General features: G+C 42.9%; 1 protein-coding gene and 1 non-coding gene across 5 annotated transcripts; both read left to right on the top strand.

Moving 5' to 3' along the window:
- The first annotated feature begins 4,800 nt into the window (after positions 1 to 4,800).
- LOC140429253 (KH homology domain-containing protein 4-like) lies at positions 4,801 to 60,443 on the top strand. 4 transcript variants are annotated; one of them, XM_072516022.1, is made up of 15 exons: positions 5,256 to 5,299; positions 6,416 to 6,469; positions 10,100 to 10,358; positions 11,736 to 11,861; positions 14,319 to 14,398; positions 18,658 to 18,710; positions 22,209 to 22,363; positions 25,283 to 25,494; positions 26,399 to 26,459; positions 27,989 to 28,049; positions 34,406 to 34,743; positions 48,550 to 48,717; positions 54,353 to 54,463; positions 55,909 to 55,993; positions 59,723 to 60,443. In XM_072516022.1, exons 1-15 carry the CDS (start codon positions 5,271 to 5,273, stop codon positions 60,007 to 60,009), a joined length of 2,079 nt encoding a protein of 692 aa, XP_072372123.1. In that variant the 5' UTR covers positions 5,256 to 5,270; the 3' UTR covers positions 60,010 to 60,443. The 4 variants fall into 4 exon arrangements, with proteins under 4 accessions (XP_072372124.1, XP_072372126.1, XP_072372123.1 ...); XM_072516023.1 differs by lacking the exons at positions 5,256 to 5,299; positions 6,416 to 6,469 and adding an exon at positions 4,801 to 4,932; XM_072516025.1 differs by lacking the exons at positions 5,256 to 5,299; positions 6,416 to 6,469 and adding an exon at positions 5,157 to 5,172.
- On the top strand, positions 52,496 to 52,637 carry LOC140430186 (small nucleolar RNA SNORA47). Its single transcript, XR_011949362.1, has one exon. It is a non-coding gene; the product is annotated as a small nucleolar RNA SNORA47 (small nucleolar RNA).
- Positions 60,444 to 60,948: the final 505 nt, after the last annotated feature.

The raw sequence follows: 60,948 nt of genomic DNA on the forward strand, positions 1-60,948 counted from the left end.
CCTTGAACTTGTGTCCCCTCGTAACCGACCCTTCAACTAAGGGGAGCAGCTGTTCCCTATCCACCCTGTGCCCCTCATAATCTTGATGTGGAGATGCTAGCGTTGGACTGGGGTGGGCACAGTAAAAAGTCTTACAACACCAGGTTAAATTCCAACAGGTTTATTTGGAATCACGAGGAGCGTAACTCCTTCATCAGGAGAATGAAGAGGTAGGTTACAAAAACACAGCATATATAGACAAAGCCAATGATGCAAGATGATACCTTGAATGCGAGTCTTTGCAGGTAATTAAGTCTTTACAGGTCCAGGTGGTGCGACTTGAGAGAGGGATAATCACAGGGTAAAGAGGTGTGAATTGTCTCAAGCCAGGACAATTGTTAGGATTTCGCAAGCCCAGGCCAGATGGTGGGGGTTAAATGTAGTGAGACATGAATCCAAGGTCCCGGTTGAGGCTGTACTCATGCATGCGGAACTTGGCAGTTTCTGCTCGGCGATTCTGCATTGTCATGCGTCCTGAAGGCAGCCTTGGAGAAAGCTTACCCGAAGATCAGTGGCTGAATGCCCTTAGCTGCTAAAGTGTTCCCTGGTTGGAAGGGAACATTCCTGCCTGGTAATTGTCGCGCAATCCCATCTGGCAAGCCCATCTAGCCTGGGCTGCCGAAATCCTACTTATTCCCTTGTCAATGGTGTCCTCATCAACTCCTCCTGGTGCTTGGATGTGGCGACTCTGGCGACCTACTGCTCCCCAGACCTGGAATACCCGACCGTGAAGTGCCGCCCATATTATCTTCCACGTGAGTTCACTTCAGCCAATATCACAGCGGTCTACATCCCACCCCAGGCAGTAGTGAGGAAGGCGCTGGACGAACTATACACAGTAATAAACAATTATGAAACAGAACACCCGGAGGCCTTGTTTATCGTGGCCGGAGACTTCAACAAGGCCAACCTCAAGAGTGTACTGCCAAAATTCCACAAGCACATCTCCTGCCCCACCAGGGGCGACAACACTCTTGACCACTGCTACTCAAAAATCAAGGGCGCCTACCGTTCCATCCCCCGACCGCACTTTGGGAAATCAGACCATAAGACGGTGCTCCTTCTCCCGGCATACAAGCAGAAACTCAAGCGGGAGAATCCAGCTAAGAAGGTTGTGCAGTACTGGTCCGAGGAGACAGAAGAGCTCTTATGTGACTGCTTAGAGACAGTGGACTGGTCCATATTTAAGAACTCAGCGACCAAGTTAAATGAGTATGCCACCACCGTCACAGACTTCATCAGCAAATGTGTGGACGACTGCGTGCCAAAGAAAGCAGTACGTGCGTTCCCCAACCGGAAACCATGGCTCAATCGCGAGATTGACCCTACTGAAGGACAGATCTAAGGCGTTCAAGGCAGACGACCCTGACCTATACAAGAAATCCAGGTACGACCTCCGCAAAGCCATCCAGAATGCCAAGAGAGAATATCAAACCAAGCTAGAGTCACAGACAGACTCTCGGCGGTTGTGGCAAGGACTAAACAACATAACGGGCTACAAAGCGAAGCCGAAGAGTATCTCTGGCAGCAGTGCACCCCTCCCCGATGAACTCAATGCATTCTATGCTCAGTTCGAGCAGGCAACCAACAATCCGCTGGCGAGTGCCCCAGCAGCCCATAATTCACCCATACCCACCATCACAGCTTCCGAAGTCAGATTGGCCTTCCTGAAAGTGAACCCTCGGAAGGCGACGGGCCCAGACGGGATCCCTGGTCGTACACTCAGAGCCTGCGTGGACCAGCTGGCAGAGGTATTCACGGACATCTTGAACCTGTCCCTACTCCATTCCGAGGTCCCCACCTGCTTCAAGAAGACTACCATCATACCGGTACCAAAGAAGAACCAGGCAACGTGCCTCAATGACTACCGACCAGTGGCCCTGACTTCAGTCGTAATGAAGTGCTTCGAGAGGTTGATCATGAAGCGCATTACCTCCATACTCCCAGAACGCCTTGATCCACTGCAATTCACATACCGCTGCAACCGGTTCACATCAGACCCCATTTCCCTGGCCCTACACTCATCTCTAGAGCATCTCGATAACAAGGACTCCTACATTAGACTCCTATTCATTGACTACAGCTCCGCCTTCAACACCATAATCCCAGCCAAGCTCATATCAAAGCTCCAAAACCTAGGAGTTGGCTCCCCACTCTGCAACTGGATCCTCGATTTTCTGACCAACAGACCACAATCAGTAAGAATGAACAACAACACCTCCTCCACAATAGTCCTCAACACCAGCGCCCCGCAAGGCTGTGTACTTAGCCCCCTACTCTACTCCCTGTACACACACGACTGCGTGGCAAAATTTGGTTCCAACTCCATCTACAAATTTGCTGACGATACGACCATAGTGGGCCGGATCGCGAATAACGATGAGTCCGAATACAGGAGGGAGATAGAGAACCTAGAGGAGTGGTGTAGCGACAACAATCTCTCCCTCAATGCCAGCAAAACTAAAGAGCTGGTAATTGACTTCAGGAAGCAAAGTACTGTACACACCCCTGTCAGCATCAACGGGGCCGAGGTGGAGATGGTTAGCAGTTTCAAATTCCTAAGGGTGCACATCTCCAAAAATCTGTCCTGGTCCACCCACATCGACGCTACCACCAAGAAAGCACAACAGCGCCTATACTTCCTCAGGAAACTAAGGAAATTCGGCATGTCCACATTGACTCTTACCAACTTTTACAGATACACCATAGAAAGTATCCTATCGGGCTGCATCACAGCCTGGTATGGCAACTGCTCGGCCCAGGACCGCAAGAAACTCCAGAGAGTCATGAACACCGCCCAGTCCATCACACAAACCTGCCTCCCATCCATTGACTCCATCTACGCTCCCGCTGCCTGGGGAAAGCGGGCAGTATATCAAAGATCCCTCCCACCCGGCTTACTCACTCTTCCAACTTCTTCCATCAGGCAGGAGATATAGAAGTCTGAGAACACGCACGAACAGACTCAAAAACAGCTTCTTCCCCACTGTCACCAGACTCCTAAATGACCCTCTTATGGACTGACTTCATTAACACTACACCCTGTATGCTTCATCCGATGCCAGTGCTTATGTAGTTACATTGTATATGTTGTGTTGCCCTATTATGTATTTTTTATTCCCTTTTCTTCTCATGTACTTAATGATCTGTTGAGCTGCTCACAGAAAAATACTTTTCACTGTACCTCGGTACACGTGACAATAAACAAATCCAGTCCAATCCAATCCAATACCTCTCCCCTCATCCATGGCGCCTTCCCATGCAATTGCACAAGGTGTAACACCTGGCCCTTTACCTCATCCATGCTTAACATTCCAGGCCCAAAACATTCATTCCAGGTTCAGCAGCGTTTCACTTGCACCTCTTTCAATTTGGTCTATTGCATTTGTTGCTCCCAATGTGGTCTCCTCTATATCGGAGAGACCAATGCAGACTGGGTGATCGCTTTGCTGAGCACCTTCGGTCTGTGCGCATTCAGCACCTTCCCGTTGCTTGCCATTTTAACACAAGACCCTGATCCCATGCCCACATGTCTGTCGTTGGCCTGCTGCAATGTTTCAGTGAAGCTGAACGCAAACTGGAGGAACATTTCATCTTTCGGTTAGGCACGCTACAGCCTTCCAGTCTCAACAACTTCCGATGATTAGCTCTACCCCACCCAGACCCCTTTGTGTTGATCCCATTTCATTTTAACTGTCTTTCACCATTTCTTTATTTCTTGTCTTTCTTTATATATATTCCACCCCCACCGCCCCCCCCCCCCCATCTTATCCCAGATGGACAATAAATGCTGGCCTAACCATCTTGTAAATTTTTTTTTTTTTTTTTGCCCAAGTCAGAAGGTTTAGGATACAAACTAGTCCAAATTCACAGACTTGAGCACAAATACCAAGTCTAATAATGCAGATGCAGTACTCAGGTAGCACGGAAGTGGTTTTTGGATGAACGTCAAAACATGGCTCCATTTGCCTACAGAGGTGGGTGTAAAAGACTGCAGGGCACGATTTCAGAGAGTTGGGAAGTTATTCCTGGTGCCTTGGCCAATAATCATCCCTCAATCTGACACATTGATCTATCTTGTGGGAGTTTGCTGTGTGCACAAACTGGGTGTCGCAGTAAAAAAAAAAGTACTTCATTTTGAAGCGATACGAGACGTCCTATAATCGTGGCGGATGGTAGAAAACTCAAGCCTTTTTCCAACCCGAACTCTGCTCGTACCTTGTTGAGGCCTGGTTGCTCATCACTGGCGATAGAGACATTCAGTGGTGTGGAGAACCACCACCTCTAGAGTTACCAGTGCCTAGCTCAGGCATCACCCAGTTCAAGGGAGGCCTTCGGGCAACTGCAGCGCCATTCAGAGGCGGGGAGGACTCCAAATAGCTTCGGCACAACTCAGTGACCGGAGGACTCCCGGCGGCTCAGCTCCACCCAGCGGCGGGGAGGACTCCCGGCGGCTCAGCTCCACCCAGCGGCGGGGAGGACTCCGGGCGGCTCAACCCCACCCAGCGGCGGGGAGGACTCCCGGCGGCTCAGCTCCACCCAGCGGCGGGCAGGACTCCGGGCAGCTCAGCTCCACCCAGCGGCGGGGAGGACTCCCGGCAGCTCCGCTCCACCCAGCGGCGGGGAGGACTCCGGGCAGCTCAGCTCCACCCAGCGGCGGGGAGGACTCCCGGCAGCTCAGCTCCACCCAGCGGCGGGGAGGACTCCCGGCAGCTCAGCTCCACCCAGCGGCGGGGAGGACTCCGGGCAGCTCAGCTCCACCCAGCGGCGGGGAGGACTCCGGGCTGATCCGCGACACGTGTGACGTGTTGCCCCCATCACGAGCGGGACGTTTTGCGTAGTCTCCGCTCGGCTGGGTTTCACCATGTCGGCCGGATCGCCACAATCGACGGGGTGAGAGAGCGCGGCGGTGCGCGGGAGGCCGAGTTGATCCCCGTCGCCTATTGAGAAAGAGGCGGTGGCGGCCGGGGAATGGAAGGAAGGAAAGAGAAAGAGAGAGAGAGATATGATAGCGAGCCGTCAGATTAATGGCGGCCGGTGAAGCCGAGAGAGGAGGCGGGCGGGGAGAGGCCCGAGGCCGGTGAAGCCGAGAGGGGGCAGGCCGCTGTCGCCGCCATGCGGCCGCTGACGCGAGTTAGTGCGTTTGTTTTTGAAAAAGAAGCTGGTGCGTCGATGGCGCTTTCGCGGCCCAAGCCGGACTGGGCCGGGGCGAACCGCTCGGAGCCGGGACAATGTGTAACGTGTGGGGCGGCGAGAGACGGTTAGTCCGTTCATCGCCCGTGTGCGGAGAGCGGTCCGAGCGGCGCCTTTACACCGATTCACTCTCCTCCCTACATGTTTGAAGAGGCCCCGGGGCTGGTTGTGGACGTCCGCAACCGGGAAGCGGCGGGGCTGAGCTTCTTCCCTAACTTCGCACTTCATGGCCTCACCCCCCCGGGGGGGGGGGGGGGGGGAGATGAGATGTATTTTAAAAACTTAACGATAATAAAACTCGTGTCAGGTTTCATTCAGCGTCTCCTCGTATTCAGATGTCTGATATTTTAGACTCTAAAATATGAGCAGCGTCCTGCCTGCCCTTCCTGGTCAAAATGGTGAATCGCTCGCAGTGGGTTGGCTATTTTGGTCAAACTTGTGGGATCTTTCCAAGTTACATTGGTATTTCCTGGTCATTATGGTCACACCTGTCCTTTGGAAATGAGAAGTCCTTCAGCACAATTATCTCCCGAAGGATGTTGAAATAAAGATGATACTGTGTTTAAGGTGGCAATTCAACATTATTGGGTTTCTTGCGATCGATCAATGGCCGCTCGAATTTTTTTTTTGAATTCTCTGCTTGACTGACAGCGGGATAAGTTGCCCATGCTAAGAAAATGAATCCCCTTTGGCAAAGCTTGCATGGTCAATAATGCAAAGTTGTACTGGAATTTGATGGTGCTCCTACTCTATCCAACCCGTAAACTTTTGTTTTTGAAACACTCGTGGCAAAATGTTTCATTTGTTTGGTGATTTCAAGTTCGCACGCCCTCCCAGTGTGTGGGGGATTTCCTCCTGGTTTCCTCCCAAAAATGTGCAGGTTAGGTAGGGTTAGAGGGATAGGATATGGCAGAGTGCCCAGATATGGTGCTCTTTCAGATTTGATGCAGATTCGATGGGTCAATGACTGTTCCCCACTGTAGGGTTCCATGGATTTGATGGCGGCACTGTTGCCTCCTATTGCCAGTTTCAATTCCGGCCTTGGGTCACTGCGTGGAGTTTGTATGCCCTCCCTGTGTCTGCGTGGGTTTCCTCCGGGTGCTCCGGTTTCCTCCCACAAGTCCCGAAAGACGTGTTGTTAGGTCATTGGGACATTCTGAATTCTCCCTCTGTATCCGAACAGGTGCCGGAATGTGGCGACTGGGGCCTTTCACAGTGACTTCATTGCAGTGTTAATGTAAGCCTACTTGTGGCAATGAAGATTATTATTATTCCTCAACTCCATCTTATTGCACTGCTCGTCAATCCTCATTGACTATCCCCGACACTGATTTTTTGATTGTGTGCGGTGAAATGGTTTGAGATTTTTGAAAGTTATTTTGCAAAGTAATAGAGTAGGAGGCATTAGCAATGTGTTGAATACATGCTTTCTTTACTGAAAGATGCACAAGTGTGATCTAATTGGAACAGGTCATTGGATTTGTTTTATTGTCACGTGTATCGAGGTACAGTGAAAAGTATTGATCAGACAGATCATTCCATACATGAAAAAACATAGTGCATACATAAATACACAATGTAAATACATAGAGACAGGCATCGGGTGAAGTATACAGGAGTGTAGTACTACTCAGAGAAGATGTTTGAAGAGATCAGATCAGTCCATAAAAGGATCATTCAGGAATCTGGTAACAGTGGGGAAGAAGGTGTTTTTGAATCTGTTAGTGCGAGTTCACAGACTTTTGTTTCTCTGCCCAATGGAAGAAGTTGAAAGAGTGAATACCCTGAGTGGGAGGGGTCTTTGATTATGTTGCTTGCTTTTGCAAGGCAGCGGGAGGTGTAGACCGAGTCAATGGATGGGAGGCGGGTTCGTGTGATGGCCTGGGCTGTGTTCACTACTCTCTAGTTTCTTTTGGTCTTGGGCCGAGCACTTGCCATGCCAAGCTGTGATGCAGCCAGATGGGATGCTTTCTATGGTGATAGGATGCTTTCTATGAATGATGATATCCTTCTGGTCTTAAATATTTAAATGGTTGCACTTTATAGGCTGTAATAATGTTAGGGTTGTGATTAGTCTAAACGTCATTCAAGTTTTGCTCTTTCAGAGCTCATTGTGGTGGAGCTTTGCATCACATGTTTCTTTTGAAACTCGTGTCCAAAATTAGGAATTCTCAGAAAAATGGCCTATTTAAACAGTTTTTGCAATTATAAATTACTTGTTAATAGTTTGAGGAAATAGAATAAACTGTTTAGCTGGCCTAAAAGCTATCTTAAGACTTTGATAAAAATAGTTTATACCCACCAGCCTGATAGAAACTGATCCTGATGTTAGGAATGGTGCCTTGACTGTTAGGAATGGTGCCTTGACTGTTAGGAATGGTGCCTTGAATGTTGTCCTGCAACTATGACCAGCAAGATTAGCTGTAATGACTCTATACTTAATTTCCAAAATGCTTTTCTTAATTTTGAGCATTATAATGGACTAATTTAAAATTTATATGTGCATACATGTATGCTATAGCACGCTCAGCATATCTGTTGGCTTTACTGTTTCAGTTTGTCCGTAAGCTGTATTTTAAATGAATAGGTATGTTAGCATCTCCGGTTACTAGCTACAAGTAATTTGGCCCCCAAACCTGTATAATGGAAGTGTACGTGCAGATATCTGAAGCTAGGATTGAGTTCAGCTGTAAGCCCTCCCTCTTCCCCTATTCCTGCTCCCCAGTAGTTGAACTGATTTAACACCTTACAAACAATGGAAACTTGTATGAGGTACTGGAGGGTTTAAACACCCTAGGAGTAGTGAAGAAAATTGAGAGATTAGAATAAGAAGGCCGAATTATTAGGGTCCTGTGTGACCCTACACTGAGGGAGAATTCAGAATGTCCAAATTAACCAACAGTAGGTCTTTTGGGACTTGTGGGAGGAACTGAGCACCCGGAGGAAACCCGTGCAGACTCCTCACACAGTGACCCAAGCCAGGAATCAACCCCGGGACCCTGGTGCTGTGAAGCAACAGTGCTGACCACTTTTCACAGTAACTTCATTTGAAGCCTACTTGTGACAATAAGCGATTTTTATTTCATTTCATTTCATTTAGGACAGTACTGTCCAAAACTTAGCACTAGATTGTCTGTTTGCTGCGAGCAAGCTGAAGCCAAGCGTCGACAGCAAAAGGAACATGTGGCAACCTGGGCACCCCGCCCACCTCCTCCAACCACTGTCTACCCATCCTATGAAAGAGACTAGGTCATGCATTGGACTGCTTAGTCACCTGAGAACTCATTTTTGGTGTGGGAGCAAGTTATCCTCGACTCCAAGGGACTGCCTAAGAAGAAAAGATGATTGTTAAGATATAATTGTGAGTGTAGATTGGTTTTTGCAATTGACAAACTTGTCATTGGTAAAGATTTGATTTATTGTCACATGTACCGAAGTGCAGTGAAACATATTTTTTTGTGGCCGAGGGAACGTACACAGTACGTACATTGTAGTACATTAACAAATGGTACATCGACAAACAGTGATTGGTTACAGTGAGGAACAAGGGGCCAAACAAAGCAAATACATGAGCAAGAGCAGCATAGGGCATCGTGAATAGTGTTCTTACAGGGAATAGATCAGTCCAAGGGCAAGTCGTTGAGGAGTCTTGTGGCTGTGGGAAAGAAGCTGTTCCTATGTCTGGATGTGCGGGTCTTCAGACTTCTGTACCTTCTGCCTAATGGAAGGGTCTGGACGAAGGCAATGCCTGGGTGGGAGGGGGTCTCTGATAATGGTGTCTGCCTTCCTGAGGCAGTGGGAGGTGTATACAGATTCAGTGTGCGGGTGGCAAGCTAGTGTGATGTGTTGGGTTGAGTTTACCACACTGCAGTTTCTTGCGATCTTGGACTGGGCAGTTGCCATACCAAGCTGTGATGCAGCCGTGTAGGATGCTCTCTATGGCACATCTGTAGAAGTTTGTGAGAGTCGATGCAGACATGCCGAATTTCTTTAGCTTCCGTAGGAAGTAGAGACATTCTAGGGCTTTCTTGATTGTTGCATCAAATTGAGTGGACCAGGACAGACTGTTGGTGATGGTGACCCCCAGGAACTTAAAGCTCTTGACCATCTCCACTTCGGAGACATTGATGCAAATGGAGTGAGTGTCATGCTACGCTTCTTGAAGTCGATGATCAGTTCCTTGATTTTTCCAACCAATGCCAGTGTAAACTAGCATGTTCAGTCAACAGTTTTTATACATAGTGCTTAGAAATATGTTTATGATGTGTTACATATTTGATTTTCTTTATTTGGTATTAGTGTTTTTATTCTCTTAATCTTGCCAAAAACCTTTGCATCTCTTGTGTTGAAGGCAGTGACTCCTTGTGTGTTACAACTCAGCACAATAGGAGCTGATGGAGCCCAGTACTCCTTGTCCACATTATCTTTATTCTTGTGATCATTGGTGGATATTGGCAGACTATTTGATTGCACAGGATAGTACATCAGAGACTGATCTTGTTCTTGCTGCCCTCCATGTGTGCATTTGAGCAGCAATTATGGAGGGAAGTATTTTGCAGGAATTGTATGTTTTGCCTTTTCCCTATCCTGAGATGTTGAGGTAATTTGCAGCACCCATCACCTTGGCTGAAATTAGTTAAATCCGTGCAGGCAGGTAATCTTCCTTATTCAGTGATTGTCAAATGAAAACATGTGTAGTTGATGCAGATCACTCCGTGAATTTGGTTGGAATACTTTGCCAAGGGAGGGAAAAATATGAAATGTGTTGGAGCTACAACTTATGGACGGGATCATCTCTTTTAGCATTAAATTAAGATAATGTTTTTCGCAAACAATTTTAACAAGCATCGTGTTTTTGTTACTCTAGGCGCCGTAGTAAATGGGATTGTCCAGAATCAATTCCTGTATCGATGGCAGTGTCAATAGAGTCTCAAATGAATAGTTTTCCTATCACAATGCCGCAAGTTGCAGCTCATGGTGGAGGTATTCCTGGTCCTCCATCAGTCGGGCAATCTCCTCAGTCTTCATCAGAGGCATTAGATGCGGCCGCTGCTGCCGCAGCTAGGATTAATGCCATGTTGATGGCAAAAGGGAAACTGAAGTTACCACAGACTACAAGTAACAGAGTAAGTGATGCATTATTTTTACATTTTATTGAGCACGAATACAGGTACTGCACTTTAGTCGATTTAACACTGGATAGTATAATACAGTTTCACAATACTGCAGATGTTTTAAGTACTCTACATAATTAATTGGCAAAATATACACTTAATTTCTGTTCCATATTTACATGGTTGCACAGATTTTTCTGTTTAAATTCAGTCAATGGTTATATCTTTGTTTCAGTGTATCAATAAATCGTTAGTTAAGTTTTCTTGACAAGTGGGTGAAGGGAATTTGTGTGTATGGCAAAACTCTGTACAGAAATTAAGGTCTGTAAGTGATAATTAGTGTCCTTTTGCCCATTCTCTACCTCTCGGATGGCAAAGGATGAAAAACCTTGGATGAGTCAGAAGATTATGGGTTCAAGTCTAAATGCATTTTATCTCGGCTGACACTAAGCGTTATCCAAGTTGTCGTCTTTCAGACGAGACATTAAACATTTGTTCTCACTTGAATGTATAATTGTATGACACTGTAGAAAAGGGAATTCTCCTAGTCTTGTCCCAAATAAAACTTAGAAACTCTCCTTTTGAGCAATCTGAGAACTTGTTTGAGAATTTTCAAAAGAATCTTGGCAGCAGATAACCTTTCTTAATCTACTCTGATCTCTTGAAATAACCCCAGATGGGTTTTTTTTTGCATTTCTACTGAAATGCAGACTAACAGGCCCTTTCGCACATTAATGCAACATTTCACCATAATCTCTAATTGTGGATTGAAGAACTGGAATTGATGATTAATTTGGAAAGTACAATTTTTAAAATATTTCCAGCTGAATAAATCAGATTTTTGTGTTGTCATTTAACCTGACTCTCAGGTTAACCTTGGGACTGTCATGAAATTGAATATGGGAACATAGCCAATCTGTACCTCAATTGCATTTATCCAGCGTGGCTCTGTATCCCTTCATACAATCTCACTGTTGGGTAAGGGTATCATCCTGGTCAATTATGTCCCGAGAAGGGTAAGAAAGCTGTTGAAACTGTGGTCATGGAAAGCAAGAACAACTATTTGATTTTTAAATACAGTCAGCTTGACTTAAGTCATGAATATTGAACATTGATTTCCAAAAACAAAATATGGCAGAAATGAATAAAGGACATTCAGTGACTCTACCTCAAGACTTGGACACTTTGCCTGTTTTTTTACTGCATATCTATATTTTCTGGTGAATTAGGACAAACGTTTCCTGATGTGTCATTTGCTGCACTAGCTGGAAGTCTGTAATTTGACTTAAGCATGAATACATTAATTCCTTTAGTTTATTAAAGAGGGTAATGTTTATCAAAAAACGCTTTTACATAATCCGTTCCATTACTTGATAACTTTCCTTCCAGTCAAAGTCTTCAAAATCGATGTCCCACCTAAAGAACAAAGATGATATGGTGGTTGCTGAAATTGAAATTAACGATGTTCCTATTGTCTGTAGAAATCTGCTTACAAGAGGACACACTCAAGATGAAGTAAGTAATTAACAAGCATCTTAACAAATTAACCATTTGGATATTTTATATCCAGTTTGTGAAAGAGTGGAGGTTAATAAAGAATTTGAAAGTAACTACAAATAAACCTAATGCAAGTGTTTATAGATTATGTAAATACAAGTTGTAAATACAAGTGTTTATAGATTGTGTAAATACAACAAGAAGTTGTATTTATATAACACCTTTAATGTAGTAAAATGTTCCAAGGCGCTTCATAGCAGCATTGTGAAACAAAACACCAAGCTAGGTAAGAGATATTAGGATAATTGACTGGAAGCTTGGTCAAAATGGTAGCTGTTGAGGAACACCTTAGAGGAGAAAAGAGGGGTGAAGAGATTTAAGGAAGGAATTCCAGAGCTTAGGGGCTTGGCATCTGAAGGCATAGCTGCCATTTGTGAAGCGTTTGAAATCTGATATGCTTGGGACAACTTCCGTTTGAGAATAACACTGCCTGGATGTGAACATAAGGAGTCTTTTGTAACTAACTGCTTTTTTAGAAGCTAATTTTCCAATCGGCTTCCTATATAGTCCAGTCTCTGCATACCAAAGACATACCGAGTAGGTAGGCAGCTAAAATTGCCCAGGTTACTGGCCCGTCAGAAAGCCCCCAAGACTCTATTATGCTGAGCATATGCATGTCTGTAATTTTACATACTGATGACTGCGCAGGGATGTGCTTTTGCAATGGAATACCGCACACGAGGACCCCATAACAAAATAAGATTGTAGGGCTGCAGGAGACAGGGAGGGACATGAGAATTTTCACATCTACGCATTACTTAACCTGGAACTTGATGCAAGTTAGGAAACATGCAATAGAGCTTGCAGAGGATAGAAAGTAGGAGGCTGGCCAGGAGTGTGTTGAAAAAAATCAAATCTAGAGGTAATAAAAGGCATGGGTGAGAGTTGCAGCAGCAGATGAGCTGAGGCAATCTCATGCTTGATGATTCAATTAATTGTAAACCTTGTGTATATTTTTGAATAGTTGTATATTTTTGAATAGTTGTATGTTATCAGTTCCTGAGGAACTATTGGAACCATGCAACAAAGAAGGAGGACTTCAATCCATTTTGCCTACCCTGCCTCTTTGAAAGAGCTATCCAATTGGTCCCGTTCTTTCCATATATATAATATATATATATGAAAGTCCATCTTTTTTCTGTAGAGTGAGGCTAATTTGTTTGTGCATGGACCCCTTCTTCCTCGTCACTTTGAAAACACCTCTCCACGTAATTGAAGTAAATCTCTGAACCTTCCTCCCCAAGATCTTGACTCCCTTGGTAATATTTCAAATACTTTTATCAGTAACCTTCAGTTTACCTATGCTCAATATGGTACCTGTTGTTATTTCATTGGTCAGTTGTATTGAATAGCAATATAGGAGAGAGAGAGGCCATTCAGCCCAACCAGTCCATGCTGGTGTTTATGCTTCATTCAAGCCACCTCCCATCTTTCCGCATCTAAATCTATAATTGAAACCCTCTATTCCCTTCTCCCACATGTTTATCTAGTTTTCCTTTAAATATATCTGCACTATTTGTTTCAACCACTCCCTGTGGTAGTGAGTTCCACATTTGGGTAAATAAGTTTCTCGGTAACTATCTTGTATTGGTAACTTCCTTACTAGAGGAAACATTCTCTTTTCATTCTATCCAAACCTTTCATAATTTTAAATACCTTTTATAAGATCACCCCTCAGCCACTTTTCAAGAAAGAGGAGCCCCAACCTGTTAAATCCTTTCCTGATATGTACTGTGCATTTTTGGTATCCTCCTTATGGATCGTCTCTGCACCGTTCCACTGCCTCGATATCCTTTTTATAATATGGTGACCAGAACGGCACACAGTACTGTAAGTGTAGTCTAACCAAGGTTCAATACATGTTTAGTATAACTTCCCTGCTTTCCAATTCTATCCCTCTTGAAATCACCTTGCTAGCCTGCAACACAATTGTTAGTGATTGGTGTATTCCAAGCTTCCTTTGTTCCTCTACCTCACCGAGACACTCACTTTCCAAGTAATGTGTAACTTCACTATTCCCATCAATATACCACCTCGCATATATTGTATTAACTTCATACTACCTCACATATAAACTTAATTTGCTAATTATTTGTTCATTGCAAGTTTATTAATGTATTTCTGTAATTTGTTGCAGTCCTCCCCCAATTGGAATCAAAAACACATTTTCTAAATTTGCAACTAGGTGTTCATTATCCTCCCCAATTGGAATCAAAAACATAATTTCTAAATTTGCAGATGACATCCAAGGTCCAAATTGTTAATCTAAATTGTGAACAGCAGAAGTTCCAGCATTGATCCTTGTGGAATATCACTTTCCACCTTATGCCACTCTGAATAAGTACTTGTGTTCTCGTGTACTGATAATGTTTGTTGCTGTCTGATATATACAAAGCACTTCATTTTCTTTTTCAGATAAACAAAATCAGCGGTGCTGCTGTTTCCACCAGAGGGCGTTACATGAATGCAGATATGAAACAAATGGCAGCACAAGGGTAAGGATTGTTTGCATTTTACAATTTATTCCTGGTACTGCAGGACAAAACATATTTTCCATGTTAGGCTGAGTAGCGTGCTTTAATTAAAAGTGGTTATGCATATCAGTTAATCCATGTGTATGCTAAAGCAAAAAGAATGCTCTTGTTTGTTGGGTTATAAAATTTGTTTTGTTGCAGGAAGTTGGAAGCACTCCTTTTATTTAATTTGTCTCCCATTTCTGTCTCCCATTTAATGTGAAGGTTAGTGGTTAAATATTACAGGAACGTCCACAGGTGAAAAGGCCTGCTAAATTATTCACATTATTTAAAAAATTACTCTTGTGTTAAGATTCTGAAATGGCTGGAGACTGGAGTCATTTTTCAGGAAGGTGCCCTTCATTATTACACCGTTTAAAATAATCCGAGCTGGAAATGTTTTAATAGGCCATTCAGCACCTGAAAGTAAAAGAACACTATTTGAGATGTTACCGTCCTCTCTCAGATGCTGATCAATTTTCCGTCTAGTTCCTGATTTTGTTTTTTCTTTCATGGGATGCAAATGTTGCTGGCAAGATTAGCTTTTGTCATGCATCCCCTTAGAGGATGTGATGCTGAGCTGCTTTCTTGAACCACTGCAGCCCTTGTGATGTAGGTATTCTCAGAGAGCTGATAAGGGATTCCCAGTGATGATGATGGGCTTCGATATAGTTCCAAGTCAAAGTGGTGTGTGGCTTGGAGGGAAACTTGCAGGTGGTGGTGTTCTCATGCACCTACTGCTCTTATCCTTTGAGGTGGTAGACGTAGCGGGTTTGGAAGGTGCTTTGAAAGAAGCTTGGCAAATTACTGTGCATCTTGTATATGGTGCACACCTATTTTGCGAAGCTGAAAAAATGGAATTAAATCGGTTCTCTTGTTTTTCTTTCAATTTTGTCTAAATTTGAGTATTTACTAATGTACATCTGGGGCATGTGAAAAATGCCCATCATTTTTATATTCCCCATCTACCTCAGAAGATTTAGTTAGAAGACTTCAATTATTCAAATCATGCTGTAGTAGCCTTTACCATTATCAACTTTTGTATTTTACTACCTTGGATAAAATTCATTCCCCCCCACTCCCTTGAAGGCCCCAAAATGGAAGCCGAAATACCTCTGATTTTTTTTTTAGAGGAATGTAGGCAGAGCAACTTAATATTTTCTTGATGGAAAAATCATCTCAAATCTTGGATAAAGAAGATTTTTAAAGACTGCTCATTTTCTCCACTCATTGCACGTGCGCCTTTTTTTGAAAACTCATGCCAAAGTTTAGCGTTTGTCCTGAGTGCAAGACAAAATTATTTGGCACCATAATCTCTCTCTTAACAATATTTAGGTTCTGAACCACTAAGTGACAAATAATTCTGTAATTTCTTAATGAGAGACTTGGTATTTTCATAAATTCAGATGAAAAATTCCTCCATTCAAACTCACTTGACCTCTTCCTTCTGAAAAACTACAATCTTCACACTGCTGCTTCTGGGTTCTTGAATGAGTCTAGTATTCACCCTATTTCTGATTCATTTGGGTTGTAATCACCGTCTGTGTACAGACAGGAGAGACCGTGGAAGTTCTAAATTTACTCTGAATAATCTAAATGATACGTTTGCAAATGTTAATCCCAGTTGGCGTTATCTGTTGTGTATCTACTACATTATTCTTTTGAGTAGAGCATCATATCTGGTAGATACTTAACTATCCACTGACTGAGGAGAACTCTTATTCCTTTGTGCAATTTAAGTGAACAATATAGAATGTGCATAAATAGGCACGGCAGCACAGTGTAGCACTGTTGCTTCACAGCTCCAGGGTCCCAGGTTCGATTCCCAGCTTGGGTCACTGTCTGTGGAGTCTGCGTGTTCTCCCTGGGTCTGCATGGGTTTCCTGCAGGTGCTCCGGTTTCCTCCCACAAGTCCCGAAAGACGTGCTGTTAGGTGAATTTGACATTCTGAATTTTCCCTCTGTGTACCCGAACAGGTGTCAGAATGTGACGACCAGGGGCTTTTCACAGTAACCTCATTGCAGTGTTAATGTAAGCCTACTTGTGACAATACAGATTATTGATTGAAGTAATCACTGTAAAAGAGGGGTGTTTCATTATGATTATCAGTGATACATTTAATAAAATACATAATAGACATATTAAACCAAAAGGCCTTGTTTAAACTAGAAGGCTATGTTTAGAACGCCTTAAAAAGAAGAATGCTGCAACTGAATATGTTCTTTTCTGAGATGCCATCCGTGTATACAATAAAAAGCCTTCAATACAGCTGACCATGCTCAGAGTTGCTTTTAAAATATCAGCTGTGGATCAGTGGCAGTACAGTTGTACTCGTTTGAGTCCCCACCCAGGGACTTGAGCCCAAATCTCATTTGATAGTTGGTGTCTTTCATTAAACCTTGAACTGAAAACCCATCTGCCACCCCAGATACTATTGCTTTAATTCAGGAAAGCAATGAAGTTCTCCCTGATGTTCTGGCCAATATTTATCCCTCAATCAACACCATTAAAGCATTCATTATCTTGTTGTTTATGGGATCTTGCTGTTTGCAAATTGGTTGTCATGCTTCCTACAAAACAATGGTGACTATTCAAAAGTTCTTCATTGGCTGTAAAGCACTTTTTGATGTCTCGAGGTTGTGAACAGAACTATATAAATCGAGTCCTTTTTCTAAACTAGTTTTATTTAGATGCATATTAGGTGGAATTTAATCATTGGGGCCTAGGACCCCAACTGTTAACATTATATATTAATGATTTGGACGAGGAAAGGTGGCAGGGTGGTGCAGTGATAATACTGCTCCCTCGCGACGCCAAGGACCCGGGTTCAATCCTGGCCCCAGATCACTGCCCATGTGGAGTATGCACATATTCCCCTGTCTGTGCGGATCTCTCCCCCATAACCCAAAGATGTGCAGCGTAGGTTGTTTGGCCATGCTAACTTGCCCCTTAATGGGGGGGGGGGAAATGATTTGGACGAGGGAACTAAATGAATTATCTCCAAATTTGCAGATGATACAAAGTTAATTGGGAGAGTAGGCTGTGAGGAGGATACAAAGATGCTTCAGCGGGATTTGGACAGGCTGCGTGAGTGGGCATATGCACGGCACATGCAGTATAACGTGGAAAAATGTGAGATGATCCACTTCGGTAGCAAAAATAGGAAGGCAAATTATTATTGATGTAAATTAAGAGAGGTGGATACTCAGCGAGATCTTGGTGACCTTGTGCATCATTTGCTGAAAGTAAGTGTGCAGTAAAGAAAGCAAATGGTATGTTGGCCTTGTTTTACTGCAATTGAGGCCACATCTGGAGTATTGTGTGCAGTTTTGGTGTCCTTATCTGAGGAAGGATGTTGTTGCTATGGAGGGAGTGCAGCGAAGGTTTACCAGGCTGATTCCTGGGATATGAGGAGAGACAATTGGTTAGGATTATATTCATTGGGGTTTAGAAAAGTGAGATGGGATTTAATAGGACTAGACCTGGTAGATTCAGAAAGAATGTTCTCGATGGTGGGGAAGTCGGGAACTAAGGGTCATAGTTTGAGGATAAGGCATAAACCTTATAGGGGCAAACCTTTTAGGACTGAGGTGAGAAATTTCCACCCAGAGAGTGGTGAATCTGTGGAATTCACTTCCACAAAAAGTAGTTGAGGCCAAAACGTGTAATTTCATGAAATAATTAGATATAGCTCTGGGGCTGAAGGGATCAAGGGATATGGGGGAAGGCGGGATCGGGTATTGAACTCGATGATCAACCATGATCAGAATGAAAGACTGAGCAGGCTCAAAGGGCCGAATGACCTCCTCCTGCTTATATTTTCTCTTGTGTTTCTATGTATTGTTCGTTCAGCAGGATATTTTTCTCTCTAATATCCTTTAATCAGCATCACAAACAGATTATCTGTTGTTATGCTGTTTGTGAAACTTTGCTGTGTGCAAATTGGCTCCATTACAACAATAACTACACTTGAAAAATACTTAATTGGCTGTAAAGCAATTTGTGACCGCCTGGTGTTGCAAACAGCACCATATAAATCCAATCTTTTATTTACAAAACAGTTTTCATTGCCTAACTCATTGGTTACTAGTCGGTAATTGATTGATTAATACAGGTGCCTAGAAGTACAGTTTGTGCATTTTGTTTTAAAGCTTAAAGTCTGTTTTATTTTTGGTGCCAATGTAATGCATTAGTAACATTGAAGTTAAAGCGCTTTAAGTCAATAATTATTCTTTCTTTAGGGATCGACCCCTCTACCTTTGCATACAGGCACAGACGCAGAAGAGTGTGGACAGTAAGACTCATGAAATTGCTATGTGTCTAATTTTTACTGATTAAACTTCAGTCATTTTTGTGTTACCTAGGTGTTAGTTACAGTCTATAAACTGTAGTAATAATTAGAGCTACAGAACTTGGTTGCTTTGTGACAAATAATAGACTATCTTTTGTTTATGATAAACAGGTTTGTCTCTGCTGACCTCGATAAATGAAGTTCTTTTGTATCTGCTTATTTTTCCCACAATTATCTCTCGGCTTGTGAAGGTGTCAATTGGGGTATGGTTCCATGGGGTCAGTCAGTCCATGTATCTTGCCAAAATGGTCATTGTTTATATATGATCCTGAGCGGAAGTGTCAATGGGCTATTTGTATGAGGTTGTCAAGGTTAGGCCTCCTGCATGCTCTGGAGCAGCATCCACCACCCCATATTCTTCATAGAAGTCTGCTGTAGGACTGTAAAACCTCACCTTAGTTCTATTTCATTTGAATTAAGGTTTGGACTAATATGGTATTTAAATAAGCACTTTCATACACAAAATTAATGAGACATTAAAGTTTGGGGAAAAACGGTAGATATTTGCGTATTTTATGTTGTGAATTTGTCCATTTGGGTGTTTTCCAGATGTTAGATGATGTCACATAGTGTAGCTATTCATTTTGGTCAGGAAACTGCTGGTTTTGAAAAGAATGTGTAAATTGTTTATATTGTAATTAATGCAAAAATATCAATGTTATAAATTTGTTGCAGGAGTTGCACCTTCGTGCAGGTTTTAGAAACATAGAAAATAGGTGCAGGCCATTCGGCCCCACCACCATTCAATATGATCATGGCTGATCGCGCAAGTTCAGTGTCCCACTCCCGCTTTCTCTCCATACCCCTTGATCCCTTTAGCTATGTTCAGCTCCCTCTTTAATATATCCAAAACAAACTGGCCTCAATAGCTTTCTGTGGTAGAGAATTCCACAAGATCACAACTCTGAGAGAAGAAGTTCTTCCTCATCTCAGTCCTGAATGGCTTATCCCTTATTCTTAGGCTGTGACCCCTAATTCTCGACATCCCCAACATGGACATAGAGCATACAGTGGAGAAGGAGGCCATTTGGCCCATCGAGTCTGCACCGGCCCACTTGCACCCTCACTTCCACCTTATCCCCGTAACCCAATAACCCCTCCTAACCGTTTTGGACACTAAGGGCAATTTAGCATGGCCAATCCACCTAACCTGCACGTCTTTGGACTGTGGGAGGAAACCGGAGCACCCGGAGGAATCCCACGCAGACACGGGGAGAACGTGCAGACTCCGCACAGACAGTGACCCAGTGGGGAATCAAATCTGGGACCATGGCGCTGTGAAGCCACAGTGCTATCCACTTGTGCTACCGTGCTGTTCCCGACATCGGGAACATTCTTCCCGCATCTCGTCTGTCTGGTCCCATCAGGATTTTGTATGTTTCTATAAGATTCTCATTCTTTTAAATTCCAGTGAGTACAAGACCAGCCGATCCAGTCTTTCTTCATATGTCAGTACTGCCATCCTGGGAATTAGTCTGGTGAATCTTGGATGGACACCCTCAATAGCAAGAATGTAGGAGACCAAAACTGCACACAATACTCAATGTGTGGCTTCACCAAGGCCATGTATAACTGCAGCAAGACATCCCTACTATACTCAAATCCTCTCGCTATAAAGGCCAGTATGCCATTAGCTTTCCTCACTGCCTGCTGAACCTGCATGTCAACTTTCAGCGACGGTTCTACCATGACACCGAGATTTTGTTGCATTTCCCCTTTTCCTAAACTGCCACCATTCAGATAATCTGCCTCATGTTTTTGCCACCATTATATTGTATTTGCCCACTCAGCCAGACTGTCTTAAGTCACCTTGCAGCTTCTTTGCATCCTCCTCACAGCACACACTGCCACGCAGTTTAGTGTCTGCAGATTTGGGGATATTGCTTGCAATTCCTGTGTCCAAATCATTAATGTATATTGTAAACAGCTGGGGTCCCAACACTGACCCTGCAGTACCCCACTTGTCACTACTTATCACTCTGAAAAGGATCCGTTTATTCCCACTCTCTGCTTCCTGTCTGCCAACCAGTTCTCTATCCACATCAATACATTATCCCCAGTACATGAGCTTTAATTTTGCCCACTAATCTCTTGTGTAGGACCTTGTCAAAAGCCTTTTGAAAATCCAGATACATAATATCCACTGGTTCACCCTTGTCAACTCTACTGGTCACATCGTCAAAAAATTTGTCAAGCATGATTTCCCGTTAGTGCATCCATGCTGACTTGGAGTGATCCTGTCCTCGCTTTCCAAATGCCCAGTTATTTCATCCTTAATAATTGACTCCAGCATTTTCCCCACCACTAATGTCAGGCTAACCGGTCTATAATTCCCTGTTTTCTCTACCTCCTTTTTTAAAAAGTGGGGTTACATTCGCCTTCCAGAATCTATAGAATGCTGGAAAATGATCACCAATGTGTCCACTATTTTCAGGCCACTTACGTACTCTGGGATGCAGAGGTTCAGGCCCTGGGGACTTATCGGGTTCTCATGCTTGACCCTCTATCCTCTACTATTTCCGGAAGGGTATTTGTGTCCTCCTTAGTGAAGACAGATCCAAAGTAATGGTTCAACTGGTCTGCCATCTCTTTGTTGCCCATTATGAATTCACCTGATTCCAACTGTCTTCACCAGTCTTTTTCTCTTCACATATCTATAGAAACTTTTGCATAGTTTTATGCTTTCTGCAAGCTTACACTCTCATTCAATTTTTGCCCTTCCGAATTAAACCCTTTGACCTCCTGCTGAATTTTAAATTTCTCCCAGACCTCGGACTTCCTGATTTTCCTGGCCAATTTATATACCTCTTTGGCTTTAACGCTATCTCTGATTAGCCTTGTTAGCCTGGTTGAGCCACCTTTCCTGCCTTACTCTTGTGCCAGACAGGGACGTACCACTGTTGAAGTTCATCCATGTGTTCTTTAAATGTCTGCCATTGCCTATCCACCGTCAACCCCTTAAGTATCCTTTGCCAAGGGCAGCATGGTGGCGCAGTGATTAGCACTGATGCCTATGGCGCCGAGGTACCAGGTTCAATCCCGGCTCTGGGTCACTGTCCGGATGGAGTTTGCATATTCTCCCCGTGTTTGCGTGGATTTCACCCCCACAACCCAAAGATGAGCAGGGCAGGTGGATTGGCCACGCTAAATTTCCCATTAATTGGAAAAAATTGTTTGCCAGCTTATCCTTTACCTTGCAGACCTGATGCAATTTCTATGCTGGTATATGGAGTTTAGCAGATCACTGTTTAATATGAGTCATAGTTTTTTTATTGCATTGGTGCTATTAATAAATTAGATGGGAAAGAAACTTTTTTAGGTATATCGGGGATACGTTTTGAAAGCATTCACAGGTTTTTTTTACTTGCAGTTACTTTGTGTTTAACTTCCATTCCAAGAAAACAATGTGCATCAAGTACAGCTGATTTGTTTTCATCTCAGGGGCTGTAAACAGGATCAAAGAGATTATTGGTGAAGCATTAGCAAAAGAAGCCATCAAACAACCACTTCCACCTGTAGTGACATCTACTGCAAGGAGCAGTCCTATGACTGCACACAACTCTCCATACAACTCTTTGCCCCAGTTACAGCCAGGGGTATGTATGGTTTAGGCAAACAGAATAATAGTCTGCGCTTGCTGTATTGGTTAATATTTGTAAGTTAAGCTGTGCATCAACACACCTTATTAACGAATACTTGATCAAAACATAAATCTACTGTCTAATCATTTTAACGGCTTTATCATAATGTGGCTGTGCTGAAAAAAAAATTTGCAATATTAGTCCAATGCTAGATTTACCAAATAAGATGTTTTAGAATTTAGATACTTTGTGTAAAATACAATTCTGGCCAGGAGACTGGCACATTCGTGCGCTTGCTTGCATGGAACTCTAAATTTAAATATTTAACATCCATTGAAGGGAGGATCTTTGAACATCAAAATTAAGTTCCGTAATGGTTAAGAGATGTACAGGAGGTCTAACATAATTCCTGAGAATTTCCAGGTGTGACACGACACGGAACTTCGACTGCAATCCCACATACTCATTCTCAAGAGGGTTCTTAGTCTTTGTTGCTGCATAGTCAGTTCAGGTCTTGGTTTGTCTCTGTGAAATGAAAATATATTTACACTGGCACTGTGCATTATAAATCTGCCATTTATCAAGAGTTAAATTTGTATTTTTGATGCATTTTAAAAATTGTGCTAAAAGTGAAGGCCTTCGGTGGTGGACAATTAAATATCCATATGGATACAAACAATCTCAATTCACCCTCAACACAATCAAATGCAAAGTAGAGCTTCCTCTGTCTTCCTGAAACATTGTGATCTGCACCAGATTCAGCGACAACTTACATTAAAAGTGCCATGTAATATAATAAAAGCTTTCACGGCAGTTCACAAGTGAATTATAAAACAAGATCTGACACAGATCTACATTAGAGGATATCTTTGCCAGATGACCAAAAGCATGGTCAAAAAGGTAGGTTTTAAGGAGTGTCTGATAGGTGTTATATATTTGATACTTATGCTTCTGTAGATTGGTCACATTTTTAAAAACTGAAATATGGAGAATGTACAATCAGAATTAATTAATTCAAATCATTTGATTAAATGTTAAAAGCAGTTATACTTCAAATTGATATTGACGGTCAAGTTTCAATTTTTAGAATGTTTTTTGTAATGTCTTTATGAATTAGCAACTTGCCTTGGTATGAGTACCTTTTCACTTAATCTGATGTTTTGGATAGGGGTGTCCAACTCTTTCCGTCCTTGTGTGCTACTGCGCTGCTAAGGGAGCTTGTGAGCTATGAAGTGAAACATTCAAATGAGTGGCAATAAACTTTAGCAATAGCACAAAATGCTGGACATATTCAGCAGATCCATGTCCTCAGCAGATCAGGGAACATAGGACAGCATAGTGGTTAGCACAGTTGCTTTGCAGCTCCAGGATCCCAGGTTTGATTCCCGGCTTGGGTCACTGTCTGTGCGGAGTCTGCATGTTCTCCCCGTGTCTGCGTGGGCTTCCTCCGGGTGCTCTGGTTTCCTCCCACAGTCCAAAGATGTGCAGGTTGGGTGGATTGCCCATGATAAATTGGCCTTAGTGTCCATTAAAGGTCAGGTGGGGTTACTGGGTTACAGGGATAGGGTGGAGGCAGGGCTTAAGTAGGGTGCTCTTTCCAAGAGCCGGTGCAGACACTATGGGCCGAATGGCCGCCTCCTGCACTGTGAATTCTATCTGTAGAGAGAGAAAAACAAACTTTTGTCCGAATTGAAAGATGCTAAAAATTTAACAGTTTAAAAGCAAGTCGGCTGGTAATGGGGCTGGTTTAGCACAGGGCTAAATAGCTGTCTTTTAAAGCAGACAAAGGCAGGCCAGCAGCACGGTTCAATTCCTGTACCAGCCTACCCGAACAGGCACCGAAATGTGGCGAATAGAGACTTTTCACAGTAACTTCATTTGAAGCCTACTTGTGGCAATAAGCGATTTTCATTTCATTTTTTCATTTCAAGTACAAAGTTAGGAAAAGAAGGATGGTGGGGAGAAGAATGGTGGAGGAATGAACAAGAACATTTGTACCTGGGTGGGGGACAGTACTCAAATGAGTAATAAGGGATGAATATGGAACTAAGGGGATAAAAAGAGGTGACAATGGGGCAAATTTTGTATTAAGGTAGGTTTAGAGGAGGTACAAATGGCAATAGAGAACCTTCCCAGTACCTGTATCTACTTTCTGGAAAAATGGGAGCATTAGTTACGATTTGAAGTTTTTGAAATCAGAGTTGAGTTGGGAGATTTTAGTTCTTAATGAGAAACGAGGTACTGTTTCTTCTGATGAGCTTCATTGAAACAAGGTAGTTGTCTGGGTGGAGGGTAGAATAAAATTGAGTTACTAGTTGGCATTATTGTGTAAGAAATTTGGTACGTGTATTCAAATGAAAAACCTGGCTTTTTGTTAAAACAAGTTCATGGGTCAAATCTGGACTGGGCAATATATTGTGTAACCTATTTTATTATATACTTGCTGTGAGATGTTAGCAAATCTTTTCATGTTTTGTCCAAGTTGGTGTTTCTTTATTGCTTTTAGTTTTCCATCTTAATTTGTTGCTCTTGAAAGCTAGTGCAACTCCAATATAATCCAGCTAGGAGAGTACAGTAAAATGAAGTGTGATCGTTTCTGTGACTGCTGTCAGCATTGCCCTATGATTGGCTAACTGGAATGGTGACTAAAGAAGCACCCTTCCGTTGACTGTTGCTTCGCTTCCTGGCGGGCAGTATTATTTGGCACATTATTGTGCAGTGTAATCTTTATAGATGCCGCTCAGTAAATTTGAAGTTTTTGCCAAAAAATAATAGGCACTTTTTAAAAAATATTATGCTGTTTAATGGTTTTGACTTGGTTTATCTTAACTAAAATCAAAGTTAATTTTAGATACTTTTTACCTGTATTGTAGTTAAGTGTATTTGATGAGTTTATTATTGTGTGCTGAAATGCATTTTTGCTTTTCTTTAAAGATGCATTTTGTTCAGGACAAAATCTTTGTGGGTCTAGAACATACTCCTCCAAATTTCAATGCAAAAGAAAAAGTGGAGGGCCCAGGAGGATCTTTTCTGCACCACATACAAAATGAAACAGGAGCCAAAGTTCACCTCCGAGGTAAAGGGTCCGAGTTCATTGAGCCAACGTCTGGAAGGGAGGCATTTGAACCTATGTATATTTATATCACGTAAGTCTATATTTTTAAAGTAAAATTATAAATAGAAAATTACTAATAGCAACTTCTAGGGAAAAATGCATTGCAGTTTATCATTGCTATTATACTGCATTTTACTGGTGCAGTAGCATTTAAATATTACAGAATGTAGAAGGAATGTTATTTCCAGTAGTACATTTGTCGCCGAGGTGAATGTAGCTTGGCTGTAAAGTTCTGCAAATATCTCTAGGTCCCTGCTGAAAAGCCAGTGGAAGATTAGTGGAATTCCCAGGCAATTAGCCTGAATGATTTCCCCAGTCTGTTTTCTGCACTCTTCTCAGAGTGGGACGTGGGTAAATTGTGGTGTCTTTGTGCTACTCTTAAGACTGGGGATTGAATCTAGAAACTTCTTGATTTATTACCTCAATACAACGTCTCACAATTTACTGTCCTTTGGTTACTGTCTTTTGGTTGCGAAGTTACACCGAGGCTTTATTTGCTTATTTATGTAGATGTTAAAAGATCATCACACCGTTTCCCGCTTTCCTGGTGGCATGGCTAACCTTCACCTCAATTAATGCCACCAAAACTATTACCTGGTTATTTATATAATTACTGTTTTGGGGATCTTGTGCATAAAATTGGCTAATGTATTTGCCTGCAAAATAACATTGAGCACACTTCAACTGTTATATATTAGTTGTGAAGAGCTTTGTACCATTCTGTGGATATGTAATACAAAATATTTCTTGCCTTGTCAACAACCATTGGTGAGCTTTATTTACTATAAACATGTACATAACGCTACTGCAACACCTTAAATAGTAATGTAGCTGCCTGTTTCCACTAGTGAAATTGTAAGATCAAACTTAAGAAAAAATATTTAATATCCTTCGTAAGTTACTCATTACATGGCCATATTTTTTTGTTTTTACAGTCATCCTAAGCCAGAAGGTTTGGCATCAGCAAAAACACTTTGTGAAAACTTGTTGCAGACAGTGAGTAGACCTGATCTGGTAGACACTCAGATTGACTGAGATACGCTGAAGTTTAATTTTATTGCAAGAGAAATTGTAAATTTGTTGGTTGTATTTTATGCCATTGTTGGTAACCACCTTGATAAGTCGAAGTATTACAATACTTTAAAAGTGGCAGTATGGCAATTTTGTGAAGTGTGCATGGCTCTTCTGTTTATATACCATCCTCCCTCTGATTGAGGTACAAGATGGCAATATGCAATATTCTTTATTCCCTAGCAGTCTACACCATAAGGACTTTCTTGTAGGGTGATGGACATCCATGAAATTACAAATTGCCACTTAAGATAAGCCCAGGAACAGTTCAGATAAGAATGGGGTCCTTTACTTTTGCACTGTATCAGATCCATACCCCACTGGTGCTTTCACCTTCTGGTAGGAAGTGACATCTATGCCCCTACTATAAATTGGTATATAATGCATTTTCCAGAAATACAGAGCAGGTAGATTCCATATTCAGTCCTTAGTGAAAATATGACAGTCAATCTTAACTGAGAGGGATTATTGAGTTGGCTTTAACATGCATCAGCTAAGAAAGGCAAATCTTTTTGACTTTCTACTTCTAATTGTAATCTGTAAACCTTTATGTAGCTGCACGTGTGACGGATGAGGAGACGATTGGTGGTCATGGCTGTGAAAATCCCACAATCAAATAACTGCTCACTTCGGCCATGTGCTCTGGAATTCTTTCTCTAAAAATGTTGCCTTTCTGCTTCCCTCTCATTTAAGATCCTCCCTAAAACCCAGCACTTGAAACAGGTTTTCACATGCAGGATGTTGTTTCTGAAAATTTTGATTAACAGGCATTCACACATGTCAGCCGGGTGCGAGTAAGATAAGTCTGAGAGATCAGAGACTGCTTTTTAACAGTTCCTTGTTTTTCCTTTGCTTGCCTTCTGTTTTTTATGTGCGCTTCCATTACGTGCATCAATATGTTTTTTCTATATTAAAGACATATAAGAGCATGTTACCATTTAATGTTAATTAATCTTTTCACTGAGAATTTGTTGACTTGATGAAGGTGTAGTTTTCACTTTGGATGTGATTAAAAATTATATTTGAAATTAAAAGAACAAGGACAAAATTTCATTCCATTCCCTTTTAAACTATGTAGTTTACCATAACATTGATTTTTCTAGTATTTCAATAAAACAATCTTATGAATAATTGGCTTGCCAATGAAATATGATTGTCTATTCATGCATACAGTAAACACCTCTATTGTGAGCTGGACCATAGGGTGACTGGACTGATTATACGTGAGTGGAAGAGGTGAATGAAGCCACTCTTTATTAATAGAGAATGGTGATGTTAGTATCATCTTGCCTTCTGAATAAATTATACTCTGGCAGTGTTTGCAATTAGCGATGAATATACAATGTCAAATGGTAAGATGTATGTTCTGACATTAAGTCCAGATATTAATTTATAAACTGAAATAATTACATAATGCTCATTTTTGAATACTGTCTCTTTTTCTTTTTAATAAGGTATATGCAGAATATTCTAGATACCAAAGCCAAATTCCATCAGGAATGGGTCCACCATCAGGTATCTTTCTGAAGTGATGTGAACTTTGAGAAACACAATGTTAAAGCCATATGTTTTACTTGTTATTACAACTTAGCTTGGAGGATTGTGGGTCTGAAGGAGATTACAGAGGTAGGAAGGGGTGAGGCCATGTAGTGATTTGTAAACCAGGATGGGAATTCTAAAATCGGAAGTTGCTTGATCGGAAGTCAATGAAATGGGTGTAGATTAGGAAATGGAAGGGCGGGAGAAACTCAGGAAAATTGCAATCACCAGGGCAGTGGTCCTGAGAAAATTGTTGAGTCTGCGGGCTGACAAATCCCCTGTTCCATATAGACTTCACCCTAAGCTTGGGCAGCACGGTGAAATAGTGGTTAGCACTATGGCTTCACAGCAGTAAGGTCCCAGGTTCGAATCCTGCTTGAGTCACTGTCTGCGCGGAGTCTGCACGTTCTCCCCGTGTGTTTCCTCCGGGTGCTCCGGTTTCCTCCCGCAGTGCAAAGATGTGCAGGTTAGGTGGATTGGCCATGCCAAATTGCCCTTGGGTTAAATGGGGTTGCAGGGTTATGGGGATAGGGTGGAGGTGTGGGGTTAAGTAGGGTGGTCTTTCCAAGAGCCGGTGCAGACTCGATGGGCCAAATGGCCTCCTTCTGCACTGTAAATTCTATGAAGGTCTTAAAATAAGTGGCTAATGAGATAGTTGTCACATTGGTTTTAATTTTCCAAATTTTTCCTAGATTTCCTAGGGGAAGGTTCCATTTGATTAGAAAAGACTTGTATCTTGCAGATGGTGGATAGGCTTTGGGTAGCTGCAAGATGAGTTAGTAGCTGCAAAATTCCCAGTCTCTAACCCGCTTTTCTAGGTTACCATACCACTTCTAAGCCCAGGTCTGAATTTTGCCCAGGTTTTGCTGCTTCTGGACGTGAGCTGCTTCAGTATCTAATGATTCATAATACGATAACACAGTGGTTAGCACTGTTTCTTGACAGCGTTAGTGACCCGGATTCGATTCCCAGCTTGGGTCACTGTGCAGTGTTTGCATGTACTGCCCGTGACTGAGTTTCCTCTGGGTGCTCCGGTTTCCCCCACAAGTCCCAAAAGACGTGCTTGTTAGGTGAATTGAACATTCTGAATTCTCCCTCAGTGTACCCGAACAGGCGCTGTAGTTTGTCGACTAGGGGATTTTCACAGTAACTTCATTGCAGTGTTGATGTAAGTCTAGTTGTGGCACTAATAAAGGTTATTATTACAAAGATTATCTAATGCAATCATAGGGAACATGCCCACTTCTTATTTAATGATGGGGAGAAGGTCATTGATGGAGCAGCTCACGATGGTTGGGCCGAGAACACTACCCTGTGGTACTCATGCAATGATGTCCTGGGACTGAATCTCCAACAACCACAACCATTTTCATTTGTATTAGGTATACTCCAGATAATGGAGAGTTTTCCCCCTGTTTCCCATTGACTTCAATTTTGCTTGGGTCTTTGATACCACACTCAGTCAAAAGCTGCCTTAATGTCAAAGGCAGTTATTCTCGCCTCACCAGTTCAGCTCTTTTGTCCATGTTTGGACCAAGGCTGTACTGAGGTCAGGAGCCGGGTGGATCCGGTGAATCAAAACTGAACATTGGTGAGCAGGTAATTGCAATATGTGTCACTTGAAAACAATCAGCAACACCATCCATGACTTTGCTGATGGTTGAGTGTAAATTAGTGGGGCAGTAATCGGCTGGATTGGATTTGTTGTGCTTTTATGGACTGGACATAGCCGGACAGTTTTCCACATTGTCAGATAGATGCCACTGTTGTAGCTGTACAGGGACAGCTTTGCTCGGTTGTGTCTAGCTCTGGAACACAGGTGTTCACTACTGGAGTTTCCCACTTGGAGTATAGTGTTCAATTCTGGTCGCCACCCGACCAAAAGGATGTGGCGGCTTTAGAGAGGGTGCAGAAGAGATTTACCAGGATGTTGCCTGGTATGGAGGGCATTAGCTATGAGGAGAGGTTGAATAAACTTGGTTTGTTCTCACTGGAACGACGGAGGTTGAGGGGCGACCTGATAGAGGTCTACAAAATTATGAGGGGCATAGACAGGGTGGATAGTCAAGAGACCTTTTCCCAGGGTAGAGGGGTCAATTACTAGGGGGCATTGGTTTAAGGTGCGAGGGGCAAGGTTTAGAGGAGATGTACGAGACAAGTGTTTTTACACAGAGGGTAGTGGGTACCTGGAACTCGCTGCCGGAGGAGGTGGTGGAAGCAGGGACGATAGTGACGTTTAAGGGGCACCTTGACAAATACATGAATAGGATGGGAATAGAGGGATACTGACCCTGGAAGTGAAGAAGATTTTAGTTTAGACGGGCAGCATGGTCGGCGCAGGCTTGGAGGGCCGAAGGGCCTGATCCTGAGCTGTACTTTCCTTTGTTGCCAGAATGTTGTCAGGGCCCATAGCGTTCGCTTATCTGGTGCTTTCAGCCATTTCTTTCTATCATGACATGAATCTTATGGCTGAAAACCAGTATCTGTGATGCTTGGGATCTCAGGAGGAGGCGCAGCTGGATCATGCACGTGCTGGCTGAAGGTGGTTGCAAATACTTCAGCTGTTCAGTTTTCATCCCAACAGGTTTATGCTGGAAGTTTTACTCCACAATGAGCTTTTTCCAACCCTACTTTGGCCTAATAGCATAACATTTTGTTCTCTTCTCCCTCAAATTTATCCTAGATGATTTCCCTTGAATGCCTCTTTCAAGGTTCAAAATACAGGGGACGGTGGGAGAATTTGCCCTTGAAATCGCCCCAAAAAGACCTTGAAAAATCAGCAAAAAATGACTCATGTCGCTGTACGTGGGAGGGACAGAATTTAAGGAGCGGCTCCTCAATTGCATATTCTAATTCTCCCATGCTCGCTATTTCAGCTGTTCCAATCACAGGTTTCCGGCCACTCTTTGATTTGATTTGATTTATTGTCACGTACCAAAGTGCAGTGAAAAGTATTTTGCTGCTCCACCAGAGATATAATCTAAAATTGGAGGAGCAGCTAGGGAAGGAGGGAGGGAACCTGTGATTTGAGGAACTGGAGTAGATATTTTAGCACTTCCGGTTGCAGTCAGGAAGGAGACTTGAGGAGGCACCATATCTAATCACTTTGAGAGGAGCCTGTATTGAGGGGAGGTGAGAAATGGAGAAAATTAGTGATGGTTATGGGAGGATTGGAGTCTGGGTCTGTGGTCTCCATGAAGGAGCAACTGTTTAGTGGAAGGGACCCCATAAGTTGGTTGCCATCTGGTAACGAGCATCAATCTGTGAAAAAGCTCTTGATGGTTGCTCTGGAAAATTGAGCTATTTTGTGGTCATCTGTAATCTGAATGAATATTAATGTTCTTTAATGCAGTGGCACATGGTTCATACCTCTAAAGAACTCAGGCGGGCAATGGTTTGCATTTGGTCTGGTGTTCCAAATGGCATGTAAATGTTGTCTCGATGACTAAACAGAGCTCCAAAGGCTTCCTTCTGTTCCCACAAATTATCTCTGAAATATGAACCGTAAAGCTTTTATAAAAGGGGAAAAGTAAATTGTAGCATTGCGATCTCTTAGAGCTATTTTCTATTTATGTTCCTCTGTTGTTTTCAATTTAATTGGAGTGATTCTCCCTTATCAGTTCCATTTAAGAATATAACACCTGTCCTTTATTTTCGTTATGGGTTCAAAGCCACAATTAATCTTCCTTTGGCCCATCCGATCAGTGTCTCATTTAAGTACGGAGATCATGCAAGGAGGTAGAATGGTAGAACCCTCAAGAGTATTGAAAGTCGGAGAGATCTAGGTGTACAGGTCCACAGGTCACTGAAAGGGGCAACACAGGTGGAGAAGGTAGTCAAGAAGGCATACGGCATGCTTGCCTTCATTGGCCGGGGCATTGACTATAAGAATTGGCAAGTCATGTTGCAGCTGTATTGAACCTTAGTTAGGCCACACTTGGAGTATAGTGTTCAATTCTGGTCGCCACACTACCAGAAGGATGTGGAGGCTTTAGAGAGGGTGCAGAAGAGATTTACCAGGATGTTGCCTGGTATGGAGGGCATTAGCTATGAGGAGCGGTTGAATAAACTCGGTTTGTTCTCACTGGAACGACGGAGGTTGAGGGGCGACCTGATAGAGGTCTACAAAATTATGAGGGGCATAGACAGAGTGGATAGTCAGAGGCTTTTCCCCAGGGTAGAGGGGTCAATTACTAGGGGGCATAGGTTTAAGGTGCGAGGGGCAAAGTTTAGAGTAGATGTACGAGGCAAGTTTTTTTACACAGAGGGTAATGGGTGCCTGGAACTCGGTGCTGGAGGAGGTGGTGGAAGCAGGGACGATAGTGACATTTAGGGGCATCTTGACAAATACATGAATAGGATGGGAATAGAGGGATACGGACCCAGGAAGTGTAGAAGATTGTAGTTTAGTCGGGCTGCAAGGTCGGCACGGGCTTGGAGGGCTGCAAGGTCGGCACGGGCTTGGAGGGCTGAAGGGCCTATTCCTGTGCTGTACTTTTCTTTGTTCTAGGTGCCTTAACTTTGAACAATCACTAAAAATGTAAACTAAACCATTTGTTATCAGATGATTAGCTTGGTTCTGCAGCATTAACTTGTGTGCATTCCTCTTGCTGCATATTTGGACTTTTGGAACTGAATCTCCTGATTTAACACCTGCTTAAAACAGAAGTATTGAGGGGAAATAAAATTGAAATTATCCGATAAAAATCAAAGAATGCTGGAGAGTGCTAATTGCTGGCAAGTTTTTTTTTAAAGGGGCTGCAGATACTCATTCTCAATAAGCTACCAAGTAGAATTTTCAGTTTGGAAACTATTTGGGATATTTATTATAAGTAATAAAACATTTATTGATTTCAAGTTTAAAAAATGTATATATTGTATATAATATATGTATATATATGTGTGTGTATATATATATGTGTGTATAATATATATGTGTGTGTGTGTTTTATATATTTACATTGTGTCTGTGTATCTATTATCTTACCTCTAAAGAAGGAAACCTGGAGAAAAAAATCACAAGTACAGCAAGTAATGCTACTATATAACTGCATCACCTAATAAAGGAGTTAGTGAGAATGAAGAAGTGGCCCTTGAAAATCAAAAAGTAATCCTCAAGAAGACTTAAGGTAGTGGGGGCAAATAATTGAGTAACTAAACTAGCTTGGGGAGGATAAATCCCCTGTTTTGGGTAGACGGTATCTGGGAATACAAGAATTTAGGGAAGAGATACCGGAGAGACTATTATATACGTCCAGATATTAGTAAAGGGAACATTACTGGGAGAGAGCTAATGTGATTCCTATATTTCAACAGCATGTCAGAACAAGTCAACTGGCCAATTAGCTTCACAGCAAAGATAGAGGCTTTGTTCAAGTAATAGAGGAACATCTAAAAAATTAAAATATTTATCGAGCCAACATAGATTTCATAACGTCATGCATTCTTGGCCAACCGTGGGGAATTCTAAGTAACAGTGGATATTGCAGTAGACATTAACATAAACATTGTTAATGGTTGATAGCCAAATCTTCCTTGCATTACAAACTCAACATTTGACTCAACCACATTACTGGTGTTTCAATTGTTTCTAAGGAATAAAATATTAAAATATGATAAGAGAAATTTGTTTGGAAAACGGGTGGTATTCTCGAATATAATCTATTTAGACCCTATTGTGACTGCTTGCTACACATTTGTACACACACATACAATTTTTTAATATATTCCACTTTATTTGCTGGAACGATAAAATTAATTTTTAATGCAGCTCCTTGAATGAAGCTGGCAAACTTTTGCTAATCTATTTATTCATTTAAATTACTTTGAATGAACAGTAAGTTTGGGCAGCACGGTAGCATTGTGGATAGCACTTGCTTCACAGCTCCAGGGTCCCAGGTTCGATTCCGGCTTGGGTCTCTGTCTGTGCGGAGTCTGTACATCCTCCCCGTGAGTGCGTGGGTTTCCTCCGGGTGCTCCGGTTTCCTCCCACAGTCCAAAGATGTGCAGGTTAGGTGGATTGGCCATGATAAATTGCCCTTAGTGTCCAAAATTGCCCTTAGTGTTGGGTGGGGTTACTGGGTTGTGGGGATAGGGTGGAGGTTGACCTTGGGTAGGGTGCTCTTTCCAAGAGCCGGTGCAGACTTGATGGGCTGAATGGCCTCCTGCACTGTAAATTCTATGATGAAGTCTGTTATGTTGGTGTGTATGTGTGTGTAATATAGACATAGTATTTGTATATATTAATCTCAAGCAGCCTAATTTTTTTAAAAAAGTGATAGTGTGCCAACATATAACCTTAAATTTACTTTGAAATCTTCAACATTTTACAGTTTACTCCATGGTGACACCATCTCCAGCTATGGGCCCAGCCCAGAATCCTGTCTCTGTTTTACCTCCAGTGATGACATCACAGCCATATCCTATTCAACCTCAGACATCTGTCCCGTACACATTTGCCAACACAGATGCACAATATACTACACAGCAATTCAGGCAGCCTCTTCCAGCACCATACACTGCTGGATTGCCAACAGAGATCTCTCAGAACCAAGTAGTTTCAGGAATCATGAATCCAGGATCTCCGAACACCTTTCAAATGCCACAGCCTATGCCAGGACCTTGTTATACACCACAGCCTTTGCATCAAACTGGAACAAATTTGCAGCAGGTAAGAGCATAAAGGAAATGAACTGTTTGCATTGCATCAGTTATTGTTCCAATTAAAACTTTGTTTTTCTGAATTGCTAAGTACCTACACTTGGTACTGCCTCTTGCATCTATTCCTGGCTCTCTTTAAAAGAAGTAAAGTTGTATACTGTTTATTATTTAAATCTTTTGTGTCATTTAATAATGGATTCAAAAAAATCAGTATTCAATGAGATTTGAAATGCCTACTCCACCGTTTTGGTTTTCAGTTCAGTAGTTTAGAGTTTTGCATGGATTACCTTGGACATGTGTTAACACCAATTTTAATTCCCAAATTCTCATAATTAGCGATATCTGGCAATATTGTGGCATTAAAGTCGTCGTCTTCGGCGATCACTCGCTAACGAGTATGATTGGCCACCTAGGAAACTTTGTTTTACTTGTCATAGGTTAATGGCTGATTACCCTGATTCTAGAACCGCATCTTCGACTGCACACTTGGCAGGTGTTTCTGGGAGGTGAGATCAGTCTGTAGACTCTTGATTACTGGTATTCCTTTCTCGGTCTCCTTTTCTGGGCCTCCTCAAATACAGGAGCGGGGATATCCTGCAGCAATGGTACAGGGCCTTAGTGAGGCCACAACTGGAATATTGTGTGCAGTTTGAGGAAGGATAATCTTACTATAGAGGGTGTGCAGAGAAGGTTTACCAGACTGATTCCTGGGATGGAGGAGAGACTGAGTTGGTTAGGATTATATTTGTTGGAGTTCAGAAGAATGAGGGGGGAATCTCATAGAAACCTTCTGATAGGACTAGACAGGGTAGATGCAGGAAACATGTTCCCGATGGTGGGGTGTCCAGAACCAGGGGCCATAGTCTCAGGATACGGCGTAAACCTTTTAGGATTGAAATGAGATATTTTTTCATCCAGAGAGTGGTAAGCCTGTGGAATTTGCTTCCACAGGAAACAGTTGAGACCAAGACATTGGGCGGGATTCTCCCCTACCGGCGGGGCGGGGGTCCCGGCGGGACGGAGTGGCGTGAACCACTCCTGCGTCGGGCTGCCCCAAAAGGTGCGGAATCCTCCGCACCTTCAGGGGCTCGGCCCACCCTGGAGTGGTTTGCGCCCCGCCGGCCGGCAGGAAAGGGTCTTGGCGCTACGCTAACCGGCACCGAAGGGCCTCCGCTGGCCGGCGCGAGTTGGCGCATGCGCGGGTGCGCCAGCGCATGCTGGTGTCATCCCCGCGCATGCGCAGAGGGCTTTGTTTCCTCACCGGGAATGGCGAACGGTACAGCCTCCGGTGCGGAAGGATAGAGTGCCCCCACGGCACAGGCCCTCCTGCGGATCAGTGGGCCCCGATCGCGGGTCAGGCCTGTGCAGGTCAGGCCGCCCCAGAGCCCGTCCGCGCCGCTAGGTCCCGCCGGTAAGGGACCTACTCCAATTTACGCCGGCGGGACTGGCAAAAGACGGGCGGGACTTCGGCCCATCACGGGCCGGAGAATTCGGGCAGCCCCGGTGTTCATTGAGTCGCGGCAGACCCCTCCATTCTCCGAGGCGGGCGGCGCGACTCATGCCAGGCCGATTTTTGGGGGGGCGGAGAATTAGGAGGACGGCAGGGGCGGGATTCACGCTGGCTCCTGGCGATTCTTTGACCCCGGGTCGGAGAATCACGCCCATTATGTTTTTTTAAAAATAAATATCTTTACTAAGCGATTTGAAATTTTTTATAATAATAACATTAACAATGACATCAACATGGTATAATAAACATTTCTCCCCCCCCCCCCCCTCCCACATCTCAATCTTCACACGCCCCAACCATAAAACAACAGTCCGACCCCCCCCCCCCCCCGGAATACTGCATCTGCTGACATTTTAATTTTCCCTGAGAAAGTCGACGAACGGCTGCCACCTCCGGGTGAACCCGACCATTGACCCTCTTAAGGCGAACTTTATCTTCTCGAGACTGAGAAACCCAGCCATATCACTAACTCAAGTCTCTACATTTGGGGGCTTTGAGTCCCTCCACATTAACAAGATCTGTCTCCGGGCTACCAGGGAGGCAAAGGCCAAGACGTCAGCCTCTTTTACCCCCTGAACTCCCGGCTCTTCCGACACTCCAAAGATCGCTACCTCCGGACTCTGTACCACCTGTGTTTTTAGTACCGTGGGCATTGCCTTATCAAAACCCTGCCAAACCCTCTAAGCTTCGGGCGTGCCCAAAACATGTGGACGTGATTTGTTGGGCTTCCCGCGCACCTCGCACACCTATCCTCTACCCCAAAAAACGTACTCATCCTAGCCACTGTCATGTGTGCCCGGTGGACTAGCTTGAACTGATCAGGCTAAGCCTGGCACATGAGGAGGTATTAACCCTGCGTAGGGCATCCGCCTATAGACCCGCCTCTACCTCTCCTCCTAGCTTGTCCTCCAACTTACCCTTAAACTCCTCCACCGGAGTTTCCTCCGCCTCCACAAGCTCCTGGTAAATATCTGATACCTTCCGCCCTCCCACCCAGGTACTGGAGACTACTGTATCCTGTATCCTCCGTGGCGACAGCAGTGGAAAGGCCGGAACTTGTTTTCTCAGGAAATCTTGCATCTGCAAATACCTAAACCCGTTCCCTGCTGGCAATTCAAATTTATCCTCCAAGGCTTTCAAGCTGGGGAAGCTCCCGTCTATAAATAGATCCACCATCCTTCTAATTCCTGCCCTTTGCCATCTCCGGAACCCACCATCTAGCCTACCTGGTACAAACCAATGATTATTATTAATCGGGGTCCAAACCGATGCTCCCTCCACTCTCGTATCTCCTCCATTGCCCCCAGATTCTCAGAGCGGCCACCACCACCGGACTTGAGCAGTATTGGGCCGGCGAGAACGCATGAGGTGCCGTTATCAGTGCTCCCAAACTGGTGTCTTTGCATGTCTTTCCATCCGCTCCCACACCGACCCCTCCCGCACTGCCCACTTCCTAATCATGGCTATATTAGCCGCCCGGTAGTAATTGCAGAAGTTCGGCAGCGCCAACCCACCATTCCCCCCCGACTGCGCTCCAGCAACACTTTCTTCACTCGCGGGGTTTTACCCGTCCACACACAGCCCGAAATAACCTTATTCACCCGCTTGAAAAAGGCCTTTGGGATGAAGATGGGGAGGCACTGAAAGACGAACAGAAATCTGGGGAGGACCGTCATTTTCACGGTCTGTACCCTCCCCGCCAGTGATAGGAGGAGCATGTCTCATCTCTTAATGTCCCCTTCCATTTGTTCTACCAGCCGGATAGTTTTCACTTGTGCAGTGCTTCCCATTCCCGGGCCACCTGGATTCCCAGATATCGAAAGCTCTTCCCTACCATTCTAAGCGGCAACTCTCCCAGTCTCTTCTCCTGTCCTCTTGCCTGGATGACGAACATCTCGCTTTTCCCATGTTCTATTTCTACCCTGAAAAATTGCCAAATTCCCCCAGGATTCGCATTATGTCCCCATCCCCTCCAACGGATCTGAAATATACAAGAGCAGGTCATCTGCGTAAAGCAAGATGCGGTGCTTTGATTATTTCCTCCATCTCAATTGGGGCTCCCAACCCTTCCACCAGATTCTCATCTACCCCTGGAAACCTCAACTGATCCAAAAATTGCCTCATCCCCTCCACCCCAGCCGGGGGTTCCGACTCATATAATTTACTATAGAAGTCCTTAAACACCTCGTTCACCCCCGCTGGGTCCAGGACAGTATTCCCGCCTCTACTCTTTACTTTATCTATCTCCCTGGCCGCCTCCCTTTTCCTGAGCTGGTGCGCCAGCAGTCTGCTTGCCTTTTCCCCATTCTCATAAATCGCCCCCCTTGCCTTCCTCAACTGTTCCACCGCTTTCCCTGTGGTCAACAGCCCAAACTCCGCCTGTAACCTCCGCTGCTCCCTCAGCCCCGCATCCGGGGCTTCCGAGTATCATCTGTCCACCTGGAGTATCTCCTCCACTAACCTGTCTCTCTCAGCCCGTTCCGCCTTTTCTCTGTGGGTCTGTATCGAGATTAATTCCCCTCTGACCATTGCCTCCAAAGCTTCCCAGCCCATCGCTGCAGAGACCTCCCCCGTATCATTTGTCTCCGTCTCCAGGTAGTGCTGACTGGACTTGTTAACCCGCCCACAGATCGTTTTGTCCGCTAGCAACCCCACATCCAGTCTCCACAGCGGGCGTTGCCCTCTCTCCACACTAACCCGTAGATCCACCCAATGCGGGGCATGATCAGACACTTCGATTGCCGAATACTCTGTGTCCACCACCTCCGGTATTAGCGCCCTGCCCAGAACAAAAAAGTCGATGCAAAAGTATACCTTGTGGACATGTGAGAAAAAGGAAAAGTCCTTCGCCCTTGGCCATGCAAACCTCCATGGGTCTACTTCCCCCATCTGTTCCATAAACCCCATCAATTTGTTTGCCGCAGCCGGCCTCCCTGTCGTGGATCTTGACCGGTCCAATTCTGGATCAATGACTGTGTTAAAGTCTCCTCCCATGATCAGGTTATGTGACTCTAAGTCTGGGATCTTATCTAACACCTGCCTCATAAATTCCACATCGTCCCAATTCGGAGCATATATGTTCACAGGTACCACCTGCACCCCCTCCAACTCCCACTCACCATTATGTACCTACCCCCCCCCTTGTCTGACATGATTCTCCCTGCCTCGAATGCCACTCATTTGTTGATCAAGATCGCCAACCCCCTGGTCTTTGAGTCCAGCCCTGAGTGGAATACTTGGCTAACCCACCCCTTTCTCAATCTCGTCTGGTCTGTAACCTTTAGGTGTGTCTCTTGTAGCATTGCCACGTCCGCCTTCAGCCCCCTCAAATGCGGAAACACGTGAGCCCTCTTGACCGGCCCATTCAGCCTTCTGACGTTCCATGTAATCAGCCTGGTCGTGGGGCATACCCCGCCCCCGCCGACTAGTCATCACCCTTTTTAGGCCAGCCTCTAGCTCATGCCCTCCGCCACCTCGAGCCCCCCCTCGGGCATTTGCCATTCCTGACCTCCCATTTGTCCTCTAGTAAGCAAAGCGGCTCTCTCTCTCTCCACCCCCCCCCCCCCCCCCCAGCAACACTACCAACCCAAAACCACCCCCCCCCCCCCCCCAAGTCAAGCTCCAGCTTAACACCTTGCCCCCCCCCCCCCCCCCCCACTGCGCTTCCGAGAGTCAGCTGACCCATTCTGACTTGATAGCGCCCGCCCCTGGCACCAAGCAGTCTGTCTCTCCCCATTGTTCTCTCCCCCCCCCCCCCCCCCCCAAACTTGGACAAACATATTAAAAGCATCACATTCCACAGTAAACAAACATCAGAAATAAAAACTGAAGAAACGGCCAGTTTAGAAAGAGAAAAAACACCCAAAAAACAGAACCAACCCCAAAGACCATCCCCCCTCTAACCAGTTCCCTGCAAGACAAAGTTACCGTTAGCCATCCAAACAGCTCCTTATTACACAAAGCACTACTTATACCTATACAGCCCAGCACAGTACTCTCCAAGGCTTCGATATCTTTTAATTCGCCTCCAGCCTCTCTTCTTTCATAAATGTCCATACTTCATCTGGTGTTTCGAAGTAGAAGTCTCCTCATGTGTGACCCACAGACGGGCTGGGTACAGCATCCCAAACTTCACCCCCTTCTTAAAGAAGGCTGTTATTGCTCGATTAAACCCAGCTCGCCTCTTGGCCAAATCAGCGCCCAGGTCCTGATAAATGCGCAGCTCACAATTCTCCCACTTGCTACTAAGTTCCTTCTTGGCCCGCCGCAGAACGTGTTCCTTGTCCAGGAATCGGCGAAAGCGTACCACCATCGTCCTCGGCGGCTCATTCGCTCGGGGCTTCTTCGCGAGGGCTCTATGCGCTCTATCCACCTCCCGGGGCTGAGGGAACGCCTCAGCCCCTATCAACTTCTCCAACATGTCCGTCACATAAGTCCTCGCATCCGATCCCTCACTGCCTTCATAGAGGCCGACAATTCTAAGATTCTGCCTCCTGGATCTGTTCTCCAGGTTCTCCTGCGTTCTTGTCTGGCGGTCGTTCATCATCTCCACCTTGGTCTCCAGCACGGTTATGTACTCCTCGTGCTTGGACACCTTTTTCTCCACCTCCTTGATTGCTCTCCCGTGGGTCTCTTGATTCTGCACAACTTGATCAATTGAAGCCTTAATCGGGACCAGCGTGACCTCCTTCAGCTTGGCGAAGCAATCTTCAAAAACCTCCACCAGCTGCCCCGTCGACCACTGTGCTGTCTCCCCGCGGCCCTTGCTCTCTGCCATGCTTTCCCATGTTGCCGGCTCTGCTCGCGTCTTCCTTATAGGACTTTGTCTTCTCACACGGCCACTTCTGGTCCAATTTCTCCTCTCTGTCTCACTCCTCATCGATTTATCCCATAAAATCCGGGGGGGGAAAGGTCCAAAAGTCCGTCACAGGCAGGAGCTATCAAATGTGCGACCTCCTACTCCATAGTCTCCACCGGAAGTCCCAGACATTGTTTTCAAGAAGGAGTTAGATACAGTGCTTGGGGTGAAGGTGATCAAAGGATATATGAGGAAGATGGAATCATGCTCTTGTGTTGGATGATCAGCCATGGTCATAATGAACGGCAGAGCAAGCTCGAAAGACTGAATGGCCTACTCCTATTTTCTATGCTTGCTGATGATTGCACAATTTCAGCACCATTTGTGACACCTCAGGTACTGAAGCAGTCTGCCCATATGAAGCAAGACTTGGACAACATTCAGGCTTGTGCTTAAAGTGGCAAGTAACATTCCCACTCGAGGGCAGCACGGTGGCGCAGTGGTTAGCACTGCTGCACACTGCGCCGAGGTCCTGGGTTCGATTCCGGCCCTGGGTCTCTGTCCCTGTGGAGTTCACACGGTCTCCCTGTATCTCCGTGGGTCTGACCCCCACAAAGATGTGTACGGTAGGTGAATTGACCAAGCTAATTTGGAAAAAAATAAAAATGGGTATTCTAAATTTATTTTTAAAAAACATGTCACGCTACACAAGGGCCAGGCAATGACCATTTCCAACAAGAGAGAATCTGACATTGTGATAGTTTCATTGCCATCAATACCCTGGGAATTACCATTAACCAGAAACTAAAATAAATACTGTGGCTACAGGAGCAGGCCAGAGGCTTGGACCATTTTTTTATTCGTTCTTGGGATGTGAGTGTCGCTGGCTGGGCCAGCATTTGTTGTCCTTGACCCGAGTGGCTTGCTGGGCCATTTCAGAGGGCAGTTAAGAGTCAATCGCATCACTGTGTGGGTCTGGAGCCAAAAGTAGGCCAAACTGGTTAAGGTAGACCGATTTCCTTCTCTAAATGACATAGTGAACCAGATGGGCTTTTATGACAATCAACAATGGTTTCATGGTCATCATTGGACTTTTAATTCAAATTTTTTTTTATTGAATTCAAATTACACCATCTGCCATGATGGGATACAAATCCGGGTCCCCAGAGTCTGGATCTCTGGATTACTAGTCTCGTGACAATAGCACGACACCACCGCCTTCCCTTCTATAAATCACAAGTCAGGAGTGTGATGGAATACTCTCCAATTGCCTGGATCAGTGCAGCAACCCTCCTGACATCCAGGACAAAACAGCCCGCTTGATTGGTACCCATCCATTACCTTAAACATTCAGTCCCTCCATCAGTGGCAAGCATGGCAGCAGCCATCGCCGTAAACATTCAGTCCCTCCGTCAGCGGCAAGCACGGCAGCAGCCATCACCTTAAACATTCAGTCCCGCCATCAGTGGCGAGCATGGCAGCAGTATGTACCATCTATATGAAATTTTGCAACAATTCACCATGGTTCCTTCGGCAACAGGAAGAAATAGCTGGGGCCTTAACAGATATCTTTGCAGCATCCTTGAGCACGGGTGACGTCCCGGAGGACTGGAGAATTGCTAATGTTGTCCCTTTGTTTAAGAAGGGTAGCAGGGATAATCCAGGGAATTATAGACCTGTGAGCTTGACGTCAGTGGTAGGCAAACTGTTGGAGAAGATACTGAGGGATAGGATCTATTCACATTTGGAAGAAAATAGACTTATCAGTGATAGGCAGCATGGTTTTGTGCAGGGAAGGTCATGTCTTACAAACCTAATAGAATTCTTTGAGGAAGTGACAACGTTAATTGATGAGGGAAGGGCTGTAGATGTCATATACATGGACTTCAGTAAGGCGTTTGATAAAGTTTCCCATGGAAGGTTAATGGAAAAAGTGAAGTCGTATGGGGTTCAGGGTGTACTAGCAAGATGGATAAAGAACTGGCTGGGCAACAGGAGACGGAGAATAGTGGTGGAAGGGAGTGTCTCAAAATGGAGCAACGTGACTAGTGGTGTTCCACAGGGATCCGTGCTCGGACCACTGTTTGTGATATACATAAATGATCTGGACGAAGGTATAGGTGGCCTGATTAGCAAGTTTGCAGATGATACCAAGATTGGTGGAGTTGCAGATAGCGAGGAGGACTGTCAGAGGATACAGCAAAATATAAATAGATTGGAGAGTTGGGCAGAGAAATGGCAGATGGAGTTCAATCCAGGCAAATGCGAGGTGATGCATTTTGGAAGATCTAATTCAAGAGCGGACTATACGGTCAATGGAAGAGTCCTAAAGAAAATTGATGTACAGAGAGATCTGGGAGTTCAGGTCCATTGTACCCTGAAGGTGGCAACGCAGGTCGATAGAGTGGTCAAGAAGGCATACAGCATGCTTGCCTTCATCGGACGGGGTATTGAGTACAGGAGTCGACAGATCATTTTACAGTTGTATAGGACTTTGGTTAGGCCACATTTGGAATACTGCGTGCAGTTCTGGTCGCCACATTACCAGAAGGATGTGGATGCTTTAGAGAGGGTGCAGAGGAGGTTCACCAGGATGTTGCCTGGTATGGAGGGTGCTAACTATGAAGAAAGGTTGAGTAGATTAGGATTGTTTTTGTTGGAAAGACGGAGGTTGAGGGGGGACCTGATTGAGGTCTACAAAATTGAGAGATATGGACAGGGTGGATAGCAACAAGTTTTTTCCAAGAGTGGGGGTGTCAATTACAGGGGGTCACGATTTCAAGGTGAGAGGGGGAAAGTTTAAGGGAGATGTGCGTGGAAAGTTTTTTACGCAGAGGGTGGTGGGTGCCTGGAACGCTTTGCCAGTGGAGGTGGTAGAGGCGGGCACAATAGCATCATTTAAGATGCATCTAGACAGATATATGAACGGGCGGGGAACAGAGGGAAGTAGATCCTTGGATAATAGGTGACAGGTTTAGATCAAGGATCTGGATCGGCGCAGGCTGGGAGGGCCGAAGGGCCTGTTCCTGTGCTGTAATTTTCTTTGTTCTTTGTTATAACCCACGACCTCACCAGTGAAGGACAAGGACATTAGATGCATGGGACCGCCACCCAATCTCTTTCTCCCCCCCCCCCCCCCCCCCCATTTCTTTATTGTTGCTGGATCCAGGATTATTAAATACAATCAACTCCTGTCGTTCGCGCCCACCTGTATCGCAAATTTGTTTACTTGTGTGAATCGGTTTCCCATCAAGTTTGCAACCCTGAAAGTTCGCTCATTGCGATTTAGCATATACAGAGTACAGGAAACATTATAATAAATTGCTTAACTCCAACTACACAAGTAAGTGCAACAACGACTCTTGCTTTACTAGACACAGTAGAGACCTCGCAGAAGGATGGTTAAACTCTGATCTTTCCCATGTGGAAAGTGCAAATGCGCATGCGCAAGTTCAGCATTAACAATTTCACCCTTTGAGATTTTGCAGGAACGGAATGCCCAGCAACATCAGGAGTTGGCTGTATTGCAATAGCTTTTCTGAAACTTGAGGAATCTTATGTTTAACACGCAAAAGGATAGTCCAGGATAACGTAGGTTCTTTAAAAGCAGGTGGCAAATGGAAATAAAGAAATGGCAGACTTGTTGAATAATTACATTGTGTCAGTCTTCGCAGCAGAGGAAGAGGAAAATATACCTGACTCCAGTAAAATTAATAACGAATCAAGGACTAGAACCCAATAAAGCTAACCTGAGCAAGAAACCAGTTTTAGAAAAAAAATCATAACCCTAAGGACTTGAGTATTGCTGCAAAACACGACATGCTATTGACGCTTTTCATCTTTCACTCATCAAGAGCGATTCACAAGAATAACAATTTATACTGCATGGGAAGAGAGTGCTAATTGGTTGGCAAGTGGACTCTGATTGGTAGATGCATTGCCATGGAGAATACACCAGGAAACAGTTAACTGTCGAACTTCTGTTTAAATTCAAACCAGGCAGTTTGGCTCAGATTGATTGGTCAAGTCATAAGGAATGAATCAGGAAATGGCTGTCCCCCAAGCTTTTGTTTAGTTGAAAAAGGCACAATGCATGGAGATGCTCCAGGGCGCTCTGTTAATTTAGGTAGGTTCTAGCATGTGTAAATGAGCCATTTCACCCTGCTACTATACAGTAACAAGGATGTTTGCTATTAAGCCAAATAAACTTTCTGCCTATCACACAAATGAGTAATGTGATAAAGACATTTCGGTGCCGGTGGGATGTCGGGTAGGTTGGCTATACATCCCATTACTAGCGGATCATAATAAAGAACACGCCCTTTGGCTGTTCACACAGGGAAGTACTGACGATACTCAACCAGTCCATGTTTGCAAAACTCAAAACATAGTGTCAACATGTTACGGGTGCCTGGTCAGCTCTCAACAGTGACTAAGAGCTTGGACCAGAGTCATAACTTTTTAAAGTTTTAAGACAGTGTGGAAAGATCCATTCGTTCCAGGAATGATAATATGAAAAATAAGCCATGGTTATTTTATAAATAAACTCTAATAAAAGGAAATGACAACTATATTTAAAATGTTAAACTTCAACCATAACAATAATTACATGCAGTTTCTTAACCTTGACACACTCGTTCCCATTAAACAGCACTAACAACATGCAGCTCTCATGCCACTTTCACAGGCAGACAAAGGCCATACTTGCATTTATGATGCATTTTTCTTGTTCGGGACACTCATGAATCCTATTTCCAAAGCCTGCGTTTGAGGCAACTTTCATGACCGTCTTGGTTGATTTCCAAAGTCTTCTGCTCTAACTGTTCGAAACATCATTCCCTCTCACATCATCAGTCCGTCACAATTATCAGTGGTTTTGCATTCTGCTTCTGTAGAGGATAGCCAAAATAATTGGTAACAGCTGGTACATTTGGACAGTGTCAAACACCAGTCATTGCATGTTAATAAGTTTGCTGGCTACATTTGTACCAGCTCTTCAACACCCAGATTCCATATTACACCATGGACAAAATGGTGAGATAGCTTTAGTCCTTCATCTGTTCCTCCTGACCTGATCCTAGTGTCATCACTTCCTGTGTCCATGATGATAGGAATTTGGCTGCTCTGGGAGCTCCATAGGCCCTGCAGTTTCTTTCAATGTCTTGTGAGTAGTTCCCTTTCTTGTTCCTCTTCAACCTCCTGCAGATAATTGGTATGCTGGAGTTCCTATGTAATCTGATGCTGGATCTCCGCTTTCTTCTAAATCTGCCTTTCCAGACTAGCCTTCTCTTCTGTGTAACCATCACTGATGCCCGCTGCTGGATGAAGCTCCCATGCCAGCTGCTGCTTAAGCCTTCAGTTCTCCATTCACTCTTGTCAAGGAGTTCTATTTTTCGTTTACATACATCACCCATCTCCATTTGTAATCCATTACAGAATAATACAGACTCTGGATTCAGTGAAGTCTTAGTAATTCATCATAAAAGCATTATTTGTTTAGAATAGTGTAGGCAACGGGGAATCTAGATGTATTATACTTAGATTTCCAAAAGTCATTTATAAAGTGCCACACAAAAGGCTAATAGGAAAGATAAGGGATCATAAATTGGGGGGGGTGGGGCGGGGGGGGGGGGGGGGGGGGGGGGGGGGGGAGTGATACATAGATGGAGGATTGGTTAGTGGACAGAATGCAGAGTTTGAGCATAAACGGGACTTTTCAAGTTGGCAGGCAGTGAATAGTGGAGTGCTGCAAGGATCAGTGCTGGGCCTTAGCTATTTACAATCTACATCAATAATTTCGAAGAAGAGATGGAGAATAATTAATTAAATTTTGTTGCTGCTACCAAACTAGGTGGGAAGGTAAGCTGTGGGGAGGACGCAGAGGATGTAGAGAGGTGAAGTGAGTGGGCAACAAGATGACCGTTGGAGTATAATGTAAAGAAGTGTAAAGTTATTCACTTGGTCATATGAATAGAAAAGCAAAAAAAAATTTTTTACGGTATGAAACTTGTAAATGTTGATGTTCAACAAGACTTGGCTGTGCTTGTACAAGCAATGCAGAAAGGTAGTATGCAGGTGCAATAAGCATGTTGGCCTTTTTTGCAAGGGGATTGGAGTACAAGAATAAAGAGGTCTTGCCGCGATTGTACAGGGTATTGGTGAGACTGCATTTGGAATGCTGTGTGTAGTTTTGGTCTTCACATTTAAGAAAGGATATACTTGTATTCTAGGTGGTGCAGCAAAAGTTCAGAAGATTTTGTTTCTGGATAAGGTAACTATCCTATGATAGGCTAAGTAAATTGGCATTTGTTCTCTGGAGTTCAGAAGAATTAGAGGTGATGTCATTGACGCCTACAAAATTCTGAAGAGTTTGGTGGGGAGAAGTTGAGAGATTGTTTCCGCTGGTCGGAGAGTCTAAAATACTGGGCACAGCCTCTGGATCAAAGGCCAATCGTTTAGGACTAAGATGAGAAATTACTTCACTCAAAGGGTTGTGAATCTTTGGAATTCTCTACCCAGACGATTGTGAATGCTCTGTTGTTGAATATATTTAAGTCTGGGATAGACAGATTTTGGTATCTCAGGGAATGAAAGCATGTGGGAGCAAGCAAGAAAATTTGAGTTGAAACCTACGATCAGCTATGATCATATTGAATGGTGGAGGAGAATCAATGGACCATACGGCCATCTGTTGTGTCCTTTGGATATTGGGGGGCTAGTATATGGAGTTAGCTTGTGGTTAATGTTCCCTCTCTTAATTAATTAATTGATTGTGTCTTAGCCCTGCATTTTCATTGATACTGTAGGCATTTAAATTTTTTGCTGTCGACTTGAGCGTAGAACTTGATATGCTGCTATTGCAATTCTGGAGATATGATATAGAACTTTTGGGCAGAAATATTTTCAAAAGTAGAAATTAATTAGATTTTTCACCGATTTAAAAGTATTAATTTTGAGTTCCGAGATTTTCAAACTTGTTTTCCGGGTGGGATGTGAGTATTGCTGATTGCACTGCACTTTCTAAACTATTCGTAGTTGTCATCAAGATGATGAAATGTAAGAAATTTATTTCCAATTTGGTGGCTTGCGAGGGGATCATTTCATTTCAGGGGGTGTTAAAAGTTACCATATCGTTTCGGACCAGGTGTTGCATGCAGCTCAATCTTAAGATGGTAGATTCCTTTTTCTGAACCATTTTGAAGTTTACAAGAGAAAACGTTTGTGGTAATTTATTTTCTAGTGCTACTCCATAAATTAACAAGATTTCAATTTCCCAGTTTGGCATGGTGGGATCAGCGCTCTAATATTCTGGGTTGTTCAAAATCCTAACCATTGCATTTTGAACATTAATACTAGATCTCCGTGATTAGTTTTTTTTCATATTATTTCCGAGAACCATTCATATAAAAACAAGTTTTGGTGTTTGTCAACCGTTTGGAGTAAATTGACCACTTCACCAATCAGTCTGTTAATGTAGTATTATTAAGGATCTTGTTGGTTGTCCATAGGTCCAACCTGTAAACCCCACACCAATGCCAGTGTCTATGTCCAGCTCAGAGTTTCAGTTCCAGGCCACAGGTACTAGTAACCCAATGCCACCTCCTTCTCATCCACAAAAGAGACGTTTTACTGAAGAAAGAGCAGCAAATTCACCAGAAGGACTTCTTGGATACCGGGTAGGTATACTCATAATGTGTGTGTTTGGAAAAAGCCACTGATGTATTGCACCAAATAATTAATTGCATTTAGGATCTGGTAGGTGATGATCAAAAAGGAGAGAGCATACTGACTGGCGTGATGGTCAGTGCATGATCCAACTGGACAATCCCCTTTTATTGGAGGTGGTAAGAACTGCCATCACAAGGCACACATAGTAAAGACGATTCAGTTTTATGTGACACATGTAACTATTACACTAAAAAGATATCAAAAGAATAAGCATTGCTAAAAGCAAAAGTTAATTGCATACTTTTAAAAAGAAAATGGTATAATGTTGGACTTTGATGAACAATGATGCTTGCTGCCTGTTGTGCAACTTATCTGACTGCTAGGATAAATGGCATGGGATTGCCAGTTTATAGAATAACATACCAAATATATTTAAATCCGTTACTTCATTAAACAATGAATCTAAAAGAATAGTTCAGTTTAAATTAGTACTTTGCTTCTGTCTTTACCAAATTAGATGGTGACAATGGCCTAGTTGAAAATGTGGGTGTTGAGCAACTGAGCAGTATCGTTATAGATAAAGAAAAGGTGCTAAAAAAGGCTGGCAACGCTGAAGGTAGAGAAGTCGCCAGGCCCGGATGGGATGCATCCCAGATTGCTGATGGAAGGGAGCATATTGCGGAGCCATTGACTGAACTTTTCCAGGCCTCTCTGAACACAAGATTAGTCCAGGGCAACTGGAGGATTGCAAATGTGATACTGTTGTTGAAGAAAGGGGCAAAGGATAACCCAGGAAACTACAGACCTGTCAGCTTGACATCAGTAGTGGGAAAACAGATGGAGACGATAATACGGGGTGAGATAAATATACACTTGGAGAAAAATAAGTTAATACTGGACAGTCAACATGGCTTTGCCAAGGGCAGATCATGTCTAACAAATTTAATTGAGCTCTTTGACGAGGTGACACAGGCAATGGATGAGGATAGTGCCGTGGATTTATATTTGAATTTCAGAAATCATTTGATACGGTGCCACATGGTAGGTTGGTTAGCAAATTAAAAATATTTGGGATTGATGGGGCCTTGACAGCATGGATTAGAAGTTGGCTAAGAGAGATGAAGCAGAGGGTAGGTATAGATGGGTGTTTCTCAGACTGGAGCCGAGTTGAAAGTGGTGTTCCCCAGGGCTCCATGTTGGGACCCTTGCTTTTTCTGATTGATATAAATGAATAAAGGTGGGCATTGAGGGCAAAATCTCTAAATTTCCAGATTATATTAAGATAGAGCGAACAGTGAATTCTGAGAATGATGCTGAATGACTTCAGAGGGAAGTTAACAATTTGACCAAATGGACAGACACCTGGCAGATGAACTTCAATGCAGCAAAATGTGAGATAATGCATTTTGGTAGAAGAAACATGGGGAGACAATAGAGGCTCAGTGGTACAACTTTTATGGGGAGTACAGGAGCAGAGGGACCTCTGGGTTCAAGTGCATAATTTTCTGAAGGTGGCCAAGCAAATTGAAACAATTGTTAAGAAGGCATATAGGATCCTTGGGTTTATAAATAGAGGCATAGAGTATGAAAGCAAGGAAGTGATGCTCTACTCTACAAATCATTGGTCAGACCACATTTGGAGTATTGTGATCAGTTCTGGGCACCTTATTTAAGCAAGGATGTTAAAGCCCTGGAGAGAGGGCAGAGGAGAATTACTGGAATGATACCAGGAATGAGGAATTTTAGATACAAGGAAATATTGAGAAATTGGGTTTGTTCCCTTTGGAGCAGAGAAGATTAAGAGGTGACTTTATTGAGGTGTTCACAATTATGAACAATTTTGACAGGATAGTAAAGAAGGATATTCTGTTTCCACTTGTTGGTAAGTTAGTGACGAAGGGTTACAATTTCAAGATGGTCAGCAAGAGAACTAGGTGTGAGATGAGGAGAAACTTCTTTACTCAGAGTTGTTGGGATTTGGAATATGCTGCCTGGGAGAGTGGTGGAGGTGGATTCCAGAGGAGATTTCAAAAGAGTTGGATACATATTTGAAAGTGATTAATTTAGAGGGCTTCTGAGATGGGGCTGGAGAATTGGACTAATTGGGCAGCTTTTTTGGGAGCCAGTGCGGACACGATGGGCTGAATGGCCTCCTGTGCTGCAAATAACATACAAGCAAACTTATTACTCCAATGTACTCCTTGTCAAGCAGTGCCTCTGTTTTAAATTTCTCTTCGTTGTTTTCAAATTGCATTTAAATATTTACATTCTACGTCAATTGCTTAGATAAGGGGACTATGTAATATATCCACATTTGCTGCTGGTACAACAAGCAATAGGGAAAGTAAGCTGTGAGGTGGATATAAAATGGCTGCAAAGGGACATAGTGAAATGAGTGGGCAAGAACATTGAAAATACAATATAGTGTTGAGAAGTGTGAAGTCATTTACTTTGATTGGGAAAAATAGATTTTGTTTTTAATGTTGGTATTAATGTTGAATCAATGTGAACACGGATACAACAAGAAAGCAATGGTAACTGTATTGGAATACGAGAGCAAAGACATTTTACTATATATAGGATCTTGTTGAGACCATATCTGGAATGCTGCTTTGACAAAGAGTCATCCAGACACACAACGTTTGTTCCTTTTTCTCTCCACTGATGCTGTCAGACCTGTTGAGATTGTCCAGTATTTTCTGTTTTTGTGTCTGGAATACTTTGTATAGTTTTGTTGCCGTGACAAAGGAAATATATACTTGCCTTGGGTGTGCAACGAAAGTTCACTGGGGTAATTCCTGGGATGTGAAAATTGTCCAGTGAGAAGTTGAGTCGTCCAGTAGTCCTACCGGCTGGAGTTTAGAAAAATGAGAGATGATTACATTGAAACATAAAATACTTAAGGGGCTTGACAGGGCGAGTTCTGGGAGAATGTTTCCTCTGGCTGGAGAGTCTAGGAAAAGGGGGTCACAGACTCAGGAAAAGAGGTCAACCATTTAGGACGGAGATGGGAGAAATTTATTCACCTAAAGGATTGTGAATCTTTGGAATTCTCTACACCAGATATCTGTAGATGCTCAGTTTTTTGAGCAGTTCAGGACAAAGATTGACAACAGGTTTTTGGATATTGAGGAAATGAGGGATTGTACAAGAAGGTGGAGTTGAGGTAGAAAATCACCGTACGATTTTGGCAAATGACGTAGCAGGCTTGAAAGGCTGAATAGCCCATGCCTGTAACTATTTCTTATGTTATCTCTCCATGGCCTTGTCCCTCTCTACCTCTAATCTCCAGCCATACAGTCTTTGAACATATCTGTGCTCCTCCAATTCAGGCCTCGTCCGCATCCCCAATGTTAATTGTTCTACCGTCATCAGCCATGCCTTTAGCTACAAATTATGCTTTGTAATTCCCTAATCATCTCTCCCTCTTTTCTCTTTTAAGACACCTTTTAAAAACTATCACTTTGACCAAAGCTAATGTCTCCTCCTTATGTGGCTTTGAGAATGCTACTGCAAAGCATGTTGGGATGTTTTACTAGGTTAATAGCCTTGTATAAATATGAATGAAGTAATTATTGTTAGGATCTGTCTTTTAAATGCCAATTTCTTAAAACAAAACTCATATAATTAGATCTATTCAATCATTTTAATTTCTCAGTCATCGTGTAAGTATGACTATTTTGTGGGATCAGTATTAATATGTGAGATTTTGCTGTTTTGGCAAATTTTTTGTACATTATTTTAATATACACAAAGTAACTGTTTTATCCACATTTGTGAATGCATTGGAGGATTGAGAAGGTAAGGCAGCTTTTTAACTGTGCTGCACTTACTGGTAGAAACCTCCCATATTAAAATAATGCCAGAAGTGTGTTCTAAGCTACAGTGCATCATTGTTGCTAACACACATCACTGCTGCATACACTGTTTCATAAGAATGTTAAACACAGATTAGAAAGGTCAGTCACACTTCTTCAAATCCATTCTTTTCAAAGATCATGAACTTCAACAATTTTGGATACTACATTTAATTTAAGAGGTTCTGTTCCTCAGAGATAAATTGAGTGAATATTGGAATGTCTATCTGGTTTTTCAGGCTTTATATTCACTATTGTCTCCATCAGCATGACATTTGCATAGTTTTAACAATTTGCTGGTCACTGTTTGTTGGGACATTCGGTCATTCCTCGTGTTCTTTGTAATTTTTAAGTGTTCCTAATTAAATATTTACTCCATCTTAAAATTAACCAACATAATATTAGCTACTTCAGGTGAAAATCTATTCTGGAATGGTTACAGTGCTGGAGGCTCTCATATCCGTGCTAGCTTTCTGCAAGAGCTACCCACCTAGTCCTCCTCCCTTGCCTTTCCCTGTAGCCCTGTTTTTTTCCTTTTCAGATAATTATCCAGTTTCCTTTAGAAAGCCACGGTTGAATCTGCCTGCACAACACTCTGAGGCAGTGCATTCCAGATAAGTAAAAAAATAATTTACCCATGTTGCTTTTGGTTCTTTGCTAGCCACCACAAATCCGTGTCCTTTGGTCCTTGGCCCTTCTGCCAACATGGATAGTTTTTCCCTAACTGATTTCCCTCGTGATTTTGAACACCTCTATAAAATCTCCCCTTGATCGTCCCTGCTCTACGAACAGCCCCAACATCTCCAGTCAGATTATGTAACTGAAGCCCTCATCCCTGGAATTTTTCTTTTAAACGTTGCCGTACTCTTTCTCATACCTTCATATTAGATGAAAATTACAATACATATGTCTGTATATCCACTACCATAGGGTGAACTATCTTGTCCTGTTTGATTATTACACTCATGCTCTTTAGTTCTGTGCTGTAAATCCAAGTTGAATAACCAACTTGCATTGTTATTCCTCTCAAGGTCTTGGGATCATCTCACTTTGGAAGTTAAGGACTTAAAACTGTTCATCAAATTTCAGTGACATTACCACTGAGTTGTGAAAGGTTATATTAATCTATTTCAACTTCAGAGACTATTCTGAACATAAACAGTAGTGTTATAATACAGCAGTCTTTAAGGAAATTATTTTGTTCCAATCTATTTTCAGCCAATAGTGTGTCGCAATTGATTGATTTAATAGCCAGATATAGGTTTAGGGTTGGATTATTATGAATCAATGTTAACCTTAATAGCAAAAAATGCTGGAGAACTCAGCAAGTCTGACAGCATCTGGAGCGAGAAACAGAGTTAACATTTTGAGTTTGTATGACTTCAGAGTTTTTGTTTTTATTAACTTTAATAGCACTGGTTACAGCACTGGTTACAATCTATTAAGTTGATGTATTGCTTAATTGACAGCAGGGAAGGAAATGCTGCTTTGTAACAGTTGCGACGCATACTCAATTTTTATCTTTCTAATAAATGAAAAACTGGTGGTTAGAATTTTAAAAGTATGCCATTAGCTGTTTTGCCCGTTTGTTTATTCATTCAGTGAACAATGACCATCTAAAGCCAGTACTGAGGTCTATGCAATTCAAATTCCAAAGAGCTCTTAAGATCCTGTTTGCATTAGAAAAACTAATTTAAAATGGTGTACGATTGTCATAATCGAATTTGTTTTATGCTTTGTATGCAATCACGCCTGTTGATTTCTGTGGCCTTTTTTCTACTCATAGCACGGACCATTTCACTTGACTAATCTAGGTACTAGGAGCAGTCAGGATATGGGATCTGGGATGAAGATAGCTGCTGATTCTGTCCTCTTTGGAAGGGGAAGAGAAAGGCAAGTCATTTTCTGTCGCAATTGCAAGGTGTTGTTTGTTTGAGAGATCGTTAACTTGATTCATACAGGCCAAGTTGAAGAAAAGGGACTGGACCCAGTGAACCAAATTTGACATTGTCCAAACACTTACAGGGTTTTCCTGCGTGGGTGGAATTTAAGATTAGGACCATTCTTGCCATGCTAATGCTGTAATTAGTGAATGTTTGCAGCCTATCCTTTTCTAGAATGAAGGTTTGCAACTGCCTAGAGAAACACAGTGACCTTTCGCTGAACTTTTACTGACCATAGGGTTCCTGGGGCCAGACAATTTGTCTCAATGATGCTGACACAGTATGTGAGCTAAAGCCTTAAAATTCAACCAAGCCTCGAGGCGAGGAATTGTTTTTGGAAAAGTTTAACACGCTACTATTCACTAAGAATTTTCAGGTGTAACCAGCACCTGCTGGCTGATTCCCCGGCTAATTTGCAGGAATACACCAGAAAAGCCCTTCAGCATCACCTCACTTTGTTGCCACTGGCATTAAACCCTGCCGTGGATTGGGTCTGTGTTGGGGTTGCACATTGGCCAGGATAAGAAGTCCTGATCCTGGTTTGCAGTTTTGGTGGGCAACTTTATACTTCAATTCCAGCTTCCGGTGACTGTGTAGTTTGAAGCATGTAAATTTGGTTGACTCCACAGTGAACAAAAAACAATTCGAACATTTCTAATTCTCTACCGTTTCCTGTTTCCCCACTTTGTTTTTTATCCAAGTAATTCTTATAGTCGTTACATTGCAAATATTGTTAGTTTTCTGAGACTGGCTGTTGTGGCTTAGCTTACACCATCAAAAATGTCACTGCTCCAAAATATCTTCAGACAATAAACTCAACTTATTTGTTCCATTTCTGCTGTTTTAATTCCTTGTGTTATCTGTACCCTCATCTTTGTCAGGTAAAGTAGTTCTAGTATAAAAACCCTCTGCAGAGTCAGCGAAATTGTTATGCCATGCATATGAAAATATATCAAACATCTAAAGTTGACATTGCGCTGTATTTTAAATAGAAAATGTATCTGTTTGATGTAGTATAACATGATCTTAGATGCTTGATATAGAAATTGAGATACAATGAACATTTTAAAGGTATGTTTAGGAAAGATCTAAATATTCAATATTTGGCTAATGATTTAATTCTGATATAGTGCATGCTATATAGTTGAAGTACGGTGTACCTTCTAGGTTCACATGTTTCACTCTTTTTCCTTCCAGTGTGTGAAATTATGTAACATGCAATTATCATTGAGTTTTCCATGAAGTTTGAAAGCTAATGAAATACAAAGTATGATGGGTTTACAATGATCATTTGTCTGCATTAATTGAAAAATTAAGATTGTACCAATTGATACTGTGTATTGTCTACAGTGATCAAATACTTGAGTTAGATGATTCTTCTTTTGTATCATGCAGGCAGCTGATACCCCTGCTGTCCAGCCATGGAGATCATTCTGAAATGCCAAAGACCTCGATGCATATGTTACATTCTTTTAACATGCAAGGTGAGAATCCTCCACAATTAAACTAAAAAGTCCCTTGTTCTACTAATTCAAGGTGACATGTCCTAATCATTTCCGGATCAAACTAGATTAGTGCTCCAAATATATTGAATAATTTTTACCCAATTTTCTTCTCATCCTTTTTATTGTGAAGTGGATGATTTGTGCTAAGTGCTGTCCCTTGGGTATACAGTAGCTTCTCCATCTGTAACTTTAGATAGGGTTGCTGGCAGTCTGACCCTGTTGTCAAGGCATCCACATTGACAGATGCAAAGCATATGGGTTTTTCTGTCTTCACAAGCCCTTCACCTCTTTGTCCTTCACCAGTGATGCTGAAATCAGCTGTATATTGTTGCCTTGGTTGAGACCAGCAACCCACACCTGGGACTTTACTTGCTGAGCTATGAATGGATGGATGATACTAGATTTTAATTTTGTATGATTAAAAATGCATACCACCTGAAAGGTAAGTTCAACTTGCTGTTCAGCCAGTGTACGGTGTGACCTTCCCACAACAAGAACTGGCAACATACGAAAGAAGTGCAGCTGGCACTGCTTTTGTCTATAGTATGTGCTGTGGACAGTTAAAGGGATGATGGGTGCATTCTGTACAAAGTACTTCCTTCATTGGTATATGTAAACAATTATTTTTATGAACTTCCTTTTCTTGTACTGTGTCCCCAGTTCTATCAGGAGCTGTTCTAAAATGTATACATTTTATTTATATGGGAGTTGGAGCTGCAGACTGGCTCATTAAGCTAATGTTAAAATGTATAGCTGCCTCTGGCTGAGCTTCTGGTATTTGAGGCAATCGTGGATGCCTGTCAGCTTCTTTTGCCATTCGAGTACAATAAAGCAGGCACGGAATGGAAGAAAACATACGTAATTGCATCATAGATTATGATAGAATTTACAGTGCAGAAGGAGGCCATTCGGCCCATCGAGTCTGCGCCGGCTCTTGGAAAGAGCACCCTACCCAAGGTCAACACCTCCACCCTATCCCCATAACCCAGTAACCCCATCCAACACTTAAGGGCAATTTTGGACACTAAGGGCAATTTATTATGGCCAATCCACCTAACCTGCACATCTTTCGACTGGGAGGAAACCGGAGCACCCAGAGGAAACCCACGCATACACGGGGAGGATGTACAGACTCCGCACAGACAGAGACCCAAGCCGGAATCGAACCTGGTAACCTGGAACTGTGAAGCAATTGTGCTATCCACAATGCTTCAAAAAAAACGAGTAGGCCATACTTACTCTGGAGCCTGCTCAGTGATTTAATAGGATTGTGGCTGATGCTTGACCTCAACTCTACTTTCTTGCATCTCCATCTTCCTTGATTTTCTGAGTATCTAAAAAAACTTCTCACCCTTGAATAACTCAGCAACAAAGCGCCCACAGCCCTCTGGGGTAGCAAATTCCTAAGATCCAGGATGCTCTGAATGAAGAGATTGCTTCTCATCTCAGTCCAAAATGTACTGGCCCTTGGAAAGAGCACCCTACTTAAGCCCCCACCTCCATGGCTATCCCCGTAACCCCACCTAACTTCTTGGACATTAAGGGGCAATAGCATGGCCAATCCACCTAACCTGCACATCTTTGGACTGTGGGAGGAAACCCATGCAAACATTGGGAGAAAGTGCGAACTCCACACACAGTCACCTGAGGCCAGGCCCCTGGAGCTGTGAGGCAGCAGTGCTAACCACTGTGTCAGTGTGCTGCCCCCTTACCCCGAGACTCCCTGAAAGAACTACCTCTCACCATTAGCCCCTCAAATTCTTGTGCTTCAACGAGAATTATTTTTCTATGTCAAGTACTAGTTTTCCTCTACCAATGAAATTGGGTCATTTGGGGTTTTTAATTAGTAGTCCTGATTGTTTCTCATTTCTGTCAGTGGTGTAAATAGTAAAGCAAGTGCATCACAGTTTTGACCTCCAGAAAACATTGCAGTGTCAGCTGGAGGAGCAACTTCCAATATGATAAGAAGTAAACTGGCTGCATTTTTCAGCTGAATGTCTGAAAAGCCTTGTTTTACTCTTACATGTTCTACTCTTACATATTCTTATTGAAAAGTGATTGAAATTTAATTGAAGGACAAATTGATGTCTGTTTCTAACACGCACTAACGTTTGAAAATAAAGATTTATTTTTAATAAAACATTGATTTGCAACCGTGATGCTTCTTCAGAAAATAGTAGATTTAGGGAACAGGAGAAAAAGTCGAATACAGTATGAAAACAAGTACATTGATTTTTGAATCATGCAATGGAGCTGAGATTTGAGTTTGAAATACAATATTCCAATCAAGGTGAAGAGGTAGGTTAAACTACATGCAGACTGATTTTGCTAATTCTAAAATAGTAACCTTCCTGAAATTTTAAAAATCTTTCCAGAAGTTTCAGATCTTATTTTAAATGACACTAGTATCTTAATTGAAATGAATTTTTAATTAGTACATTGGACAGACAATTCTCAAATTTAGCATAAAGATTGCATATACTGTATCATACTACACCTGTAGAAGCATGCCTTTTGATTAATGGTTATAAAGAAGCTATCACCTTTCCCTCGCTGAAGGAGAAATACATCTGGATTGTTGGTGGGTGTTGAAGGAGAAGCATATGCTTTGACTTGTCTACCTACAAATTCATTAATAAACTTGCACAGCTGATAAAGTCAACTGGATACATTTTTAACAATAGACCTCGTATTTTTAAAAGCTCTATATGGTGTGAGACACCCAAGCATGGGCTGTACTGTGTACTTTGGTGAAGTAACAGCATTTACAATAAACCCCACTCAAGTATCTGATGCGTTACGCAGATGTCTTAACAGCCAACGGATTTACTGCTGTCACATCCCAATACAAGATTGCTTGGTTTAAAAAAAACTTTAAGATAAATAATTAATCCTATTTCCTTCAATATCCCTAGAAATGTGATTTATCCAGCGATATTCTAAAGACTTTGATCTAGGTACCTACATGATTTACACATTTGCATACCATTTTTGTGCTATGTCTAATTTGCTACGGACATAGTAAATCATTAAATTACTAAGTCTTTGGAGAGAAAACCTGAGGTATGCCTAATTTGTTCATTTTATTTTTGTGCATTGTCTAGTGGAAGTTTTAGATTACCATAACATTACCGATAAATAAGAAACGTTAACATTTACTGCTATATTAGTTGGCATTGGGCTAAATCGCTGGCTTTGAAAGCAGACCAGGCCAGCAGCACGGTTCAATTCCCATACCAGCCTCCCCGAACAGGTGCCGGAATGTGGTGACTAGAGGCTTTTCACAGTAACTTCATTTGAAGCCTACTTGTGACAATAAGCGATTTTCATTTCATTTCATTAGTGAAACCTAACAAGTATGCATAACTGATCAAATATGGGGCATTGTTTAATAAGACTTTTAATTATTATGCTGTATCATAGTAATATGTAGCAATTGATCTGAATTTAATTTTTCCTTTCTTTTGTGTCTTGTGTTCTCTTACATGTTTCTGATGGGACATCACCTGCTGCTGTCAACTTGACATGGTTTTATGACATCTTCATTGTGTACTGTACAAATGATTTATTTTAACATTAACTGTCTGTAATTATTTTAAACATTAACAATGTGTTCTCTTTCCCACAAACTAAATTTTCTTTTTTTTTTATATTGAATATTTCTTGGCTTTCTGTATGGTGTTTGGGGATTCTTATTTTAAAATGTAGGTCATATCTCTTCTCCAAGCCATAAGCGACACAAGACTAGTGATAGCCTAGGTGCCCTGGCTCAGTATGGAGAGGATTCTTCAGATGAGGAAGATGACCGGCATAAACGAGGTGGGAGATACCGACCTTCTGGAAATGCATCACGCAATATGTACCATCCCTACTTTCAGCATTCTATCCAACACCAACATCATCACCCTCATCACCACCACCACCAGCAGCAGCAACAGCAACATGGCTTACCGAGGTCCCAAAATTCCATGCCCTTCTGGATGGCACCTAACTAATGTTGTAAATGTATTTTTGCCAATATTCTCTTCACCATGTGCAGCTAAATTACAAATTGTACAAATGAGCCTGAGTGCAGTACTACTTACCCAGTATGCCTGGATTCCTGGAATTAACTTTAATGGACCATCATTATCAAATGGCTGACTGCAACATTGGAAGATGGACTTTATGCAAGGTGCAGAAACATGTGAAGAACCATCCTATTGGCATTTTTGCACATCCATTAGCTACAATACTTTGACAGTCAGATTATCTTCAACAAACAATCAATTCCAGAATTAAGGACATAGTGAAAACTCCAGCTTTTTTCCCCTCACTGGTACTTTGTAGAAGCATGATTCATGCACCAATCTTTTATGTTGTAATTGGCAAGAATTTAGTGTATTAAATACAGCTGTAAAATAAAAAGTGAAGGAAAAGATATATGTTACATGGTGTTGAAAACTGCCTTTTCTGGCTTTGACATTGTGAAAGTTTTTTTTTTGTTTTTGTTTTTTTGCTGATGCGGGGCAGGGGGTTATGGTCTGGGCAGCTCGGTAGCAGGGGTTGCTTCACAGCTCCAGGGTCCCAGGTTTAATTCCAGGCTTGGGTTACTGTCTGTGTGGAGTTTGCACGTTCTCCGTGTCTGCATAGGTTTCCTCCCAATCCAAAGATGTGCAGGTTAGGTGGATTGGCCATGCTAAATTGCCCTTAATGTCCAAAAAGGTTGGGTTTGATGGGGTGCTCTGTCCAAGGGCTGGTGCAGACTCGATGGGCCGAATGGCCTCCTGCATTGTAAATTCTCTGAATCTTCTATGAATAGCTAGGTACTTCAAATTGACCAAAATAATAGGTAGTTGAAATTAACCCTTAGTCTTAACTTGATGGGACACCCATTACCATTGTTATTTAGGAAATCATGAAAATATTATTTTAAAAATATTTTTATTCAAGGC

Source organism: Scyliorhinus torazame, chromosome 9 (genome assembly GCF_047496885.1).
Source record: "Scyliorhinus torazame isolate Kashiwa2021f chromosome 9, sScyTor2.1, whole genome shotgun sequence".
Classification (NCBI taxonomy): Eukaryota; Metazoa; Chordata; class Chondrichthyes; order Carcharhiniformes; family Scyliorhinidae; genus Scyliorhinus; species Scyliorhinus torazame.

Bases quoted from the DNA above. Each gene is read 5' to 3' on its own strand.
- LOC140429253 (XM_072516022.1), top strand. From the start codon at position 5,271: ATGTGTAACGTGTGGGGCGGCGAGAGACG. The intron at 18,711-22,208 runs GTAAGACTCATG...TTTTCATCTCAG, and splicing joins GACGCAGAAGAGTGTGGACA to GGGCTGTAAACAGGATCAAA. The intron at 26,460-27,988 runs GTGAGTAGACCT...CTTTTTAATAAG, and splicing joins GTGAAAACTTGTTGCAGACA to GTATATGCAGAATATTCTAG.